At 37.9% G+C, this 72,089-nt stretch overlaps 1 protein-coding gene across 6 annotated transcripts; it reads left to right on the forward strand.

Moving 5' to 3' along the window:
* Nucleotides 1-14,461: 14,461 nt before the first annotated feature.
* Nucleotides 14,462-49,769, forward strand: ZNF217 (zinc finger protein 217). 6 transcript variants are annotated; one of them, XM_067554215.1, is made up of 7 exons: nt 14,532-14,598; nt 15,071-15,534; nt 31,217-33,025; nt 38,091-38,216; nt 39,144-40,733; nt 45,984-46,113; nt 47,600-49,769. In XM_067554215.1, exons 3-6 carry the CDS (start codon nt 31,615-31,617, stop codon nt 46,091-46,093), a joined length of 3,237 nt encoding a protein of 1,078 aa, XP_067410316.1. In that variant the 5' UTR covers nt 14,532-14,598; nt 15,071-15,534; nt 31,217-31,614; the 3' UTR covers nt 46,094-46,113; nt 47,600-49,769. The 6 variants fall into 6 exon arrangements, with proteins under 6 accessions (XP_067410317.1, XP_067410313.1, XP_067410314.1 ...); XM_067554216.1 differs by lacking the exon at nt 15,071-15,534 and having other exon boundaries at nt 14,462-14,598; XM_067554212.1 differs by having other exon boundaries at nt 14,468-15,534.
* Nucleotides 49,770-72,089: the final 22,320 nt, after the last annotated feature.

Here is a 72,089-nt window from a genome sequence, read left to right on the forward strand (position 1 = left end):
GAAGTCAAAAGGAACTATACATGTACTTACAGTTAAGCACGTACATAAATCTTTGTAGGATTAGGGTATAAGGACATCAAGAGTCAATCCCACTTTCTTCAATAGTATTACTCACATGAGGAGGGGTGGTAGGACCAGATTATCTAGTTGTACAAAGAAAGATCTGTAGATGTGGTGGGAAAAAACATTATTCAAAATATAATTAAAGATGCAACAACAGGGACTAATTATCACTGTTCCTGAAAGAAGCAACCTAGATATAAAGTAAATAGAAAGGTCTCTTCTCTCTTCTCTGTTTATAATGTAAAATGAATTTCCTTCCTGAAGGCAACTGAAGGGTCTGTGTAAGAGCTGAGAGATGGGTGTATTTGCATATTCTGCGAGAGATGCAGGATATCACATGGGGCAGAGAGACTGAAGAACAGTGATTATATGGAGACACTGACACATGAATGTTACTGCCCCTGCTACAGGATTTTTGATAGCTGGATCAATATAACATTTGCTGTCCTTGCAAAACAGAAACAGTCAAGAAATGAATTTGTCTTTATTTTTCTATCTTACTACAAAGGAGAAATAATGCAGGTTACTAAACAACTGTCACTGTTGATTTACAAATCTAATTTAATGTGCATGTGTTTGTTTCTCTGAGATAATTAAGCAAATTAAAAGACAAAAGAAAGGAAAATGCTACAAGTGAACTAAGGAAATACAGTAAATCTGAATTTTGTTCAGTTTGTGGAACTGGGTGGTGGTGGTTGGTATTATTTTTTTTTAAATATACTTCCATGTTGTTGACACTTTGTCTATTGAAAAAATCTGATATTTAAAACAAACCTGCATTGAACTAAATTGGTACTTGAGTTTCTAGGACTTCCTTCTAACTAAAACTAGCCTCACGTAGTTCTGGATGAAGTGACTCAGCAGATATGTTGTTTCAGTGATTTTCTGTTTTTATAGCAACATTATGCCTCTGATTTTTATAACTGTGTATCAGATTAAATGAATAATGGCCAAATCCATCCACTTGACTGGGACTAATTTCCTGAGCAAGAGGAACAGGATTTGGCCCTGTTGTTGAATTATTATAAATATGTCTAGTCAGGTCAATCCACTCTCCTTTTAGCAGTTCAGATTTATTCAGAAATAATATTATACAGATTGCAGAAACCAATAGTTTAAAAGAGAAACAAACTAAATGAAGAATCTAAGGGCTTTTTTTTTTTTTTTTTTTTTTTTTTAAATAATATGGAGGGGTGACATTTTTAATGGATTTTGCTTCCAAAAAAAGAGAAATTCCCTAAGGGGTGAAATCCTCCTGAATTTTCCACCTAAAATATTACCTTCTTTTGTATCCTACTTTTAAAATTGAATTCTTTACCTATTGCCATAGCAGTGGACAAAATTCTTGATTACATCCTGTATCCTCACCCAAGTCCGAAATGGCTATTTCCTGGGTATTCTGGGAACACTTGCAGGATTACAAGGAGTAATGAGCTGAATCATCCCCTACTCTGGGAAAGCCTACAGCAGTGAAGCAAAGGCAGTGTGAAGCTCAAGGTTGGTGACATTCCTGGGAAGGAAATCTCCACTAAATTCCCCCTGCAGCCTGATTCTTGCTTGAGGATTACAGGGTTTGACCCAAGGCCATGGGACCCTCCCCCAAAGCCAACAGATCCCATGGATCTGTGTGGGTCATAGAGGATCAGAAGAAGGCCAGCATTTCTGGTCCCTGGTAATCCCTTTTCCTGGAAGTTCAGTTAAATTGAAGCCATATTACCATAGACTACTCCAGATGGCCCTTCCCCTTACAAAGAAGATACCTGCCCACAGAAGTGCAGAAAAGATAATACAGCCCCTGGCAGGATACACTATATTTTGTGGGTAAACTGCACTACATACCAGGAAAATGATCCATATCCTCCTGACTCCAAACTATTTAGAACTTGCTTCCTTATGTAGGGCTGATCCCTCTGTCCTTCTACTCCAGACTCTATTCTTCCTATGGCTTAATTGACATGAGGCTTGGGTTACTTAGAAGATTATAAATGTGCAAGGATTATACAGTGCGCTTCAATGGATTTCTATATTCAGTTCACTGGTTCTGCTACTAATGTGCTGAGAAACCTTGGTAAAGTCACATATGTCTCCATGCCTCAGTTTCCCCATCTATAAAACAGAAATAGAGATACTTGCCTACCTTTAGTAAAGCCCTTTGAACTCTAGGCGTAACTACTTCTATGGTTGCTGTTACAATTGTCCACCAATTTTAATGAAATGGTATGGTATCTTATTTAAGGTTTATCCCACCCTAATTGGATTGTGGTTCTGTAAATGGGCCACTCCCACACAAAATTAAATGGCCGCACAAAACTCACTTACTTTTTGGCCTTTTGTTAAATCCAAGCCTCTTTTTATCTGTGTCTGTACATTGCCCACCGCAGTGGGGTCCAGGTTCGTGACTAGGGCTCCTAGGAGATAAGGTAATTCAAATAATAATTATTAATAACACATAAGTCCATAATATTAATCCAGTGTACTTGTCACTGTTGTCCTACTGTTCAAATCTTGTTTAGCTAGGCGCGCACGCACACACACACACAAAACCCTGTTTAGTCCCTAAAAGATTTCCAAATCAAAAACAAAAGGCTAGTTCAGTTGAGAGAAGTTTTCCTTACTCATAAGCATTTTATTCAAGAAAAATATTTATGAAACTAAATAATAGCTGCCTGGGGTAGGTGTATCTTCAGACCAGTGCATTAACATGGATTTTACATAGCCATTTATTATTATATCCAATAAAAAAAAAACATTTACTAATGCAATTCCTTCTATGTAGCATGTGGCTTAACCGCTTTTTCTCAGCGCAATCCAGCCAGTGACCACTCGCTGTGAATCTTTGCATTTTTGTTGTGTTTAAAAAAAATGCATGTCTGCAGGGCAGATGGGATTTGTGACTTTCCCTTCTATGACTTTTTTCTCTCTCTCTCCTTTTTTTTTTAATTTTAATTTTTTACAAATTGTGGTTCTCCTTCTAAAGCAAAATAAAAAACAAAAACAAACTCAGGAAGGCTACACTCTGGAAAGAAGATGAGGAATCTAGTGGTGCCAGTTATTGCCAGTATTTTGTTGGGGCTATGGGAATGGAAACTACTGTAAAATGGTTATTGACAATCATGAAATGCCCATGTATCCCATACTGTGTAGATACTCGCACACTCTTGCATACTCATAAAGTGTATTTGCTGTAGTTCATAATAAAAAATACCCTCATTATAAAACCAGAGAGAAACATGGTGTGTTTCCTCTCTTCCCCTTGCATAGGTGCAAAAAGGCCTAAGTAGTAGCAAATGTAGGGGGGGTGGGAGAGTACTGAGGGTACAGAAAGAAAGTCTATAAAAACTACAAAAGCAACAGGAATGGGGAGGAGAGAGGAGGGCTGCAAAGAAGCTGTGCTCCCTTAGGGCAGCAGGAAAAGAGAAAGGGGGTCATAGAAAACTGACATGGCAAAGGAGGTCTGAAAATTATATGATCTCCTTACTTAAAAGTCTGATCCAGATAGAGGTTACTAGCAGGATTAGAACCTTAGATCTTTTTGGAGTTGGTACAGGCACAAAATGAAGGAGAAAAAGGACCACATTTTCATAGTTAGTTGTTTAGCTGCACATTGATTTGTGGGCATGGTTACCACAAGCACACAACAGGTAATGGTGCATGCAAATATGCCCAGTTAGCTATTTCCATGTGCAATTCCCTGGTTTCCACGTACAACTGTGAGAGTTACATGCACAAAGTAGGTATCCAGGTATACATATATCTGGAATATTCAATTGCATTCCTAACTCTATTTGAAAGTCTGGCCTTACATGTCCAATGTGTAAGTTTTGGTATCTCCCACTTTTGAACATATTACTTTGTTTCACAAACTTAATAAAACAGTCACATTTACTGTTAAGTCTTAATATTTGCCAGAGCTGTTATATAAATGTACATACATAATACACAGGGACATTTCATAGTGTTATCAACTTACAGGCTTTTTTTAGTCTTCTGTGGTGCAGATTCAAAGGGTTTAATTTACCATTACAGTGCCATAATGATATAATGCCTGTGACAAACTTTGCTGTGCTGCTCCTGCAGAAGAAGCAGGAAGTCTAAAGCAGGAAGCATTTTTTCACTCTCAAGGCTTCTAATATCACCAGAAGCCCTTGATAAGGATATAGCTGCATCTGTTAGGCAAAGACTTTGTCAGCACTAAAGTCTGATATTAGCAGAATGATAGGCCGGATCTGCTTTCCAACAATAGCTATAGCATTATACAGTGAACACACTAGTATTTTTATCTTTTCCCCTGTAAGTATGCATGCACAAGTATTTTTCAGGTATTATATGCAATCCAATTTTGGTGTCCTTGAATTGGGACATTTTTATAAATGACTTGCCTTCCTAAATACAGGCACAGCCACCATAACTGAGTCAATATAATACTGATTGACTTTTACATTATAACTACTGTGTTATTGTAGGTATACATTTTATGTCAAAAACCCAAAGGAACACTTGCATGTGAAAAAAATCCCATTTAAACCTATTTAAAATTGCTATGTAAGCTACTACTAACAACATTTTAGCTGAATACACTGAAAGTGGTTTGCATTTTTAATTTATTTTTCTCTGTATATACGGTATGCGTTGTTGTTACTAGGATATTAGAGACAACGTGGTTGAGATAATATATTTTATTGGTCCAACTTATGTTGGTGCGAGGGACAAGCTTTTGAGCGTCATTCGTGTGAGTGGAGATCATCCTTGTTGAAACATGCTAAACCTCAATCCCAGAATGAACTCCCTGTGGGAGGATCTCCGCAGTTGCAAGCAGCCCACTGACTTCAATAAGGCTCCATGAAATGAAAGTCTGCCCAACATTGCAAGATTGGGGCTCCTGACAACAATCACATTTTATGTTCACAAGAAAAAAAAAGAATCTCTCTAAGCATGCTAGAACCTTGAGCTAGATTCCCAGCTGCTGTAAATTAGTGTAGCTCTATTGAAGTCAATGGCACTACACTGATTTGCAACAGCTGAAAATCTGGTCCATGCATGTATCTAAACAGTTTCTTGCTGACACCACTGCAACCATGGGCCTTATTTACACTAAGATTTCCCTTCAAATGTTGCAGCTTTGGTCTCATGCTGATGCAGCTGCTGATAGCAATAGTGGGAACAGATAAGTGTAGACAAGTTCCTGGTTGCCTCTGGAGTTTTAATGCCAGCAGTCAATTCACACTATTGTTCCTACTGTTTTTCTATACTGAAGTTCCTACTGTTGTCACTACAGGTAGTCTTTTGCCAGTGGTAGTGCAGTAGTGAAAAGTCTGAAGAAAAATACTAGTGAAGGCAGCTATTGTGTATACAGAACCTAGTATTTTGATACACTTACTGTAATTTGGCAAATAGTGCTTGTGCTATCTTTTTCTCATAAAGCATCTGCATATGATCTGGGGTAATGGAAATCAGCTGGGACCACTGACAATGTATGTGCAGATTTTGCCTCAGATCTGTGCAATTGTGTGGGATATTTTGGCCCATATCAGTGAGATTTCATCGGGGATTATGGCTAAAATCTGTGCCATTTCAGAAAAGAAATTGAGTCCTAAATGCAATCTTTCAAGTTGCTGATAGCTTTCTGGAGCTGCAACGTGCACTCAGCTCCCCCAAAAAAGTAATTTGACTGAAATGGCATTGCTGGGCTCAGTACTACTAAAGGCTCTTTATTGGAGATTGCTGTCTGTACCGCGTTTACATGCGTGCCAGAATGTTGTTATTGCAACTATAGAGAAGGAGGGGAAATCAAGTAAACATAACAAAAGTACAGGAAAAAGTACAGGTCACTAGTCAACCACCCAAGAGAACAACCCAAAATATTCAGAAGGAAAGGGATGTGTGTCTAAAATGTATGAACATATAGACAGTGTTTTCAAAATGTGAAATACTCTCAATGGCTATATGAAGAACATTTGAAGCAACTATCTCTGAGTCTGATGAAAAAATACTTGTTCTCATTAAGGAGCATTAGAAACCAGTGGGATCCAACAACATACCGTGCCTTTGTTAACTGTCATGCTAATGCCCCCATTTTAAACAGTCACTCATCTCTTTATAATCTTTCAAAGGCACATTTTTGTCATACCAATTGCATGGCATTTAAAATGTTAAGAAGCGCCAGGATTTTTGCTGCATTCAAGATCAGAGAGAAGTGCTGATGAAGGGACAGCAGTGACTGTAATAATAAAAATAATAATTAATAACAACAACAATAATATAATTAATCATATCTAGAGCTCAAGGAATTCTTTCTGCTCTGAGACTATGGGGAGAGAGAATGCTGAAGGCCTCTGGGAATGGTAATGCCTCTTCAGGATTGATCAATACCATCTTACATTTATATAGCATTCTGTAGGATCGCAGAGCATGTCACAAATTAACAGGCATGATAACTACTCCTAGTTTATGAAAGACAGATTAAACATTTTTTATATTGTTAAAGTTTTTATTATTTTGTTTTTTTGTAAAAGTGCCTCTTGTATCCCATCCTCTTTGACCTAGAATCCTATCAATTAAATACTGCAGTGGAACTTCAGTTGAGCAAGAGGGCAGCCTCTAAGGTAAATATTTTTGCTAGAGTAAGACTAAAAAACTCACCACATTGTGTCTAACTCTAGGGATTGCATCTCATATAGCTTTGGGTAATCTTACACATAAAGAATCTTTACAAAATGAATACTTCCTTAACTCTAAATTAATATATCCGCATGGTCTTAAGTCTCTCTTCCTTATTCCTATTTTAAAGTAGATATATATTTGTTTTCTTATTTGAATTTGTGTCCTCAGTCCAGTCCTTAGCCCACTTCACAAAAAAAATACAATCAGAATCAGCAGTAATTGGTGCTCTTTTTGGCAGTTTCAACTTTTGAATGTAGTCTGAATGTACCATGGAATATAACTACAGCACCTTTTCATTCTCAAAGGTGCTTCCACTTCCTCCAGAACTGGGGAGTTTTGTGAAATTGTGTGTGAACATTTTTATCATTTCTTTTTCATATACATATTCTTGTAGCTGTACATGAAATTTTGACCAAAAGTTTCTTTTTAACACCAAAATATGCCAATAAAGCAAATTTCCACATTTGTAGTGTAAGCCATCAGTTCCTGAAAGGGAATCCAGTTTAACAAAAATTTTAACTCAACAATTCTTTTTAGTGGAAATGAGCACATAATAGGAGAGAAAAAAGAGAACTGACTTTTAAGTAGTTTTGTATTTCACTTAGAGAATGATACAAGCTTCAAAATTCAGACGTGGATCTAGATGTAAACTTCACTAATATTCAGGGTTGTTCAAATATGGAATTTTGGTATGGACTTCACTTCTACTTTTGTTATGAATATTACACACATATTGGTGGGATGCCATGAAGAAACCTGCACTGACTGTGCTTTCTCTATTCTGCAGGCGAATACAGAATGTACAATTCCATAACTACTTACACATGTGCTTACTTTCATGCAAGTGAGTAGTCCCATTTTTATGCATGTGTTTGCAGGAATGGGGACTTAATATTAAAAGAAAGAATTTTTAGACAAGATGGTGACATGTAATCATAAACATGTTTATGTTCTTGATTTTCCATAGACAAAGGAAAGGACTTTATAAACTAGCAGCAAGACGATTGCAAGCCCCAAACTAATCAGACAAAAAGGAAGAGCCAGCATTAATAATCTGTTCCCAGATCTGACTCTTGATATCTAGAGTAAAGGCCATGTGATACTAGGAAAGAAAAGTTGGAACTTGACCAATTACAAAACTTATCAGTGTCTCAGGTACTGATAGCTGAGTGCATTCTGGGCAATAGGCTAGCTGTGGTTTTAAAATCTACATTTAGTATATTTCCTCAAGCAGACATTTTTGCATAATTTACATTTTACCAGTTTATTTGTATTAATTAACTGCACAGGTAATCTGTAGTGAACAAATAACAGAGTCCTGACCCCAAATATCTTATAGTTTAAAACACAATTCAGCAGAAAACAGAACATATGCAGACACGGTGGAGTGCAGCCATTGCAAAAAGAAAGCAAGCTTTGGGAAATGGGTGGTCAAAAGTTTGAGTTTGCTAGAATAGCAAATATTTTAAGAAACACGATAGCTTGTAAACTTCTCAAAATAAACTTGTTTATCAAAGTTTCTGCTTGCATTTGCTATCACCCATCATATACATTGTGATAAATAAACAAGGAAGTTAGAGTACACTTAATATTCAAATCCGTTAAATAAAGTTCGTATTTAATCAGAAAAAAGTCAGACAAATGTAAAGCCTTAAATATACAGTACAGGTATTGTAAACATTCCTGCCTACACTTGAAATCTATGCATTTTCATTCACAGCATGTGTGTATGGTTGAATGAAACAAACTACAGTTTAGTTCACATGATAAAAATAGGATGATTCATGTTAAATTCATTACAAACAATATAACTGAACCCACAGTTTCTTGACAAGTATAAAAATACCTACAAAGTGCATTTTTAAAGATTTTGCAGCACTTTTTGGTCTAGAATGCAAAAAAAAAAAAAAGTTGTGTTGATTATAAAGGGAGACTGGTAACTGAATATGCGCTGAAGAGATAGTTACTAATGCACCAGGGAGGCACATTCTTGGTGGGGGGAGGGGACGTGTAACCTCATGCATGGTTACCAATCAGCAAGGAGGTACAGCATAAAGTTGCTTTTTGGATTAATTGATATTGCAAGATCCTGATTCCTTGCAACACTCTCATCACTCTGTCATCTGTGTCTTCACTTAGTAAACCTAATCATATGAGCACGTTAGTCAAATCTGACACCACGTTTAGCTACAAAACTGTGTCTGTAGCAGACATTTCCTGTTAGGCAAAAACATAGAAGTCAGCTCACACATGACTGGCTTTTTTTTTACTCATTGCTGAAATAAAAAAATAATTTTATGAGAAAGGTCAAAAAACAAGTACACAAAATAATGCAAAAGCTTTCATCACAAGAGTCTATGTATTTATATGGTCCCAATCATCAAAGTATCTATCTGAGCATCTCACAAACATGAAGATATTTTAACGCCCCTGGAAGGTAGGGAAGTATTATTATCCAGTTTTACAAATGGGAGACTGATGCACAGAGATGAAGAGTAGTCATGCCAACCCCAAGAGGTCAAAAATCGTGGATCAGGCCCCGCAAAATCATGAGATTGACTTAAACATCATGAGATTTTAAAAAATAATGTTGGTTTCTTTTGTATTTGCCTTTTGATGTTTGAGCCTTTAGATTATGTATGGATGATATCTTCAAGCTTTTCTCTACAATTATGAGAGCTAGAAACAAATTTTTTTTCAAATGAAAGCTGAGATTTTCATCACTTGCCTCCAGGAGCACGGGCTTTAAGAAAACCACCAAATTGTGTGAGATTCACAATAACATTGTAAGAATTGGCAACACTACTTAGATGAGACATGTCCAATGTCATACAGGAAATCTGTGTCAGAATTGAGACTAAACTCAGATTTCCTAAATCCTATTCCAGTTTTTCAGCCACAGGATGGTACAGCTACCCAAATATGAATCTAAATTAAGAAGTAGTCCCTATAAAGAGTCAGCAGGCAGGTTTCCTACTCTGAGGTACAGATTGGATAATTTATTACTCATGGTGCGTTATTTTAAACTATCATCCACATTAACCTTTGATGGACTTAAATTTGGGTAAAGGCTTCCCATTGCTTGAGAAGCTCTGATGTCAGTGTCCCTCATGCACTGTTTTCCCTTTGATGCATGTACCCTAGAGCTTTACCAAAAGCTTTTAAAAGTGTTGCACTGCATTACTTTTAAATACATTTAAATGATTTTTTCTGGAGGTGGAAATGGAGGTTTGAGGGAAAGACTCAGTCCTTCATTTCCTCGGTTTTTAGCAACATTATTTTATTTCTCGCTTGGTGGGAAGGGGATTATCACTCTTCCGGGTTTGCCATAATTTTTCTAGTTTGTGACTAAACTGAACTTTGTGAGCCTATGTATCAACAAATAGCATGACACTACAAAAATTGTTCTATCAGTCCTCTCTGTGCATTAGTCTAGAACAGGGGTTCTCAAACTTCTTTTGCTGGGATTAGGGCCCCCACATGGGGGAGGGAAAGGGTGCACTTTACTGAGGCCCAGAGCCCTGGGGGGGGGGTCCGGCCCAAGCTGCAACCTCCATGGGTATGTGTGTGGGAGGGGGGCCCGTGTTACAAGTTTGTACAGGGCCCAAAAAAATTATGCTTGGGCTCTGGCTGGGATCCCCTTTGAAACTATTTCAGGCTGTGACAACCCCCCCACGCCATCCCACCTTTACTTCTGCGCTGCTGTCGGGGGTGGTGCTGCCTTCAGAGCTGGGCACCTGGCCAGCAGCCTCTGCTCTCTGGTCACCCAGCTCTGAAGAGCTCAGGCTGTAAGCCCGATGCATGGCTGACAGCCAGAGCCCCACCATTTGCAGGGGCTGACAGCTCACAACCCCCCCCATAATAAGCTCATGACCTCCAGTTTGAGAACCCCTGGACTAGAAGTTTTCACTTCACACATAATACATAAATTGTTGCAGTAATTGCAGAAAGACAGCAAATATCTTCAACATAAGGCAAAAGGAAGAGAAGAAAATATGATTTTCACAAGTTGCCCTTTGTCTCATATCAAACATTTCCAGAGCCCCGAATATAAATCACAGAGGCCATTGTGGCTAATCTGTAAAAACAAATCATACTTTCATTTCAGACCTCTAATGTGATACTGTATTATGCATTTTAAAAAAACAAGTGTTAACTTGTCCTGGGCCTCTTGGTTTTCCTGAAACAATCTTTCTCCTTTCTTACTCATCACTACGGGTTGATGGCCTGATCTCTCTGAGATTTATTTCTATATGTAATATTGTTTAGGATGCTACAGTTTAGCCAGTCTTCAAAAACACTGGTGACGTTCTGCCAGAAGATACATGCACCCAAATCCACTGATTTTAACTTATTTGTATTTACATTGACTTCAACTGCTCACATATGGCAAGGGGCAGAAGTTGACTGTATCTTTTCATTCTGTGGTGCTCTTCCACATATGGGGCAAAATTTGTTTCTGAATCCTCAGTTTCCATTGATATCAGAAGAAAGGGAGAGCTGAATATGGTCTATGGTGGTATTTAAAACGATAGACCTCAGTCCTTCAAACACGTATATACAACTGCACAGCTCTACTCATGTGAGTAGTGGCATTCATTTACAGAGAATTATTCATATGGGGCAAAATTTGTTTCTGAATCCTCAGTTTCCATTGATATCAGAAGAAAGGGAGAGCTGAATATGGTCTATGGTGGTATTTAAAACGATAGACCTCAGTCCTTCAAACATGTATATACAACTGCACAGCTCTACTCATGTGAGTAGTGGCATTCATTTACAGAGAATTATTCATATTAGAAAAGTCATATGCACGTATTTGCAGGATCGGAGACCATGATTGACGTCGTTGTAGAAACATAAACATTGCACTGCAATATCACAGTCTTTTTCCCTGTTATTACATATCTCATAGTGGACACAAATATATGCAGCTTCTATGTTTCCTTTTAAGTCATGTTTACAGTCACTATAGGTGAAATCCTGATCCCAGTAAAATCAATTGTAACACCCCCTCGAATGCAATAGGACTAGGATTTCATCCCAAAAGAGTTAAGGCTTAAAAAAAGGAAGGAAAAAACAAAAACATTTTGTGTCTTGTTCATGTCTCTAGTGCAAAGGGAATGCTGGTCACTGGTAAAGAGAGAGCTATATAACTAGACGGTCTTGAAAGAAACACACTTTCCCCACTTGTGTCATTAGTCACTATGTTGAAGGAAAAAAAAACCCCTCTAATGTAGCCAAGGCATGAACCTGATAACAAAGGACTAACTTTAAAAGTTTATTTATATTCCCACGTCCTGGCCCTACAAACTGATCAGATAGGCAGACCCCCCCTGTGCCATATAGAGCTCCTTGAAGTCAAAATATCCCCATGTGGATCAGTTTACAGGACTAGGGCCTTTGGGTGGTTAAATTTGAGTTTCGTTTTTATGTGTTTTTTGCAACTGTAGACCTCAATCTTGCTACTGACTTTGTGTGGCATCTCATTGGAGGTTGTGTGTGGGTGCAGTGGTCGATCCATACAGACTTAGTTGCAGGACCAGCGTGTTAGGGCCTTTTTTTTTTTTTAAACTCTATTATTTTGTGATGTGTCTGAGGTAGGTGTTTGTGCATGTTTGAAGAATTTTGTAGCATGTTGCATGAACATCAAAATGGCAGGAGCATGGCCAACCACTAAGTAGCTACCCCATTGCCTTAAATGTTTTAGAGCTTTTAGCATTCATATTTGCAAGTTTATCTCCACAACCATGATATCTAGAATATTTTTTAAATGAAACTGGAGATTCTCTGTCACATGACTCTTTGAATTAGGACTTTCAGGAGAACACCCTCTATCATGAGACATAATAAAAGTGTAAAAGACAGTAACAGGTTTGCTCAGAGCCATCTATGAGGTAAAAATCCAGGCAGGTGAGACAGTGTATTAAAACTTTGAGTTTTTGCTTGATTCTATATCTGTTTAATTTGCACTATTGCCAACTTTCATTTCCAGTAGAATATTGGGGCCCAGTTTAGACTAGGAAAATCAGTTGTGTTTAAAAACTGTTAGCTAACACATCAGTTTAAATGCTTCTATATTAGGGATTTCCTCTGTTTAAACTAGAATAATTTTTAAACAATTTAATTTAAAAATGATGCAGACAGGGCATATTAGTACCATGGATCTAATCCAAAACCCACTGAAGTGTGGGACTGATTTCAATGAGCTGTAACTCAACTCAAATCCCTTAACTGTCTCCAGGAAAACAAGAGAAGCAACAAAACTGAACTCACCCCTCCCTCACCCCATTCACTTCAATAAGGTGCTAACTTCAGGGTCTAGCTGAGACTGCTAAATGCTTTGCTAACAGTATTATGCCTTCCATTTAATTATAGCATCTAAACACTCAGTTGGAGCTAAAACCATTAAAAATATTATTTTAACTCCCCATTACTTGATACTTTGCTGAGTTCATTACATACATGCTAAAACCTTTTAAAAAAAACAGTAACAACCCACCAACTTCATCAATTAAGCAAATATGTGAGCAACCATCACAACATGTTGCAAGAGTGTGAAATAAACACAAGCACTTTTTTTTTTTTTTAGTGTTACCATTTCTTTCCACTAGGTATGTTACAAAATCCTCTTTCATTAAAAGACTTAATTTTCATAAGTAAGGCTATACCTGGCAACACTTTGTGTAGCTGCTGTCTTTTTTGTTTGTTTTTGTTTTGTGTTTCTGTACTGAGGAAAAATATGAATCTGTCTAAACTTTAATTTATGTAAACTACTCTGCAGTAGCTAGTGTTCGACTGGAATCTACTAGTATGACAGCTATTTTCCCAGAATGAACACAACAGGAAACTAATGAAAAATACTCAGACACAGACGTTATTTACATTTGCTAATTTCCATAGTAAATCCAAAACAATGTGCCATCGAATGCTGCTATTGTGGATTATTACTCTAGAATATTGTATGTGTATATTACATATAAAGCCCTACAGTATTCTAGAATAATAGTTCCTTTATGTGTTTTGTAATTCAGGAAGATAGCTATCTATCTTCCTGAATTAGAAAACACATACAAGAATGAAAACTAACTTGCCCTTGATTTCTTAGCTGTTTAAGGGAAATATAAAAGCAAGTAATCCCATTCTTACACAGCTCCCTCAAAATGGAGTTACTTGATAGCACAAAGGAAACAACCCAGATGGTGTTAATGGTCCCCATTCCACAGACCCATTAAAGACAATCGGTCTGATTTTTCAGAGGTGCGGAACAGCCCCTGTTGAAGTCCACCAGAAGACCTGCAGTTGCTCAGCACCTTTGGGAATCAGGCCAGAATGCAGCAAGAGGATATGCCTCAGCACTTTCATGGTCTCAGGTCTCTTTCCATCCCCACCCCAAAATTAGTCACAGGATTTACAATTTTAAAAATGATCCACTCTGCATCTCTTATAGTCCCTCCCTGTTCTGCCCCCTGCATCCCTCCTGCTCACTCCCTGTTCTGCCCCCTCTGTCTCCTCTGCCCCCTATTCCTGCCCTCCCCCCCCCTTTCCCCCTTAGAACTGAGCCCTCCCCCTTATCCCTTACGTTTCCTTAGCCCCGCCCCTGCTCGCGCGCTGGAAGGCCGCTGAGGAGGGAATGGGGATAGGGCGTGGCCTCTGTGTGGGCGCGGCTAGCGGGGGCGGTGCTCTAGGGGGGGAGGGGGGGTGCAAGCACGGCACAACAGCTGCGGTCAGAGTGGGAGGAATTTATTACAAACAGTGTGGCCTGAGCGCGCTGGCGCAGCGGAGTCCGGGCTCCCTTCAGCAGCAGCAGCGGGGCTGCTAACCCTCACTCGCCCTCTCCCAGGATGCCGGCTGGGGAGGCGGGTTCGCTCCCAGGTGAGGGCGGGGGTTCAGCTGAGGGGTCAGAGCTGCTCGATTCTTGCTGAAGAGCCACATAGCCCCCTTGTGAGGTGAAGGGGGGGTCTCAGCCCCTCCTGAGGAGCGATTGAGCGTGCGTTTTGGGGGGCTAACTGCTTCGTGAGACGGGGGTGCATAACCCCCCCCCCCGGTGAGAAGGGGCAGGCTGGCGAATATAAACAGCCTGCTCTCGGGAAGGTGGCCCATCACCGCGGTATCTGGGCGCCTTGGAGGTGGGGGTCGGGGCATTGGATCCTCCCCAGATGGGGGGCAGGTGTCTGGGGAGGGAGCATAACTCCCCTCCTGAGCAGCGGCATAGAGAGGGTCAGGTGAGGTCAGGTGTGTGGCAGTAAAGCACAACAGCCCCCAGTTTTCCCGTTCCCTTTCTCCCGCCCCTTCTTTCTTTCTTTCTTTCTTTCTCATTCAAACCCCCAACTCTTGTGTATGTCAGTTTCATCCACCACCCGGCAATGGCAGAGAAGGAGCAGCAGCAGCAGGTAAAGAAACCTCTTCCTCCACACCCCCTCTCCAGGGTCTGATCTTCATCCCAGAACCCCCTGGGAGGGAGGAAGAGGCGAAAGAAGAAAAGGCAGATGAAGAATGAATATATCCTTCTTCTCTCGTCTCTTTCCTGCCACCTACAAAGTTGTCGCTGTCTCTGATTTCCCCCTCTGTTGCCTGGGATCACCTCCTGTCCCCCCCAATACTCCCTCTTCCTCTATGTAAGTAGGTGCTTCAAACTTCCATTATATATACCTGGGTATTTGTTTTAAATATTCAAAATGTCGACTTTTTTAATCGGGGTGGGGGTGCGTGAAGGGAAGAGAACATTTCTTTGTGAGTCAGGGATGTTCCTGGAAGAAGAGTTTGGTTTGTAGTGTGTGTGGCTTATGGGGTGTGGGGAGAAGAGATTTGGTAATGAAAAGTTTATTGATCCGTTTTGTCAGTTTCTCTATTTCATTTTGTTGCCTGTTATGTGAAGTCTAAGATTCTCCTGATCGTTTATTTGGTGTCATGTTTCTTTCCTCTTTCTTTAAAGTAGGGGAATTAGGAAGTTTTAAAAAATAAATAAATAATCCCCAACTGGTTTCTACAACAACAAAAGACGTTTCCAAACGAGGACAATACAATTCCTAAGTGTTTGGAGAATTGACTTCACTCCTGTTTCTTAATATCTGTTGGGAGGTATTAGATAATTTGTTTTTGTTTATTTTGAAGTTTTTTAAATATATATATATATTTTTTTATTCCTGGGTCTGTGTGTTTTTTGTTGTTGTTGTTGTTACACATACAGAAATGCTAAAGCTAAAGCAAGCTCTTCTGTATATGCTTTAATGAGCCATCCCATAAAATATGGTGTGTGACTTCTTGTAAGTGTTTGAATTGAAGTGGTTGCCAACAAAATCTCTGTTGAGTTATTGATCTACTGATGAAAGGCGTTTGAATTTAAAAAGGGTTTAGTTTAGGGTTTAGTGTGTTAAAAGTTTTTTTTGTTTTTTTTTAAATTTGTTTTTTAAGATATCTGTATGGTGTTTTGTTTTCTTTTGTATTTGTTTTGTTTTTTTTTGTTTTGTTTTCTTTTTTTTGCCCTAAAATGACCTTGAGAGCTTCAAAGCTACATCAGTTTCTTCTCGGAGAGTTTGAGGAGAGGTAGCACTAGAAGGATCTAGTGCAAAGCGAAAATAGAAATAGGAACTAGAGTAGATGCAGTGAAATGTTTTCAGATAGAAGTATGTGAAAAGGGAAGTTTCTGTAAGTGTGTATGAGAGAGAACGGGGAAATAACGCAGTTTCAAATGCAATAAGAGAGGATGTCATTCTTCACATTTTATTAGGCCTTGAATGCAGGCCTGATATGATCTGGAAGACACAGAAATAAAACGCCTAACTACAAGTTGAATAGCAAGCATTGACTTGCTGACCAGTGCTTACATTGTTGGGGGCTGGTTTTGTGTCTGCAAAGGTATCAGAGCACAGAGCTATGACAATAGCTTGCAAATGCTTTCACGCCATGTTTTATTACTCTTATGAGCTCTTTTATTAACTGTAGGTTTGGGAATCCCAATAATACTCTAATTTATTATTATGTTTAAAAGTTTCTCAGATAATCTGAAGGGGCAGTTCCAAATAAGTAAAATAAACTGCATTCTTCAGCCAAGGGGGAGGGAAGGGAGAAGGTTGAAGTGTTTTGTTCCCCCCCCACTGGTTTTGTGACCTGATGAGTCAATATTTAAGATCTAATGGAGCTATGCTAGTTTGTGAAGGATCATTACTTATTTAATCTAATATTAACGGTTCTTCTAAATTCTAGAGAATACTAAATCTCCAGATTTAATGTTGGAAATTCATTACCTCTTTTGGCCTTTCCTTGAAATGACTGAAATTTCAGATTGTTGAACAAGGTTTAACAGTTATAAGGAGGAATAGCAAATAACTTCAAAAATGTGCTTATTACAGTAATTGATTGATTTGACCTACAGCCAAGCAAACTCTTCTGCACATGCCAGACTTGCTGATTTGATATAATATATATATATTTGGGAGGAGTTAGGTCTTTTGGAATCATTAAAGTGTAGATAGCTATTTAGGAACAATAGATCTGATTTTTAGTTAAGGTTGATTCAATTATGTCTTCATCTCTTTGGAGTTGGTTGAATGACTTGTCGTGAGATTAAGCACAACAAAAGAAAAGGCAGGGTAACAACAGCTGCCTTCCAGTACTGGAGCACTAGTGCTCTTAGCAGGAAGGCATTTTACCTTTTGGCATTGTGTGGTGTCAAGTAAGTTTTAAATGTTAATGTTTATATTTATGATATATAATATGAAGTTTCTAATAATATTTAAGTCCTTTATGTTCATGTTGATTTTTGTCTTTTAAAAACAAAATCTCTTAAGATCTGGTGTTAAATACTGGATTTATCTCACTAACTTTTCAGACAAAAAGTAGCAAACATTCAGCACTCACGAGTTTGTACTTGCTTAGTTACTGTGTGGTAAGAACTTTAAGGTGTGTCCTTAATGGCAGCTGACGATTCTTGCTGAGGAGTCTTGTTTATTTTAGGTGTTTTATACAGAATTTCCAGTGAGACAAATATTACTACATTGACTGCACTCATTCTTCCTGAAAACTGACTTGTAAGGCCTAGAAGAAGAATTTTACCGTGCTGTAATCTGAGTTTATTTTTAAAGAAGTCATTAAGACATGCTGCAAATTTTGAGGGCTTTTTCACTTCCTCTATTAAACATACATTCTCAGGTACTACATATCATATTTGCTTTTTACAAAAATGACTATAGACAGGCTTAATCTACATAAGCATATTTTTGACCTACATTTTCTTTATCAAAATGAAGACTTTTCTTCTTCTAAATAAATGAGTATGAAATTGTTTCCTAGGTTTGTTTTCATTAAGTGGGCTATATTTGTATTTTATAAACAAGGCTACTATGTAATAGCTTCTAGGTTCTGAAGGTTTGGGGCAGGAAGACTTGTTTTAGATTCTAAATAGATAGCTCTGGGGTTTCTGCTTTGTTTTGGTAGGGGAGAAGAAGGGCAAGGATGGGGGGGGAGATGAGGGAGGGCAGATAGAAAGAGGAAGCGAATAAATTTCAGCACCTTTATCAGATCATCTGACAAAAGGTTATTTCATTTTGGCTTCTAGATTCTTTTAAAGCCCATAATTAGCTTCTGAACACTTATTTTGAAGATAGAAAGATTTGACTAGTGTCTTCTTATTCCATGATATTGAGAATTTAGAGTTGCATTGATAGAAGATTGCTTGTTTTTACATGAACAAAGTGAAGTGCTAAGTTATCACTGTTTTCCAGAGACAGTGGTTTAAAAGAGAACTGTGAATTTCAATTGACTTTCAAAATGGTGATTACTGTAAACTTTAAGTTACAAGAATCTGAGGCTTCGTAATTAAGAAGCTCTGGGGGAATGTTAAGTAAGATTTAACTTTTTTTTATGTCTAGTTTTTCCTATCCTGATTTTTGATGCAGTGAATGTCTTAGTACAAGAATTGCTTGCAAAGGTATAGAACACGCTCTATTTGTTTGAAAATGTTAAAACTATTGCTAATGTGTGGGAAGAACCCCATACTTGAAGGTAAAATTCCTTTCTTTAGGCAAATCTGGAAGAAGAGTTTGACCTTTGAACTCACACTGCTTTCAGGATGATTAAATAACGAAGGATATTTTCCAGTGTCTTACACTTACTATCTCATTTTATCTTATTTAATATCTAACTGTTCAGTTGGATTTCAATATAGTAAAAATAGCGCATTTCTGTGCAGGGTTGCCATTAGCCAAGTTTACCACCCTACCTTTCTTTTTGGTACTCTTGATTAGAACATTAGGAGTCCTATAAGATACTCTATTTTTCATATAATTACATTTGTTACTCCAAACTGTCTCAAACCTATTTACTTGTAATGAACCCTCGAGCATTTCTAATGACTTTTGAGCTTTTTTAAAAGATAACTCCAATGACAAAAAGTCAGAGAGTTCTTTATTTCTGTTGCACTAGGAGGATTAGGATTAGCATTGAGTTTGATAGTGTACAAACACTTAGAAAGACATGGTTCCTGCCCCAAGAGCTTTACAACCTAAGATACAATGTAGGGAAGAGGATATAATCCAACTATGTAAAAGTCTATAAATACATTTTATATAAAACAGTGCTATACCCAACTGTCCCCCAGCCTGTATGTGGTTGTGTAATTTCTTGCAGGTGTCATAGAAGGAAGTGACTCTTGCAGGGTTTGGAATCAAATTTGCTTCGCAAAACAAACTGCTTGAATTTTATTTTTGAAGTGAAACAAAATATTTAAGTTCTCACGTTGATCAAAATGTCACATTCCAAGTTTGGTACCCATTAAATGGATGGATGCAGTCTTTCTTGCAAGACCTTACTTGTGGTCATATGACTTGTTTTAGGACATTTACTAATCTATTATGCATTCATATCATCTTGTTTTAATTCTTCTTATTTGTTGGTAACCCTAGAAAGTGACATGAAATACCCTTTTGATTTGAAATGAAAGCTGGTGGTAAGGTGTTTGCAGTGTATGTGCTGGATGAGGAATTTAATAAGAATGATACAGGTGATAAACAGGTTAAAAAGATCATCTAACTAAATAGAATGAGTTAGTCATTGCAGAAGATGGGATCCATTATCAAATGGCCTTTAACTAGGTATTCAAGAGGAAATATCACAATGAAGATACATGTAGAATATTTGGGGGAAAGCCTGTTTTGATAAGTCACACTTGAGCAGAAATCCAACCACGTCCCCAAATAAGTGAATTATTGACTGATGGATAACCATTTTCCTAATATGTACTAAAGATTTTATGTAACTAAAAGTATCAAAGTCTGAGTTTGTTTATGCACAATGGGCACTCAAACACTTTTCTGTGTAATAAAATGTTAAAGTGCAATTCAGATACCTCATAAACTGCATATGGAAAACTGAAGACTTGTCATTGTCCTTGTATCCCAACTTTACTTGGTCATGTTACTTGCCTAAAATAGGTATTGGGGAAATTCCTCACTTACGCCTACTTTTTTTTTTTTTTTTTTAATAAAAGTGTGGTGGAGGCGTGGAAGAGTGGTGGCAAATTTAGATGTACTAGAAACTATAATCTCATTTTTAGTATGGTGTTAGAGGGAGGGGGCGGGAATAGCATAAGCTGGACCTGAAGAATTGTTTTAACTGGTCTTTGTGGTATTCACCCGTTCTAGTAAAACAGAATTTTAAATCTTAAATTGTCTAATGCTTTTAAAGGTCAGTGTTTTTGGGGCCTTTCTTTAAAATCCTGTTTTTGGAGAATAGTATACAATGCAGTTTAGCTTTGTTAGCTTGGTTTCATAATATAAAACTGAGAACTACTACTATTCTCTTACTGCATATACTCATTAATTTGGCACTAGTAAATTGATGTCTCTGACACACAGACAGTTCAGAATTGTTATATCTGTCTCTTTGTGGAGCAAGGACAATCCACAAATGTTTCTACTATAAGATCTCCTTCCTGTGTGGAACAAAGGAGGCAGCTAGATCTGTGTGTCTTCTAGCTATATTTCTTAATACATTTCTATTTTTCTTAGTATCATCAGTTTCTCTCCCTATGGCTGGTTTGTATAGGAAAAAGTGTGTCTCTTTTAGAGACCACGCTCCTTTTTCGGTGGTGTAACCAGCACACAATTTTGGATAAGCCTTGAAAATCACAGCTCCAAATTCAGGTGGTATGTGAAAAATGATGCTACTTAAAGTTTCTGCTCAGATTTCAGTTGAGGGAGGGGTCCGAGTTGCAGTCAGATGGGCAGCATTGGGAGGAGATTAGTGTCTCTGCCAACACTGGTTCCTCAAAGAAGCTCTTATTCCCCAGGCAAAAAAGTAATTTCCCGAAGCAGAGTAACTTTGGATATTCCTATGACCTATTCAGTCTAAAGGGATTCAAGTTTCCATATACTAGGAGCTCTGGAGTAGCTCTTAGTTACCCTTTGCAGGAAGGCAGTTATTTCTCAGTAGAGTAATAAGGTTTTGAGCCTAACTTGGGGAACTGCAGTTTACCAACTCTATCCAGTGAGAGAGACTAAGCAGGGCTAACGTGTTGTGGCTAAAAAGCAGAGAAGTCAAATCCTCTATTTCCTTATAAAGAATATTTTCTCCAAACTGAATGAGGAAAACTATATAATACACCCTGTGAAAGATCAGGTTTACTTTTTCTATTGTTGAGTACCAACCACTTGCTTCACCAAGGCAGGCCTCACCTGATGTGGAGAGAACAATATAGCTATTTTGAAAGGTAGAGGTTGAGTGCTGGTTTACATGCACAAAATTTCTTGGCTTAATGGAATTGCATCATCTCTTGGGAGCAGTGAAACGTACCATAGCACTTATAAACAGAGGGATCAGTATTGTGCTTTCTGATGATTCTTAACACAGGTGTACAGGCCTCTTCATGATGCTTAAAGCATACTTTGTTCCATGGATTAGAAGAAATCCTTCCATCATTCTGCCCAAGTCTGAGAGAAGGAAAAGTTGGTGGTCAGAAGAATACTTATGAACTTTTAAATCAAATCCTTAACTTGTATCACTTTATCCTAAATACCAAGAACTGGATATTTACATTCATTATTGCTCTGTGGTTGCTTGGATGCAGAAGGGAAACTTGCGCAAAATTATGTGAGCTTATAACTTCTGATCTTCAGGAAGAGTAAAATTTCTGATCTTCTTGGATAGAAAGGTCATTTAATCTGCTGAGATGCAGATCTGTCATTGTCTGTCAAAACATTAAAGAAAAAGATACTCTGCACAGAGGTCTCTGTTGGGAATACCTTCAGTGAAGTTCTTGTTTCTATAGTATAGATTTCAAAATGGGTGGAGGAACTTATTAATAGTCATTATTCACTGCTGGTAGTTGGACCTGGCTACATAGAGGAAAATGTCTTCGACTTGCATTTATGCAATCTGGTGTACCCATGAACTTTATGCAAAATTACATAAAGTGGAGAAGTTCATTACTGTGTTGACCAGTATTAAGAGTCGTTTGAATATTATTTATCCTCCCTCACCCTCAGGTACATAGGGCATCCATCAGTTTCCACCATTTATTTCAGTCTTTGCTGGTCTGTTCAGGCTTCATGTTGATGGATTTGTCTCTTTCTCTATTCTTCAGTGTCTCTCCCTCTTTTCAGGTGGTGTCCATATTATCTCTTGCCATGGAGGTCATGTTAGTGGCATCCTTAATGTCCATTATCTTTTTACCATATTTGATGCTTTAGATTGGTTTACTCTACTTAGAATTTCTGATGTTGAAAAATACACTTTCCAATGGACTCAGAATATCTCCCACAGGTATTTACTTTAGAATGAATTGATCTTATCAGTTTCTGTTGTAGATTTCCATGATTCTGCTCCATAAAGGAGCACAGACAGGATACTGCTGTTAAAAATTAACATATTAAAATATCAGTTCCTGTATAATATATATTGTGGTGAAAACTGGTGTGGATTGAGCTTCTTCTCCCTCATATCCATTCATATCATTGCAGAGGAAAGCAACCCAATAGTGTCAGACTGAACAATCTTAATTAGAAAAATTAACAGGTCTTGCATATAAAAGAAAAATTTAAACCCCTTTTAAGTGGGTTAATGTAGTTAACAAGGGCTTTTACATTCTGTATCTAGAGAAACTTGTATACATGGAGGATTAGTTGAAAGACCAATAAATACAATTCTCTTCAACTCTCCATGAAGCTTAATTGTATAGCTTTTAGGACTGAGCATTTAAATTAGGGGTCATATGTTATGTTAACTTTTAGACTGAAAAGAGATCTTTTGTTTTGATCTCTTCTGCAGTTGAAACACCCACCTCCCCACAAATACCCTCTGTTTCCTCTACAAGTCCTCATGTTGTTCTTTATCATACTAACGGTGATCTGTAAAGCTTTTTATTTAAAAGGACTTTTGTGGAGTTAAACACTTGGCATATTTGAAAATCTTTTTTTTTTTAGGTAGGTGAGAATAATGTGTCAAACTAATTAATTCATTACACAAAGATGGGGTTGGAGTGTGAGGGCAAGGCTGTTTACCATGAAAAGGTAGACTACAACATATTCTCTCATAAGCACAATTTTTTGTAAATACTAAAATTTGCAGTAAGATTCAAAGTATTTTAATACTCATATTAAATAGAAAAGTTTATATTTTCTTCAATTCTGCAAAGTCAAATTTTAAATATACTGACCTCCTGAGTCTACTTTCAAGCCATTTGCTTAAGTCAAGCTGTTGTTGTCAAGTTGGCTGTTTGTTGCATGGGTTATGACCTTTGTCTTGATATAGTAAATGTTTGCCATTCTAGAGATGTGTGCTGCCGTTTTTCATGTTTCCAAGATAAAAGGATAACATTCTACCCAAAATGCATAAAGATTTTAATAATGTTGTGTGGCATATTAGATCATGTTTGATTTCTGTTTATCTTGAGTTTTATTGCAGAAAGCAGGCTGTGGACTTGCCATCAGGATCCAAAGTGTGAAAAGACAAACTTGGAATTAAGTGCCAGATAGACATTTGGTTAATGTTTTGCTTGACAATGTGATTATTTTCTAAATGTAGTTTGCCAAAATCGTCCTCTGGATAACTTGTTGAACTATAAATGAAATAACTTTGTATGTTTAGTATGATATGTATACAGTCCCTTGCACAATGCACTGTTAACTGATTGGGACCTTCTGGCACTACACAATACTGATAACATACTATTTTTTTTCTTTTCCCCATTTTGATGTCTTCAGCATTAGTTTTGGATAATACTTGGTACTTTGTAGACCTAATGATCCTTTAGTAATAATAATAATAATTAATAAAAAATTAGTAGTGTGGAACAACTGGCTTTATAACATTGTTTATTAAACTTGTACATGATTGTTCTCAGTGGTACTCTAGAAATGGGCCAGACTGAGCCTTTGCCTGTACCTGAATATCTATGCGGTCTACGCTACAGATATATCCGTATAGCTATGTTGCTCAGGTGTGTGAAAAATCAACACCCCTGAGCAACATAGTTAAACCGACTTAATTACCTCATGTAGACAGAGCTATGTTGATGGGAGAGCTTCTCACATATACGTAGTTACCACCTTTCAAGGAAGTGGATTAACTATGCTGACAGAAGCTCTCCTATTAGCATAGGAGCATCTTCCCTACGGATGCAGCATTGTAAGTGTAGACCTGTTCTGCATGTCACAGCTAAACACAAAATGGAACAGATTGTTCAGCATAAGTAGTTAACACATTTCAAGTGACCCAGTTAAGCTGAAGTGGCCCATTAACATCCCAATGAGAGTATTAGGATGTTTAGGGTCTCTTCGAGTTACAGCCGTAAAACAATTAATTGTAATAAAATAAAGCGTGGTGATGGAATAAGGTGATATCAGAAGTTTATCTGTGGATTAATAGAGGCCAGCAGCATAAATACTACTGTTTCAGTAGTGCCAAAAACATTCAGTAATCATCTGAAGCAACTAACAGGGTTTTTGTTCAATGCTGGCATTAGAGGACTTTCAAAGCTCTCTTGTTCCATAGATAGCAAAACAAGTTCTGCATATCAAAGAAATGTAAGACAGTAGCTTTGAATCCAGCTCTTGGATTTAAGGGTTGGTTAATTTTAACTGTTTTTGAGGCAATTTGTCTGTAGATAAGTCCAGAAATGTTTAACCTGAATCTCCTGCTTTTTCAGTTGAGAAAACTGGAAGAAGTGTTGGTGTGTTGTTGGTTTTTAAGCCGCTGTTGCAGTGTTGGTAGCATAAATAAAACTTTAATAGGCTTATTGATTGTTATGCCTGCTTTAATATTTATAATTGTTGAACGATACATAACTTTACTAGCATAGTATAACAAAAATTTGCTGGTCATTACTTCAGTACTAGGCAAATAGTTATACCTCCTTTTCTTCAGCTAATCTCGTGTTATAACAGGAAACTCAAAGGATGGTCTTATTGACACTCCTTTTGTGGGGGGGAAGAAAAGCATGTTGACTTATAGATGGAACATTTTGAAGCAGAGAGAGTAACCAGTGAAGTTAAATAAGTTCCTTCCTGTAGGTCATCTCTAAAGGAACCTTTGAGAATACAGTATAAAACAATTTGTGTAACTTAATAAAAGGAAATTAAGCCTCTTTACTAGCTCTTCATGAGTGCTTTGAATGTCTTTTTAATTAATGCATTTGTATGCAGCAGCCTTTGTTGTAGTAGCCAGGTTAGGTTAGTTGTGCACTGAAGTTTGTTAAATTTAGGCCTTGTCTATACTAGAAAGTTGTTGTCAATGCATCTTCCGGAACACTGGCCTGTACAGAAAGCTGCAAGCAGGGACTTTCTCTTCAGACCAAAAGATTCCAATGGGGGATGTTGAAATGCCTATAGTGATCCTGGAATCCAGCCTACCCCTTACTGCCATGTCTCATGAAACCTTGTATGGGCAATCTTGGATAGTAGTAAGAAGCGCATCAATAATAGGTTGAGCAGGTGCCAATGACCATTGAATGTGTGTTGGCAAATTAAAAGCTCGCGGGCAATGCCTTTATTGCAGGTTAGACCTAAATGAGGAAAATATTCCCATGGTTATAGTCTCCTGCTGTGTGCTCTGTAATATTTGTGATGCTAAGGGTGGAAAAGTTTCCCCCTGGGTGGAGCACAGAGGTGGATTGCCGTGTGGCTGACCATGAACAACCAGATGTCAGGGCTATTAGAAGGATACAACAGGGGACTGTCTGAATCAGGGAGCCTTGCAGAATATTTTGACAATGAGCACCAATAAGGTGTCTTTGTGAACAGCACAGTGCAATGCTATGACTGCTGTCCAACTTGCACTGTGTATAATTGTGAGATGCAACCACCGTATGCAACAGACAAAGATTTCTTGTTCTTTTTATTAACGAACAATTATTCACAACACACACGAAAAGTTGGGCTGGAGGGGAAAAAGCAGTGAGGGGCGGTGTGAGCTATGACAGCTGGGTGTAAGTCCAGCTATTGTTCTGGAAGCTCTCTGATGGGGTGGAGTCAAGGGGTACCAAGATGGGCTGGGAGTTTGGGGAGGGCCTGGAAAGTAATTCTGTATTGGCTGCGGGGGGGAGGGGCACGAGGGAGAGCACACGTTAATTCACTCTGCAGTGTTTTGAGTGACTTTAGCAGCTCTGTTTGCTCCTCCATGGCCTTTGTCACGAGCTCATGATCTGCTATCACTTGCTCCTGGTTTTCCCTTCTCTTCTGTCTGTCAGTTTTATGATTTTCAGACACTGTCTGTCTCCATTCCCTTTTTTCTTTTTTTTTCTTCCCCCACCTCAGAGGACTGGAGGAGTTCTTGGAACATCTTCTCTTTGCTTCTCTGTGGTAATTTACTTATTAGCTGCAGGCGCTTGGCAGGTTCCCCTCAAGGGCTTGTCTGTAGAAGCACAATAAACAGTGAATAGAAGCATTATTGTGAGTGCAATAACAGCTTTGATGAATTACTGTAAAATACGCCTTTCTCACTGTCCCCTGGAAAGCACACAACTCCATGATCAATCAGGGCATGGTGAGTTGTGCCCAGGGAAAGGGGAAGGCACTCGAGCTGGAGAAAAGGTTTTGGTTATTTGTTTGGGGTATTGAAGAAGGCAGATAGGGACAAAATTTCAAATTGTCACCATTTTCCATAGAAGTAGTGAAGAGAACTTAGCTACTGTATCCATGCCTTAGTCTGCATTTTGGCATTAGTCAAGACTAACTCCAGTGCATACCTAAGCTGCAGCTCATAGCTTTCCCAAGTAGCACCGGTTTAAACTGTCAAGAATCATGTCAGTTTAACTGATGCCCAAAGGATTCTGAAGAGCTGCAATGCAGTGAAACAGCATTTTTGGTCCTTGAAGACCTTATCTTCACTAGAAAACTGACTTTTTTTATTGTACATAATCTCACAAGTGGTAAAGTCCTATTGTGGATAAGGCAGTTTGTAGTTTTTACATATGTTAGCTGGTCATGGTAAACACTAGGTTTCCCTGCTGTCCTCCCTCCCCCAGCTGTAACCTGCTAACACATGTGGAAACTATAAAGTGCCTTAGCTCAAAAGCGGTAAAATCCGACGGTGGACAACTTGTAGTAAATTCTTTTTCCTAGTGCTTCCACTGGTGGAGTCAGCCATTTGGTGTTTCCTCCTGAGGAATGGCAGGTTGTGCTATTGACACTTTTGTGATCAATGTTCTGTTGTATCAGTGTAGTCTTATTCTGAAAGTAAGTACTTGTAAACATATTTCATGTTTGTCCTTCACTGACTTCCTAATTTACTTTCTTCAGTTTAAAAGTAAAAACATGTTTTCCTAATTGCTAATTCTGTATAAACAACCTAGAATCTGAAAGCCAAACTGTATTCTGTTAAGAAAAATGGAAGTGACTAGGTGCTGAGCACTTCTGAAAATCCAGCTTAATGTGTAAAGTACTTTGAATATTGCATCTTAAATCTTCAAAGACGCCTAAGGGAGCTAGGGTTTGAAATTCAATTGGAGTTGGGCCGCTGTCCCATAGGCTATATCTACACGGCACGCGACCTACCTGTCCCTGTCCCCTAAATTCCCCACCCCCTTCTCCCCGCCCCCCAAAAAAAACAACAACAAAAAATAACCCCCAAAAACATGGCGGCAAGTCTTAATCTACAGACCTTGCACTAAAAAAAGTGGTGTAGACATTTCAACTTGGGCTCTGAGTGAGTTATTAAACTTTGTTTAAAAGGATGTTTGTGAAACTTCAAAAATTCAGTCTTTCTCAACAAATCCAGAGAATTCATTGCCTCTAAATGGTTCCAATATGCAAGGCGCTTTGGTTATCTTGTTGGATGGAAGTTAGGAAAGAACTTGGCCCTGGAATTTGGTATGGATGCCTCTCACTTTCTGCAGGAAAGCATTTTTCAGAATTGACAGTTGGTGAAATCAGGTTTTGGTCTCCTACTAGTTTCATGGTGGTATATCTCAATAGTTACGTAGTATACTGCAAAAAGGATCAAAGAAATTATGGAACAAACCCTCCCTCCCTCCAAATATTTGCTACAATGGCATGTAGATGAAACTACATGGAAAAGAGGCTTTTCCTATAACTATATTTCCAGAGAATTTAATTGCCACACAACAAATTGAGACTTTGTAGATGAAGTGGATCCTTATCCTGTCTCTAGCACTGACAGCTTGATCCAGAACATATGTAAGTGTGTGGCGGTAATTTAGGATGATTTTCTCGTACACTTCAGAGGAACTTAACATGCACATGTTAGTATTAATGAATAGCAACTGTTTCTAAGATGGGCCAGTTTCTATGTCGTGTCTAAATATTCACTTAAGTATTAAGGTTAACAGATTTTTTTTTTTTTTTTAAACTTCCACACCTGGATGATTGCTGTCCGTCTTAAGTGGCTTGTTGATGTTGTGCCACTAGCTGCTCAAATTTTCAAAGCTGTCTATTCATCAGTCCTATAAATCAAATACCTTCATCTAGGCTTCTATTATACAACAAAGGTTATGGACTCTGCCACAGGATGCCATCCTGCCCTGTGTAAGATTCCAGGAATGTTGTTCTCGGTGTCACTCCAAAGCCTAAAATATCTGAGTCAATGTGAAGCAACGGAAGCCGCTACAAGCATGACTGAGAGCTCTTTTTTTTTTCAGAATATCACCAGATTGAATCGTCGCTGAATTTCATGGTCTGTTACCGCCCAATTTTTAAGTTCTTGACCATTTTATCGTATGAATTGCACTTGAGCGGCATACAGCTGCAGTAAGGCTTGTGTCTCTACCATGCGAAGAGTCCTAGACCACTGTGACATCAGTTAACACCCCCCCACCAACACCCACACACCAGTTGTCCTTATTCTACAGCTAATTTGCATGCAACAATCTCATTGGTTGTATGAGGGAGACTGCACAAATGGTGGATTATTTTGCCCAACTGCCACCCCATGCACTCATTTGCCACCTGCACAAATCTTCCAGCACAACCCCCTAGACGCATCAACATAATCACTCCCGTAACACAAGCAGCGTACAAAATTGCTCCTCACCACAGCACACACCCCTCATTCGCCACCCCACAGATCTTCACAACTCAACCAGTGTATACAACCCCTAATGCGTGCAGCCCCTCATTGCAGCAGACACTCCTCACTTGCCATCTACACAAATCAACACCTCTTCCATCACAATACATGCATTCACCCACCCTCACTCATACTTACAATAAAACGATAAAGTTAAGTGGCAAAGCCATCGATCCATCACTAATATATATAAATACTAGTGCTTAAATTACTGGAGGCACTGGACAAAGCAAAAAGTGGAAATATGAAATAGTGTTATTAGTGAGTTCACTTGTTTGTAATATATATCAATATTTTTAGCTCCATCGAGAAATTTTGCATACAGCACTAAAATTTTAGTTTTTTAAAAAAAAGACAGCCCCATGTTACTATGGTGTTAGTCGACCTGACTTTTAACCAGAGTTAAAATTAATAAAGAAAATCTTTTTGACTGAAGTTCACTAGCAGAAAAGAGAAAATTTAAAGTTGACTATGTCATAGGCTCAACCTGCTTAGTTATTACAAGAATCTTGAGACTGCATTTAGGGAGGAAGGAGTTGTCTTGATTTCTATGCAGGGTGAGTTTAGGTTGTATTTAGCTACAGCATTATATAAGCCCAACCTAAATTTGACCACTTTTCCTAGTCAAGATCAACTCTTGGTAGTTTTGAAGTGTAAACTCAAAGAATTACTTTCAGGATACCATTAGAACTATCAATTTGTGGGGCATGATGTGCCATGCAGCAACTGACTTTTTTTTGAAGCATAGTAATTCAAATAGTAATTTCTGAATCTCTGGTGGGACGTTTTTGATAAATAGTGATAACTTGTGAAACTTCAAGGGTTAAGGCTAACAATAAATAAATAAAAAAAAGTCCAGATCTTCACACATCTAAAAATCTGATGAAAGCAGTGCATTCAAAATAAGTGGTGGTATATATTAGTTCCTTGGGGTTTTTTTTGGTTTTTTTTCCCCCTCTAAATGACATCAAAGTCCTCCGAACTGTATATCCACTGTCTCATTCTTATTTTCACTGTCCAAAGAAGATAACTTATGACAGTGAATAGATTTAATTTGGTATGTAATTATGTTTACAAATCTACAGTAAGTATAACTGGTCGCATCAAAAATTTTAGACTTATGTAAATGAGATTAAAACATGAATTGCTTTATTTAAGCAATTCTAAATTGGAAGCATTTGGTTTTACATTTAGAAGTTTTTTGGTTTGTGTGTGTGTATATATAATCTAAAATAGATATGTAAAATCAGGTTCAAAATGCAGTGTCTGTGGGCTGTTTATGCACTTACACACTAATACCTAATTCATTTTTGCATACCATCTAATTCTTTAAGACTTTTGCAGCAGAGTGACAGATTTCTAAATAGTGGCATTAGTGTGGTTTTAGTACAGGAATTTACACTGACATTTTACTATCTGCCAGTAATGTGAAAATAATTTCAAGCTGTCTAAACTTGGGAAAGATTAGAATTCTTCTCCTTCCTTTTCATAGACTATAAGGATAACAAACTGCATTCTACATTATCTGTCTAAAAGGCAGTTTTCACAGCACCATTGTGTAACTATCTCAGTTTGTGTCAGTTAAAATGAATTAACATATACACTGAATATGGGTTCAACAGACTTCTATAATATACAATTTGGGCCAGAGTGAGGTTTTTTTATGTAGCTTGATAAAATATGGTGCTTATATAACCAATTAGTTAGAAATAGAAGAAAAAAGAGTTGGTGTTCATAATTATGTTCCTTATTCCCAGTAGGTCAGGGAAGAGATGTAATCAGATATATCCCTAAACCTTCTTTGTGGCATATTGGAAACATATTTTGTTTTTTGAATGAGTGCTAAAGGCTTCTTCAAAATAAAACGTACCTGTGTATTTGAGATATGATGTTTAATGTCTTAAAAAAAAAATCTTAGTGGCTTTATTTTTTGGCTTTGCTAATCTAAACACTAGCTGTGGTTTTGTTTCTATAGGTGTCAGAGTACTCTGTTCTACTGAGCCTCTTCTTCACTCTGTCGTACCGAGTAGAAGCATTTGAAATGTTACAAAAGGAGAAATAAGTGCAGCTGATGACTTCTACAGACTCTAATGTTAAATGAACTTAAAACAGCAGCAAAAGTAGTTCAAGGAATCATTCTTTCACTGAACAAACCAATGGGTATACTTTTAATGGTATATGAATACAGATAAAAAAATCAAACTCATTCCATATTTGTGGCAAGAACTTCCACGTGGTAGTGTTCTAGTCTAGCATATCTGCATTCATATGTGAGGAGAATCTTACAAGTGTCCTTATTGCGACTAGAAAACGTCCCAGGAAGAACTGAGACTTCACATTAAGTTACACGATAGGGAACGAAACGTCGGAAATATGCCAACACAACCCCTCTTAGTATATATGGATGGACCGGATGGCATAGCCAGTACTGTTGGTGCACAGATGGAGAATGATGATGCCTCAATGCCCATAAAAGGAACCAACACAATTTCTTACAAAAATGTGCAAGAAAAATTCTTGATGCAGGCAGAGGGGTGTATGCCTTTGGACTGCATGTTTTGTGATCAGACTTTTAAACATCCTGAAGAACTTGGTAAGCATGTCTTAACTCAACATAGACCAACGCTTTGTGAACCAGCAGTTCTGTGTGTTGAAGCAGAGTATCTTAGTCCTCTTGATAAATGTCAAGTGAGAACAGATTTGCCGTTACCAGACAACAATGAAAAAGAGAGTGAAGAATTTAGCTGTGAAGTTTGTGGGCAAACATTTGATGAAGCTTTTGATGTTGAGACTCACATGAAAAAGCATAAGGACTCTTTCACATATTGGTGTAATGTATGTGGAAGAAGATTTAAAGAGCCTTGGTTTCTCAAAAATCATATGAGAACACATACTGGTAAACCTGGTTCAAGAAACAAGCTTCAACAAGGTTCTGAAAGCCCAGTAACAATAAATGAGGTGGTACAGGAGCATGTAACTGAAAATGTAACATCACCTTACAAAATCTGCATGGTTTGTGGTTTCCTATTTCTCAATAAAGAGAACTTAATTGAGCACAGTAAAGTGCACACCAAAGAGTCAGTGTCCAATGGTGATAGCCCACAAGTCACTGATGAAGCCAATAAAGGAGGAATGTCTCAGAGAGAAAAGTTTCTGCAATTTTTGAACTTAAGACCAAATGTGACCGCAGAAAAGAATAAATCAGAAAAACCTGTGAAATGGATAGCTGAACTGGATCCATTCAATACATATCAAGCATGGCAGCTTGCTACCAAAGGTAAAGTTGCTGTTGGCCATGGACAAATTAAAGAACCAGGGCAAGAAGGAAGTACAGACAATGATGATTCATCATCTGATAAAGAAGAACTTGGTGAAATTTGGAATATAAATAAAGGTAACCAGGTTAGTCAGACTGAAAGTACTGGGAAGTCAAAGGTAAATAAAAGTAGCAATTGTCCAGGAAATGGTACCCTGTCCCAAGACAAACTGAAGCAACCCAGTGGTGAAGTGCCTACTATGGAGATGGATCCTAAATTGTCACAAAACAAAGAGAAACCAACACACTGCTCAGAGTGTGGCAAAGCCTTTAGAACTTATCACCAGCTAGTTCTTCATTCAAGAGTACATAAGAGAGACAGGAGGACTGATACGGAAACTTCAGCCACTTCTAGAACATGCTGTGCAGACATAATTGTGACCCTACATGAAAATGGAGTAGTAGAGCGAACAGAGGGAGGCTCTGAAGATGGATCTGAAGATGGACTAACAGAGACTCTTCATTTAGGTAAGTAGTATATCCGAACATTTTTCCATTTTAGATTAAAATACCACAGTTTACTTGTATACAGCAAGGAAATGTTAAATCATGTTCCTAATTTGGCCATCATAAATAATGACCAGAGATATAAAACGCTATGGGATTTGTATCTTCACTTTGAGATTTTCTCATTAACTTAAATAAGATACTTAATGGCCTTCCATTTATGCTTTGGGTTTAGGAAATTATGATGGTAGATTAATTTACCAAACTAAATAGCAAGTTCAGACAATAGTTTTAAAAAAACAACTAAAATAACTGGCAAAGTAGACGTTTAAATAGTTGATTGTCATGGGACGAGACTTGTAAGAATTCGTTGTCACTGCAGGCTTAAAATTAAATGCAGTGTAATGTACAAGCTAAATTAGTACTTTTTTTTTTTTTTTTTTTTTTTTTTTTTTGGCTATCATAATCATTTTCCTTATCCCTGTTTCCAGGAATCCTTAATTTCACTGGATACCATTCTTGAGAAACTGCTTAGCAACTGTCATCCAGATATAGTCCCTTTCTTTTGAAAAGTAATCACAGAGATGTAGGGCTGGAGGGGACCTTGATGGTCATCTAGACCATCCCTAAGTGGTGTTTGTCTAACCCAGTTTGAAAATCCTCCAGTGATGGGGATTCCACAACTTCCCTTCATAGCTTATTCCAATTATCTATGCATGTAGTTAGTATGTTTTTTCTAATACCAAACCTAAATCAATGTGACTGCAGATTAAGCCAATTACTACTTGTCCTACCTTTAGTGGACAGTTGATCACTGGCCTAATAGTTGTCTTGTCTCAAGACTTAAACATACCCACTTTTTTAACCTTTCCTCATAGGTCAGGTTTTCTAATCTTCTCATTTTTGTTGCTCTCCTCCGGACTTTCTCCACAACTTTCTTAAAGTGTGATGCGCTCAGAACTGGATGCAGAATTTCAGTTGAAGCCTCATCTATGCTGAGTAGAGAGGGACAATTACCTCCTGTGTCTTACTTACAACACTCCTGTAAATACACACCAGAATATTAGCCTTTTTTCGCAGCTACATCACATAGTTGGCTCAGATTAAATTTGTGATCACTGTAACCCTCCCATTCTTTTCAGCAGTACTACTGCTACTACTAGCCGGTTAAACCCTATTTTGTAGTTGTGCATTTGATTTTTTTCCTTTCTAAGTGTAGTACTTTGCACTTGTTTTTGCTGAATTTCATCTTGTTGATTTCAGACCACTTCTCCAATTTGTCACGGTCATTCAGAATTCTAATCCAGTCTCCCAAAGTGCTTGCAACCTCTCCTACCCTGGTATCATTCTAAAATTTTATAAGCGTACTTTTCCACTTTATTATCCAAGTCATTAATGAAAATATTGAATAGTGCCAGGCCCAGGATAAACCCCTCCAAGACCCTACTTGATACATTTCCCCTGTTTGACAGTGAACTATTGACAATTACTCTTTCGGTATGGCCTTTCACCCATCTTATAGTAATTTCATCTAGACCAATTTCCCTCATTCGTTTATGATGATGTCAGGTGGGACTGTGTCAAAAGCCGTGCTAAAATTAAGTAATCTACAAATTATAAATCTACAATTTCCCTAATCCACTTGGTCAATAATCCTGTCAAAGGAAACTAGATTGGTTTGGCATGATATGTTCTTGCCAAATCCACGTTGTCCATTTCTTATAACCGTATTATCCCTTAGGTGCTTACAAATTGATTGTTTAATAATTTGTTCCAATATCATTTCAGGTATTGAAGTTAGGCTTGACTGGTCTACCGTTCTTGGGATCTCTTTGTTACCCATTTTAAAGATAGGGTACTAAAAACTAAATTTGCCCTTCTGCAGTCCTCTGGAATGTCACCTGTCCTACATGAGTTCTGAAAGATAATTGCTAATGGTTCCAGGATTGCTTCAGGGAGTTCCTTACGTACTCTAGGGTGCATTTCATCAGGCCCTGTCAACTTCAGTGCATCTAACTTAATATTCTTTAACCTGTTTTTATCCTATTTTGGCTTGCGTTCCTTCCCCTTTTTGTTAATGTTAATTGTATTAAGTGTCTGATCACAATTTACTTTTATTGAAGACTGAAGCAAAATAGGAATACCTCAGCCATCTCAATGTTCTCCGTTATTAGCTCTCCTTCGCCACTAAGTATAGGACCTACATTTTCCTTCATCTTTCTCTTGTTCTGTGTGTGTGGGTGGGTTGTTCTTCTTGCTTGTCACATCCCTTGCTAAGTGTTAACTTAAATTGTGCCTTAACCTTTCTGATTTTGTCCCTACATGCTTGTACTATTCTTTTTTACATACCTTCGCAATTCGTCCATGTTTTCACTTTTTGTAGGATTCCTTTGTGACCCCCTCCGCCAGGTCTCTAAATAGCTCCCAATGGGGTCATATTGGCTCCTTCCTCTTTCCTCCACATGGGGATAGTTTGATTTTGTGTATCTGTCTCTTTGAGAGCTGGTGGTTTCTGCTGAACTCTTTTTCCCCTTAGATTTTCTTCCCATGGGACCTTACCTACCAGTTGTCTGGGCTTGTTAATTTTGTTTTTTAAGTCTTTATTGTGTCCTTATTTTGGTGCTCACTCCTTCCTTTCCTTGGAATCAATCATTTCATGATCTCGTCCACTCAAATTGCCGTCCACCTTCAGATTTACAGCCAATTCTTCCTTGTTAGTCAGAATTAAGTCTAAAATGCCTGTCCCCTTGGTTACTACTTCCACCTTCTGAAACCAAAAATTGTCCCCGGTATATTCCAAGAACATACAGGACATTTTTGTTTTGCCCTATTACTTTTCCAAAAGATGTCTGGGCATTTAGTCCTGCAGTACTATCAGATCTTGTATATTTTGGATATTTCTGTTTGTTCTTGAAATGCCTCCTCTACCACCTTTTCCAGATTTGGTGACCTATACTAGACTCCAATGATGAGAACTCTTCTTTTCTCCTCTTTTCCAGTCTTTCAAATGGTCTGCCTCTCCTTCTCCTTCTGGACTTTCAAACAAGTGTGTATATTTCTGATGTCTAATTCAACACCTCCTTCCTTTTTCCCCACCTGTTTTCTGAACAACCTATACCAGTCTATGCCAACATTCCAGGCCTGAAATTTGTCACCCAGTCTCAATGATGTCAATTAAGTAATAATTTAGCTTATGGACTAATACTTCCAGTTTTTCCTTTTTGTTTCCCCATACACCTTGCATAATTTGGAGAAATATTATAAAATGAAAGTTATTCTTTATTTTCTGCTATTATTGTGGAGGCAGGCAGAAAAGTCTAGTGTTTAATGTCTGCAGATATTAGAACTTTGAGAACAGAAGGATTAATTCTAAACTCTTTGGTCACTGATCTTGTATGTAGCATATTTATTTGAATGATGTGAAATTAGAAAAAATAAATGTTAAGGACCAGTAGCCTTAAATTACCAGAAAGATGACAGGTAGGCCAGTTATTGGCATGTGAATTGACCGTCTGAGAGACCTGTATGCTTAAATACACACTACTTGGAAGAAAAGTGCTAACACAATTTCCTTGGCCAGAGTAGTCAGGATCAAACTGTTGGTTACTGCTGAGATTCAGAATTAATGTATAGAACCGGAATGTATGGAACATCAATAATTTAGCAATTCCTCTAGAGTTAACACTTATTGTACTCTATAGGGGGCCAGGTTAAAAGAGAAGTAGCAAATATAGTATTTTTAACTCTAACTGGAATTTCAGACTGTGGGTCTTGCACCGTCATCTTACCTGTGACATACTTTGTGTCTGAATTTAAAAAAAGGACACTTGCATAACCTCAAGACACAATGTACAGAATGTCCTGGCACACATGGTTGCATTTTCCCGGTTTTAGAATGTACAACACTTAGTTTGGCTGCTGTTACTGATTGAATTAAGAAAAGCTGTGTATTTAATGCTAAATGTATTTGTTGTTGATCCTTCTCAGTTGCTTGCTGTCTCCCTGCATTAAAACAGTTATCATGAGATGCTGAGTCATCGTTCCAATAAATATCTATTTGTATAGGTGTGTTTAAAACTATCACAAAAGTTTCTACTAAATATAAAGAAGCTTAAAAAAAACCAAAAAAAACTACCCAGCACAATAAATTTGAGCCATTTTAAACCATTAGTATTTGACTCTCAGTAGCTGATTTAACAAAGTAAATGATGAAAGTAAATGATGAATTTACTTAAAAACAAATTTAAAAACAAAATCCTTCTAGCTCCATTTTTACATTCTAGTCCATTTTAACCTAAGTGGTGTCACTTAAGTAATCTTGCACTCCTCAATAGTACTCTTAGTGCAGCCTGCTGCTTTAAAAAAAAAAAAAAAAAAAAAAAAGTTGTTGACTTTGACTTTAGTATTGGATGCAATTTTCCCCTTATCCTTGTTAGATATTATGCTGCACTTGCTACCCTCTAGTGGTAACTATTGGTGTTTACATTTACAAAGAGAGACCAGGTTTCTCTAACTGCAAACTTGAAAATATGTTAAATTCTGTGAAACATTGGTCACTTCCCTACCCCAGCATGTCTGCCAGGTCTCAACTTGAGTATCAGTAGTTCCCATGGATGAAAAGATATTGCAGCAGTGTATCTTATCTCTTTCTAGTTTAATTCCTATCTTAAAGAAAACATTTGGTCTGTTTGTGGCCTATAGAGGATTTATAAGATATGGCAAACACAATGGAGAGAAGCTTAAGTGGTTAAAGTTAATTTAAATATATTTGTTCACTCTTAAGGACCTAGCTTTGTTTGATTCAATCCCAATGGTACTTCATCACATGCAGAAACCATAAAATTCTAGTTGACACACAACTGGAAGTCTCTTAAAACTCTCTTGCCGATCAGATAGCAGGAGTGTATAGCAATGTGGATCAGAGATTTTTTGTAGATCTATATTGAGAGTTAGCACCCCTAATTAAATTGGGGAAAGAGGTGATTTCTAGCAGACACTTGTGCTTTTTAGGGTGAAACACATGGAGCCCAAATTTGCATTTACTCCTCATAATATAGGTTTGCGTGTTTTGTTTTTTCTTATAAAGATAAAAATGAAGATGGCTTGGAAAGAGCAAAAGTTAAAAACCTTGGGGCCTCCAGAGAATGCAGCTATTGTGGAAAATATTTCCGCTCAAATTATTACCTCAATATTCATCTCAGAACTCATACAGGTAAAGGATTTTAAATTCTTCAGGAGAAGGTCTGCTTAATCCAGATCAGAGAGAACTTTAGATTCCTGTTAAGAACAATTTAAAACTACCTATAAAATTACTGAAATTAAGATCTAAAATCTCCAATGTTGTAAATCAAACATAGCCCTAAACAGCTATACCTATTTTAATTTCCTAAACTCAAACCAATTGCGAATTAGACTCACGCTAGACTCTTGTTATGTCTCTGCTACATTTTGATTTGTGACAATTGTATCCTGCCTTTCACCCTTGTTAAATCATGTCTAATTACCATACTGCTTTTTAAAATCCAGAATACAACTCCCAAGTATGATGGTGATGAGTGTATGTGCTACTGCTGTTGTGTCAGAGACTGTTGTCCCGGTTTTCAGTCATGTTTATTTTCCATACCACATACATACATGTTCCCCTCCAAAGAAATTTTCCTAGTCAATCTATTTTAATGGACTGAAATATCCTTATTTTTCTTCTCAAATGACTGTTAATTTGGCTAATATTATTCCCATTTGCTGAACAGCACATGTTGTGGTCTTTGACCATGCTAACATGTGGTTGCAATTGGTCCACAAGGGTCCCCTTAATTATGCTTATTTTCTTTTTTATCTGTGTTTAACAGATTGCAAACTGCCATCCTTACATCTTCTGAACATGTAGGAAAAACTCTCATCCTAGCCAGATGATGTCACTGTAGCTAACAAAAAAAAAAGTAGCTAGAGATTGCTCTTAGGGGACATGGATCAATTTGGGGCTTGCATAAGAGGTGTGTGTGTTTGGAGCAGAGGGAGGAGAAGAGAACACTTCTCTTCTTAGCCATGTGAATTCTAAAAATCACAGAATCATGTAATTATGTTGACTATTTGAAATCTATATGCATCAAACTTCTTCTCTGACAACACTGTGTTTCAGGTGAAAAACCATACAAATGTGAATTTTGTGAATATGCAGCAGCCCAGAAAACATCACTGAGGTATCATTTAGAGAGGCACCACAAGGAGAAGCAGGCTGATATCACAACAGACGTGAAAAGTGACAAAGTTTTGTTACAAAGTCAGGAGATGGACCTCCTGACAGCCACTGATGGTGTACAAGAAACCAAAAACTTGAAAAGGTTTATCGATGGTGCCAAAGATGTTAAGGGCTTCTTACCTGTAAAGCCACAGAAAGACATATTTTCTTCCTTTCAGAGCATAGTGGGAAGTCCAGTCCTCTTGACCATAAAAAATGATACTCAGGACTCTAAGGGTGTGGTTTGTAATAGTTCAAATCAAATGAATGAGAACTCAGCCACTCCTTACCTGGAAAACTTAAAAGCAGAGAAAGAAGCAATAGAACCGCAGGCAAATGATCCTGTTGATAAAAAAGAGAGAGAACCTTCAGTGATATTGGCAGGAGATGATATCCAGTACACCGGTGCCTTAAAGGACATAAATAATGTGGAAGAAATGAGAGAGAACACTGAAAACTGCAAACACAAACATACTGTGGTCTCTCAAGAAAAGCCTTTAAACTTATCTGTTGGGATGGCACAAGACTGTTCAGTGATCTCAACTGCTAGAGGCTTGTTAGCAACCAGCATCTGCCCATTTTGTACTTACAGAACATTTTATCCAGAAGTCCTAATGATACACCAAAGGTTGATGCATAAATACAATCCTGACACTGTTAACAAAAATGGCTACAGAAACAAGGTTTTGGCTAAAGCCAGGCGTACTGGATGCCCGCCAGCTCTCCTCGGTAAAGATGTACTTCCCTTGTCTCTTAACCCTAATAAAAGCAAGGCTTCCCTCTCTATGCAGTCAAAACAGTTGCATGCAGAGAAGACTAAACAGTGTCCCCCTCTACAGAACAAAATCCCTGTTTTTTCAATGGTAGATTCCAGCAGTTCAGCTCCAAATAACTTGAAGTCTTACAAACCACAAAGCATTGGAGCTCAGGCGAGTAGCTGTCGGCAGCCCCAGCAAGAAATGCACTCAAATCCTAGTATTTCTTCAGTAATGGATAGAGTAAAAAGAGCTGAACCTAAAGCAAAAACTCTAAATATCTCAGCTTCTCAATCTGGTGTAGTGAGTAGCAGTATCAGTAGCTCGTATGATTCTCCCCTTAATGAATCTGCCTGGTTCAGTAATCGAGGAAGAGAATATCTCTGCAATAGATCTGCGGGTCACATAAACTTAGAATTTGGTGAACCATCTTCTAAAAGAGTGAAACCTAATGTGTTAACTCTTGAACAAACTGACTCTGCAAGGGTTAATCACAGAAGATATGACATGAGCAGATCTCGTGTTGTAAACAGATATGCAAATCTGTTGCCTCAGGAATGTTCCCATGCCAGACCTGTATCCTCTGTTTTGCCAACAAAACAAGGCCTTCTGAATTCAGATGAAGTTGACTGTCCAAATGTACTGACTATTTTGAAAACCTGTGAGCCGTATCATGGACCACTTTATGGTTCTTTTGGACCTAGCAATGGCCAAGCAACCAGCTCTCCAGTAGAAGGTACTGTATTTTCTCTATGTATACTCAACTATAACTGTGCTAAAACTATAATTCTAAGCTAAATGATTCAAATCAGATATTTAAATGCACAAAACTATCAGTAGATACTAGTGATGCAAACTATGGTTTGTCAGCGTTTTATCTTATTCATGAATTTAAGGTCATGAAAGTATTCAGATTTTAAATTGAATATATGTTGTACAAACTTATTGCTGCTTCCTGTACACAATAATTAACATCTGTTGCAGGAACTAGAAGTTTGCTAAAAGGTTAATTTTTAAGTATTACTGTGACTGGTATTCTGGTTCTTTGATATCAAATATGTACTACTGTTAATACTCCCAACCTACATTGCAATGGGTCAATTAATGTTTCTAGAATATTAAAGAATGATAATACTAAATGTTAAACCATTAATATCTCTTGCAAAGAAATCTTGGACCTCATGGAATGTCAATAAAATTTCTTCAGAATAGACCTTTTAAAAAAAAAAACCAAAACACAAAAAACCCCTCCAAAATATATTTAAACCCCATAAAAGTTACTTCAGGTCTGCCTTAAACCTATATATTGTGGATTATATTGAAGTGTAATTTTAATAGAAGATGAACACTTCATTAGAAATATGTTGTCTACATTTCGTATTCAAATTGAAATGTCCCATCACATTCAATACTATTAACATTTTACTGTAGGAACTTCTTGATATGACAGACATGTTTCATGTTGTCTGCTCTGAAAAAGTATTTTGGTAACTTTATAATATATATGGTATATATCACTCTTATCCAAGATTTTCAAAACTAGGAACCTAAAACTAGGTGCATGAATCAATTTTTAAGCACCTGCCTGATTTTAAAAAATGCTGAGCATTCGAGAGCTCCCACTGATGTCAACGTGGATTTAAGAGACTAAATCTAGTTCTGAAAAATGTTGAACTTGGGATCTTTGCTATCTCCACCTATTTTTATTTGTACTCTCATACTGCTGTTTAACACACAGCCACTAAAAAGTTGAAATGCTGTTCTATGTGGAACTCAGTGACTTTCTATTTATAGTCTGACATACAATCTGAAAGATTTATTTTTGCAACTGTATATCAATTACTTTTTGCTAAAAAAAAATCTGTCTAAAAATGTTGTAGACATCTAAAGAATTTCCAAACTTTATGTCCCATAAAAGTTCCATTGAAGCATGCATGCTAAGTACTTTTCAAACTTTGTCAACAACTGTGTCCTCTGTGGAAATAAGGTAATACACTTATTTATTGTGATGGGTAACCAGTAGTGCTAGACCAGATTGGGTCATAAAGCATATGTGGATGGCAACATGTTAGATCTTGCATTTGGAAGCTGAAATGTATAGTGGATGTTGGTGATAGGTGTTTTTGTTAAACCTAATCTTCACAAGTGGGAATATGGGAGAAAGAGTGACAGCTTGATTTCTCATCTGATGGGTGAGACGTGGAATGCAGTAGCTGATGCATTTCTGAGAGTTTGAAATTGTATTTGTGGTTCCTAGTTACATGGGTAGTGTCTTTGGCCATGTGTATGTTACAGCAGCACAGTTACAGTTTTGTGTAGTGTAGAAGCATCCCACATATATTATCGATGGAAAGAGTTTTTCCATCAACATAGCTAATCCACGTTTCTGAGGAGCGGTAGGCAGATTGACAAAGGAATCTTTTCATTAAATCGACCTAACTATGATGCTCAGAGCATGAAATTTTTCATAGCCCTGAGCATCATAGCTAGGTTAATCCAATTTTTAATCATGGACCAGACCTTGCATATATTAATGTTGGCTGCAAGGGTTTGTGACTAGCTTTGGAGAGGTATGAAATGGACAGTGAGTTGAATATGGGTTTTTTCTGGGTTGGGTGGGTATATGTTTTCATTGAGATAAAATGGAGTAAAAGGGAAAAAGTTGTCTGGATGGGTTTTTTGAAAAGAAAAATATATCAAAAGTAATCTGGCTTTTAGCGGAAGTTGTTGCTAAGGTAATTTAGCTGAGTACTGAATCTTTTAATGTGGCAGCTTGATTTTAGAAAGCAATTAAGTCTTAATTTGATGTAGACGTTTTCTCCCTGTGAACACTACTTTGCTACCATTGTGTATGTTCAGTAAAACACAAGAAAGCATTGGCTGCAGTGGTAGAGCCTGTAACTTCTTTGACCAGGTCAGCTGACAGCTAGACACTGAAACAGCCATCCACTAATCAAATTTATAAATTCTGAAATGGTCTCAATCTTTTTTCATCTTTTGATTGCTCACGATTAGGAGTTGAATCACTTTGCAGTTCAGATACTCAGAAGAAACAGATGGTCTATCCTTCAATCCAAAGCAAGGCCTTCTTTGGGTCTTGAAGCTATTTATGGCTGAGCAAAGCAAGGTCCTGCACTCAGTGATCAGTTCCAAAACATACTGGATTAGACCAATGGTCCATCTAGCCCAGTATTCTGTCTTCTGACTATGGCCAGTGCCACATACATCAGAGGGAATGAATAGAACAGGTAATCATCAAGTGATCCATCCCGTGGGCCATTCCTAACTTCTGGCAAGCAGCAATCCCTGCCTATTCTGGCAAGGATTAAGTAGATCAAAATTTGTTGATAGCAGCAAGCAATTAACACCTTCTAGCGAACACCATGGCACATTCCAAATCTGCCTATCCTCTGACAACCCGAAGGATGCTTTATTTCCTGTCTGAAAGATAAATAATAACAGAGCACCTCGCATGGGGAACAAGGGTATGTCAGTAGGCATTATGGAGGGGAGAGACAAACAGCCCCGAGCATGAGGCAAAGGGGGGTTTGCAGGATGGATGGGAGGTTGGTACACAGGGTGCTTGTGAGGGTGGAGAAGAATGCAAGGAGCCCCTGTTGTATGAATGAGTTCAATTTACAGAAGCAACAAAGCATGACACCCTCTAGTAGATTCCTATGATACCTATACTGTTCACCTGGATTCTCTTCCTCCTTTTTGCTTCTTAAAAACCTCCACATACCTAGACCTCTTTGTGTGCTAGAGCTTTATAGCATCTGAAGGAAATTCTGCTTCTGTAATTTGAATTTGTGGACAACATAATACACCCATTGGAGCATGTGGCAACTTATAGAGACAAGCTTGCAGTAGGCAGTAAGTCTGTAGTATGCAGCTGAGAATTTCAACTTCATCAAATAAATGTTCTGCAGTTCCTACTACTTAGTCATCTAAGCCACCAATTTTTCCCATAAATGGTCAAAAGACCTCATTAGATACTACATTGAAGAAGGCCATAGAAGTACCTGGATAGAAACCAAAGGTAGAATTTGTAGACCAAGTGCACTTTTGAGATGACATTGAAAAATAACCTCTTGCAGACTGTCATCTCATTGACTTGTCCCATTATCCTTCAACTTTGATAATCCTCTTGATCGTGTCCCATACACGAGTAAATTCAGATAGATTTGTCTGTTTTGTGGGGATGGGGGGAAGATGGGAAGAGGAGACAGCCAAATTGTGCTTAATATTAAATGGGAATGGAGACTGAAAAGAAGTCTATTGTTCTTCTGTGGTAGAAGTTAGGGGAACTGTCTTACATAATGTGTGTACATAGTTATACCTGAAAGTTGTAACACCTAGCAATTCTTAAGGGATCTGTTTTATAAGACAGCATATGCAAATAGTTGCAGGTGTAAAGCTGCAGGTTCTGGTAGCCATATTTCTCCCTGATAATATAAAACATGATGTTAAATCTCTTTTTTTATGGCCTTTGTTGCCTTGTAGAACATTATTTAGGTCCTATGAACATGTTATGTATCACATGTTAAATGCTGGGTCAAATTGTCATGAGAATATGTTCCACTTGGCAAACTTGATTAAACCATGAGGTCTTCCATTATTGCTCATAAGCTGTGCCAGTTTGCATTGCCCTGAAGAGACAGAAACATTCTGAAACCACTCAGTTTGTGTTACTCTCAAATTAGTCAACCTTTGCAGTGGCAACACTCTATCAAGTGTAACCTATTGGCTGATTGATCTGGCAGAGACGGCAAATTAAAGACAATTGCTCAGGCACACTCCAGCAATTTTGTAGATTATGTTGAAATATTAATTTAGCTTTGCCATTTTAATTTAATTAAAGCTGTACTGTTTTTTCACAGTGCATTTAAGGCTTTCATGGAATGTAGACAGGAGTTTGGCTTTTGTATTCTGATGGAGTAATGGTTCTTGAAAGACATGACCTTTTTCCAAGTTTTATGCAATGTTTATAATATAAGCTAATAAGATTTAATATGGATCAAACATTGATTTAAACATGTATTTAGAAATCTTAAGTGATCCCTTTTAGTAATTAAATAAGCACAATATTGCCCTGGTAACTGCCTAACAAAGTCTGTCCACAAAATACATATGAAGATTTTTTTTTTTTTTTCAAAATACCATAAACTTTCTGTACTCTTATTATCATGTTGAAAAGAAATGTAAGGTTGAAATGCAGCCTCTTACCATGGCATATTAAATTATCAAGAACTTCTGTTTGAAAGTGATTCATATTGAGCATATAGAAGAGGTAAAAATCCTGAGCAGCTTGTTGTACTTAGCATCGCAGCATTTAGACAGATGACTTGTTCAGTTTTAAACTAAATATTAAATTTAATATGTCTGTAAAATATTTGCTTACAATGCAAGCCCAGTAAAAGTTGTGATGGATGTAAGGCAATGTGGATTCTAGTTTGGTGGATGTAATCATTCTTAGCACACTTGGTCATTTTAGTAAGTAATAAAACTGTTGTGAAAAAACTTATACACACTGCATCACATTGTGTTTACATGTTGCTGATCTGTAGAAGAGGAAAGCTTAAGTAGAATCAAAGATCAATGGAACTTTTATCTGTATGTGGGAGTGATCTTTCATATAAGACCGTAATATTTGAAGTTCTTGTTTTTTTTCTTTTCCTGGACACCTAAAATTGCTTACAACGTTTTATAAAACTAGCATTGTTGTTCTGCCATGTGTCTTTATTGCACCTCTAAAACTATTGTCCTGTGCATTGGTTTAATTGTGGTCTTCCACTCCAAAGCTGTCTTCACTTCAGTGGCAAAGTGTATGTACATAAGTAGTTTGTGTGAAGCACTTTTGAATCCTTGGGAGAGAGGCACTGTAAAATCACTTCACTCACAAATTAAAAGGGCATTGAGTAAATTGTACAATGAGCCTTGTTTTCCAGCTAATCTTGTTAATGACTCTTAAAATTTGCTTTATCAGGAAAAAGGTCGGTGTCGTACCAACACTTACCTAACAGCATGCTACAAAAACGAAGTTATGAGAGTCTTATTGGCAATGCACGTTTTCGACCAAATGACAAGAAAACTTGATTTATTTACTTCGAGAAATGGTAAACAATCCTGTTTAATTAAATTATTTTGACTTTTGATACTTGTTAAATCTGGCATCAAATATATTGCTACAGGGAATGATTAGAAAAGTCATGAAAAAATGTTTGAATTGGGTCAGTGAGAAGAATACAAAAGACTTTTACTACAAAAAATGAACCGTCAGCATTTAGAATTGTATTTTGAAAAGTCCCAAATGACTTGGTTTAGATCCTTCACCTTTGATAGTAAATGTTGGAGGAGCTTGTTTTCCAAAATAATTAGGAGCACTAACAATATATAAATTAAATCTATTTAACTAGGTTAAAGGGTTACAATGTCAACCTCTTTTTAAGTGTTCAAAGGCTGGATCTACTCAAAGTTAAAATGTGAGTTTAAAAAAAAAAAAACTACAAGGAGAATTGAGTGTTACAAATGAGGGGGCAGCGGGCATCTGCTAGGACTCATGCACTTATGAAAACTGGATCTCTTAGCTATCATGTCAGACAAACTTCCCTGCCTTTATGGGAGTGTTCATTGCACTGCATTTTTGAATATTCACAAGATGGTGTGAAATAACATTCCTTGAGTCAAACTTTAACTGTTTTTCTGGTTAGAGATTGCATGGCACCTTGTGTATCATTCTTCAGGAAACATTTCCTAATGTTCAATTCCAGAACACTGACACTTCATTTGCATGGTTGTTGTATAACACTATTAGTCATTTGTTTTCTTCAAGAGAGGCAGGGGAAGTCTTCTAGTAATTGTGAGCTGTAACTTTGGAGTTCAGACTTCCATGTAACCTTGGTCAAATCACTATAATCCAGGGTAGTTCTTCCCTCTCACACGGGTCTGTGAAGATAAGGTCATTGTTTTTGACGTGTTCTGATGCTGAGCTGATGAACACTTTAGAAAAGACTAAATCAGATGGTTCTGTATTCCAGTTTTTATTCCTGCTTTATATACTACTTCTCTCTAATCACGTTTGTTCTTCTTTCTGGGATTCCTTTCCGTTCAAGCAGACACTGCTTGCAGACACTGAATTCTGCTGTGTCCAGACCTATCCAATGTTTTACATATAGTTTTTACATGCTCTAGAGAGCTGAATTATCACCTCTCTAGTCCATAAAGCAAAGCTTTTATATCTGCGGCACATTGGATTGTTTTGCTACAGCACTGTTTCTTGGGTTTGTTCTGACCTTTTTGCTACATGTCTCCCACTCAGTTTTTTTCCCCCTAGCTTGGTTATTTCTGTCTGTGTCTAACTCTGTTTCCTGCTTATATTTCTATTCATGCTTTGAATATCTTCAAAAGCTGATTTAATTGCCAATTTTTAATCTACTAAATAGATGCCGCACTTTATGTGAAAACATGAATGTGTATTAATATGCCTCTTAATGCATGTGCTTAGATAATAGTTTCAGTTTTAATTTTTAAAGATCTTTTGTAGCTGCGTTATTCGAATTTTATTAGAGCTTATAGCACAAAACTGTTTTTGGTTTGTTCTAGGTCTGAGGACGCAAATGCTTATTTTTGGAGTTATACTTGCAGTTCATCCCTTGAGAGAAATGAATGGTGAAAGCTACTGAACTAAGCTGTGATTGTACTGTATATAAAAACACTACAGTTTTATAATATTGGTTCTGTTAACATTTGTACCAAATAGCCATAAAAAACTGTAGTCTGATCAGTTGGGTTATAAAGATGGGGAGAATGTATATCTCAATGTTGATCTTGAATAATAATTTTCTTTAGAATTAATTGACCAAATAGTAGGTGGGAATTATATTTTTACATACTTGAGCGCTGCTGAAAAGAGATCCTGTTTGAAATAGTATATAATCATTGCACCTCAGGTAAACTCTGTAAATAGCTAAGTGTGTTGGTTTAAATACTGTTCCTTTTTCATAGAGGTGGCAGTTTCTCATGCTGTGTTTTTCTGCTATAACTAATAGTTTTTAAACAACTTTCAAATTGTTCAGTTTATAAGTATTGTGATCATCCTAGCTAAGGTGCTAACTTTTTTGCTGTTCAATCTTGCATATGCCAGGACCATAATTTGTTAGAAGAAGCAAACTTTGCTTCTCTTGAATTGAGGTTTCCAGCATGTTATCTTAAAACAAGAGAGAGATGCAGTACTTGTCACTTCTTGTGCAGGATCTTTGACACTGTTCCTAGAACAGTGAGAATTCTCTCCTTATGTTAAATTCACTGTTATAGTAGTCTCTTAGATGAACATCTCCACCAACAGTTAAGCTGTAATAGCATAATGTACATAGGACTTACAGGACAAACAGGAAATAATATTTGAATATTTCAAATGTTTAGTTTTTTATCAAACGTAACACACTCATTTAGGGGAAAAATAGTATCTTTATTTTTGCATCATTTTGTCCAAACTGAAAAACAACATAACTATATAACAGGCTTGCAATATAAACATAGGGAACAACAAAGTTTTCTTAAAGGGATATGGCTTAACATGGATTAGCCTGCTAGACTGTGCTTGGAAGCTTCTTGATGTCTTTTTAGCATCTTAATTGCTAACTGGAGTGTTGGAAATATACTAAAGAACGGTCAGCTGATGGGAGAATTTTGTTCCTTATATTTTTATGAAGACAGCAAGAATTTTTTTAATGCACGTGCAATTAGTTTTGTAAAGGGAGGATGGCCAGTTACCAGCCAGTAGAGCTGTTGCATATTTTGACTTTTTTTTTTTTTTGTTGTTTCTACATGAAGCCTATAGTTGAGACTTAATTCTTCTGTACCTGGTTTTGACTTCCATATATTTTAGTAAAAAGAAAAAAGTTTTGCACTGTTCATTTTGTTCTTTGTCCTTCATATAGCAAAGCATAGACATTCTTGTTTTCATTATGCAACTTGAGACATTCTAGTTGTATGGCTTAGTTCCTGTAATTTAAATGGAACCTAATTTTAATGTCTCTGTAAACTGGCAATGTAATGAAGTGCTGTGTATCAGGAAATTGTACACTATTTACATTTTTCCTGTTCAAGCTGAGCCATATGTACATAATCTAGATTGTTTTCCTAGTTTTGCACTTTTATAGCTTTATTTTTTTGAAGATTAATTCACTTGGAAGATGGTTAATCTATTTTTTGTCTGATCTTTCAATGAGTCTTATAGAATGCATTTGATAACTGCCTTTATACATCTTTAAGGGATAGATATGTGATTAAAAATTCCACAGGGCAGCATTAAGGGGGAGGGGGTGGAAATCTGAATTACCAAATCCTGTTTTTAAAAGAATCTCCTTTCATGCTGGTACACTTTTTCAAGTTTTTTTTTTTTTTTTTTTGGGCCTCTTCTCAAATCTCTTGGGAACGGACTAGAGAACAATGTACACAAAGCTTTACCCATTTCATGGAGTTACAGCCCTGTACTTCAAAGTACACTTTAGCCCATCAGTATTAACTATTGGGAATACTACTGGTTTTTGTATGTTTCTTTGGAGAGAACAGTGCATGTATAAAGGTACAAGTTGTTGATTTTGTTTTGTTATATTTATTTCATTCCATTTTTGTCTGATTTTTTTTAATTGTTGAAACCTTAAGTTGTCAAGCAGTAGACACACATTATTCATTTAATTTATAATGTATTTCACTTTAGTTGAGTATGTTATTACATGTGGATGTAAATATACATTTGGTGTTTTGCAAATCTGGTTTTCTGTCTTTTTTTTTAAACTTCAAAATATTTTAAAATGTTCACTTGAGTGACACTGGAGAGCAAGTATGATATTTGATCTTTTTTTAAGATCAAAGGTAAGTTACATACAAGATTCCAGATAACTAATTTGAAGAAGGTCTGTTTAGATGTCTTTTCTAGAGAGATGGTAAAAGAAGCCCCTGCTTCCCCTTCAGTCACCTCCACTTGATTACCCTCTATGCAGTGCATTCTTAACAGTGGATGGAAGAGATCAGGAACTTTTCATACACAGTTCAGATAACAAGGGTGAGCTTTTAAGGAGACTTGCCGTGGAGTTACTCTTCACTGAGGACAAATGCCTTCTGAAGCAACTTTGGACTTGTGTGCTGTGTGTGGGTGTTTTTTGTGTTTTGTTTTGAAGTGCTGAGCTCTCAACTCCAATTGAAGTAAAGGGGGTGTGCTGCTTGTGCTTGTCACCTCTGAAAACCAGGTTTGGGTCTATTGGTGGGCTGGAAATCGTATTTGATATGAAGGTATTTAAGCGCCTAACTCCCATTTGAAATCAATGGGACTTAGATCCCTAAATACCTTTGAGGATCTTGAATTTAATCCTCTATAAAGGGAAGTCTCTGGAAAGCCTGGAGCTTAGAAATAAATATTTGAATCAGAGCAAAAATACACTGCTTTAAGGAAAGTCATGTGGGAGCCAGGAGGGTTTCTCACTCATAATTAAAATCAATTGTTTGAAGATGAGGACCTCAGTTGTGAGCTTAAGGCTTGTCTACATTGGTGAGACTTACGTTTTTAACGTGGCTGTGATGTCATTCACTCTGGCAAAGGAGGTCTGCAGTATATCCTGTAGCCTTTAATGAAGCACAAAAGGATCAGTTTTAATAAGCCCTGCTGTACAGTCATTTAGACTCTGATATCAACAGCAAAATAACTTTCTGGGGTATGGAGGGTGGATAATATGTATGAAATGACTAAAATGCTTAATAATTTAGGGCCTCTTTCTGTTTCTAACGTCCAATGAGACTTTTGCAAGTTTGTTACTGATGGTGTCACTTATTCTTCCATCTCTTTCCCCCGCCCCTCTCTCCAGTTGCTAACTGGCATGAGAGACCCTCTCCAGGTTTTGGTTCCACATAGGATACAATAACTTTCTGTGAAATAGTATGTATGAGCTAAGGCCCCAGTTCAGGTCAGGTGTAATTCCAGCACCCAGGCACAAAGTGCCTAAAGTATCTCTAAGATGTTCTCCATTTTAACCAATACTGAGCTGGGCCTTGTCAAATGCAGCAGCAGATTTAAATTGACCAGGAAGGGAAGCAAATAAGGAAATCCTATAATCCAGTGGTGTGCAACCTGTGGTCCAGGAGTCACTTGTTCCTCCTTTAGGGTTCTAAATTGTGGCCCTCAATGGCATTTGATTTTTAGGAAGAATGTGAATTTAATTATGACCTTGAGGGACCAGACACCGGCTATGGATGGTGTGAATGAAGTGTGCACCGACCATTCCTCCTTCCTGCCCTCAGCTGGTCTCTGTGCTGGGGACTGAGAGGAAAGAGGTACAGGAGATAGTCCCATGCTTTGTTTCCCAGCAAGCATAGCTTTCTGTGTGTGATTTGTTCCCTTTTACCACCTGATTGGAACAAATGCAGTGGACCAAGACTGAGAATCTGCCCCTAAATATTACTTGTGTATTCATCCCTAAAGTTGAAATGAGTGGACTGCTATGGTCCCATTCAGTGTTTCGTGCTTGTGGGTGGCAGCTGTATGAGATGATATCTCTTGCTTTAGATCTTCATAAAATCGTTACAAGACAGACCAGAAAAGTATAATAGCTTTAAACTGGTCAAATGCAGGTGACTCATTCCCAGTGAAGGGGGGGGGGCCCTTTGTTCACATACAGGTGCTGGTGAGGAGGGACGCTGATGCACTCATCTGGACCTGGTTGGATAAATCAGACATTTGCTCTTTAAAGCAGTTAACATGCATATAATAATTTGTTTGCTTTCTGTACTGAGAACCTGGTGTCATCAAGATTAGTATCCGAGCCTTATTAATAAGATTGGCCAGACAAGAATTTCCTTTTGTGAAAAATGTAAATGGCAAAACAGTTTAAAAAAAAAAAAAAAAAAAATTTTCAAATTTTTCTTCAAAAAACACCAGACACCAATCAATCACTCTCTCCTCTTCTTTCCTGTTGGAGCTGCTTTATGGGACCAGAAAGAAGATTGACTTGGTCGACTGGTGATTAGGGTACTTGCCTGGGTCCGTCCGTCCCCCGCCCCCAAGACCTTTTAGACACTCTTTTTGTCAAACTTACATTTCCACAAAACATTTGAAAGGAAAAAGGTTTCATCACAATTTTTGGACCAGTTCTAATAATTTTGTGTATATGCACCACTGCTTGCTTATGTATTTGTTTGGAGCACGTAGAGGTCTTGGCAGAGATCAGGAGGTCCTTTAGCTAGGCACTGTAGAAATACATAATAGGCAGTTCTTATCCTAAAGATTTGTCTAAACAGGGAAAAAATTGAAGTATTAACCCCATTTTTTTTAGATAGAACTGAGGTAAAGAGGTTAAATGATTTACCCTTTGTCATACACGAACATAGCTGTGGCATACCTGGGATTAGAACTCTGCATCTCATTTCAGTGTGTTAACCACAAGAACACTTTTCTCTCCAGGTAAAATCTCTTCAGTTGAGTCATTTTCAGCCTTTAACTATCATTTCCAACATCATTGAAAACTAATGTGACACTGAGATTAATATAATTGTGCTGATAATGGGGGTAGGAAGTGTGTGGGATCATGCCAGCTGATATAAAAGGTATACTAGATAAAATATTGGTTAGAAAATACCACATGCAAGAGGATAAAATTGGCAATGCAGTTTTCAAGTCTATTATAAACAGGCCTTTAAAAATAGCCTTGTTATTGTCAGATTTTGTTATATATCAGTGATAAAGGAAAGAACAAAATGGGTTGAATCAGAAAATTAAAGATTTCAAACTATTTTTCTAAATCATTACATCAGACAGTAGGCAACCAAATTAGCACCTAGATACTGCATCTGCTGCTGTTTTAGTCCCTAGGACATTTATTGTTGTATCCATGAAAGGTACTGACATACAGATAGAAAAGTCCAAGCCAGCTGTGACAATAACTGAAACTTGTGGGGGAGGGGACAGTTTGTTTTGACATTTCTTATTTTGATTTTTTTTTTAATTTTCAATGTCCCACTTCGACATCTTTGAAATGAAATTCCACTTTGTCATTTGACACAACTTTAGAAATTTAACTTAAACTTGAATAAAAGTTGCATTGAGTTGAAACATTTTAACCAACTTACTCTGAAATATTTTGGTATTTAGTTCATGAAAACGTTTGAGATTTTTGTCTCAGTTCAGCCCAGGAGAAGTCTTCTTTGAAATATTGGTCTCATGGTACAGGAAAACAGTTTCTTATCCGGCTCTACATGCAGACACTGAATTAGGCCACATCGGTGTGTGCGGCCTGTAGTTCCAAATCACTGATACATTCCAAAGTCAACTCATTTAGCAAATTTATTTCTGAAATATGGAACTTTTGAACGGGATTATATTAAAGGGCTGCTGTAGAACACAGTTAATCAGAGAATGTGGGGGTGTTGATATAATTACAGTAACTCAAAGCCAGGTGTTATAGAATTAATATTTCAGTGTAGCCCTTCAGTTTTAACTGGGGTGAGTTAATATATTACTTTACACTGTTACTTGATGACTTCCAAGATCTCTTATCAATATTTAAGCCTTTCCACTCTCCTGTGAGAAGTGAGTATTATGCCCAGGTAAGAGATGGGGAAACAAAGGAGTGTAGCAGTTAGTCACAGACTTAGTCAGGGTCAGAAGTAGAAATGGAACACAGTAAATAAATCTTTTGTTACACCAGAATAAATCTGGAGTGGCTTTCTTGCCTGCTATGAAGTTATTCTGGATCTAGGCGAATGGGAGTTTAGCCACTAAACTAGCCACAGTGCAAACTAGGAATTTATATGTAAACAAAATTAAGCCTTCAGATTTCTCAGTAACTGTTTTTCATTTTATGCAAAGCACTGTGTTGTGTTCCACCTTCAAGCAGCGTATCATTAGAGGGCTTTGAGTAATTTCTAAAAGGCTGGAATATATAACTAAAATATATTATTTCTCTACTGTAATTATAACTGTCAGATCATTTGGGTGGTAGCATTAATTATAAAATATTTGTTTGGAGAAATTCACCCCTGTGCTTTGATTGTGTAGCTGACTACCCGTTTATTAAAGAAAATGGTCTGTTCTTTGCTTTAAAATTATAAGGGAGCAATATTCATTTTTTGTCTTACTAGGAGGATTTAATACTGGATTACAAAATTTAACACCCCTACCCCCTCCCCCCCCCGTGTTTTTAAAAGTAAAAGAAAACATGGGAAAAATTGGCAGTATAGTACACTACAGCTCAGTCTTTCCAAGGTATAAAGCAGGGGTTCTCAAACTTTTTGCTGGGACACCCCTTTGAAAATATTTCAGGCTCCAACAACCCCCACATGCCATGCCACCACTACTTCTGAGCTGCTGCCTTCAGAAGCGGACACCCATCCAGCAGCTGCTGTTCTCCAGCCACCCAGCTCTGAAGGGCTCTGACTGTCAGCCCTGTGCATGGCCAACAGCTCACGACCCCCCCTCCTCCCATGATAACCCCATGACCCCTTGAGGGGTCCCGACCCCAAGTTTGAGAACCCCTGGTATGAAGTATTTCTTCACTAGTTTCTGCACATTTAAACATAACATAGTACATTTAAATTAGGATTAGCAATCTTCTAAATTGCAGGTGATTCCTGGGGAAAAAAATCACGTAGTTCTGAATGCATTCGTAAGTAATGACATTAAAATATTAAACTAAAATAAGTTTAAAAACTAGTAAGGATCATTCATACTTCATTGCACCTAAACTAATTTAGGAAGTGGGTCATATATAGTAACATCATTCTATTAGGGAAAATATAGTTCACATTTTCAAACAGGCATGCCACTTCGCATCCATAACTTGTATACGTGCATGTGATTTAAATGTGAAATTGTTTACACATTTTTGCACGCATGCGATTCCCTCTTTATCACTGGCAAATTTAGTGTGAGATTTAATCTCTGAGAATTCCTGGTGTAGAGGAACATTTAGGCCTGGCCCATAAAAACTTTTTATTTAAAAAAAAAAAAAAAAAAAAAAAAAAAAAAAGTTCAAAAAAGGCCAGGCAATGCAAAAGTTAGAACTGGGGAATATTCTTTTTGATCATGAGTTGTATACCCCTCAAGTCTTGTCATGTCCATTCCTCCTAGAGGCAGCAGAGTCTACTGAATTGAGCACAAAACTGGGAATTAGCCCCTGGTAGACTGTCACCTTGGTCTCTATTTCTGTCCCCAAATTATAATACATTAAAAGGAGTTTAAAGGTAGATAACAATAATGGCCTAGCTCATGTTTACGAATGAACCAGTCTCCTTCCATATCACCATCCATTTATGTCCTCCTTATCATGCTTTGCTGGTGTGAGTCTTAATTTAGAGTGAGTTCCAAAGTCTTCCACTGGTGCTTTTCTCCCCCCTCATCCCTTTCATGTATGAGGCAGGGCAATCCAACAGATCACTCACAATCCCCAAAGGCCAAGCCATCAGCTCATGGGACTTGGGCCTCATGAACCCATCTCGATCTGTTCTTGGCTGTGGCTTCAATGGAACCAAACTGACAGACCTTCCTCCGCACGGAACAACCCATGGGACTCCTAAAGGGCGGGAGTGGTTCTAGTGAATGAACTGGGTCCTGGTTAAGAGTTAATGCAGCCTGAGGATTCTCTGTATAGTTGAGGGGAACGGTACATAGTTCAGCTCCCCTCAGTCTGCCAAATTGCTGGCCACCCAGGCAGAGATGGAATGGCAATAGATGTTCAGCCCAGCTGTAAATGGGCTTCCACTTTTCTGAGCAGAAATAATTGTAGATGTAATTGTGCTGTGGCGATTATTTGTTCCTGTACTTTAGGGTCCTTGGATTTCTAAATACCTTATTTGTAGGCGGTGCTCCATAGTATTTATGGGTGTGATTTTTCAAAAGTGCTCAGCGTCAGTCTAACTGCTACAAAAGAAGTTAATGGCAAAACTCTTCTTAATTTCAATGGGATCCGTGAGATGAAAACATAGCACATTTGCAAACCCCATCCTAGATGCCCAAGTGCCTTAAATTGTGTGTACAAATACATAGGGCAGCAAAATTGGAGGCCTGCTCCTGATAATCCAGTCTGAAGTGAGTTGGCTGACTGCCAAAGGAAGTCTGTGTCAAAACCCATGTTAGTACCCAGGGTTCTCACTCATGCCCAGACCATTAGATTAAATGCCAAGCATAATAGGCTGCTACCTTGTGCCACTACCACCTGTTTGTTGATCCACTTTAAATGATACACTCTTTGGGACAGGGACCATCTTTTCATTCTATAGGTGCATACCACCTAACACAAGGGGGCCCTAATCTGACTGGGGCCTCTAGGTCCTACTATAATAGAAATATAATACACAATATAATAAATAAAATAATAAAAATCAGATCAGAATGGGTGTCTTGGGGCTTTGTCTACAGTGGGAAATGTCCTAAAACTTATCCACCATCAGTTCAGCAGTTCACCAGTTTTAGCAATGGTGGAAGCACAAGAGGAGACAAACTGATGGTTGCCAACATCGTTTCAATCACTGTGTCAAGTAGATAGGGCCTAACAGGGACTCTCCCTTTCATTTCATTCAACTGAAGTTGTATCCTCGCTACAGTAGGAAATCCAAAAATGTGTTACTTATTTTTCAGTACAGCTGAGAATGTGTTTGAGCATTAGGTGGCAGTGCTAGCATGCAGTAATCATCTGGAGCAGATGCTAAATGAAGAAAGAGAGATGCTAAAAATGTTTGAAGCTACTGTATATCTGAAGACCAAATTTACTCTAAATTAATCAGGAGCTGCATGAGTGTTGGTAAAAACAATAAAACAAAATAGACAAACAAACATAAAGCCATCCCAGAATATATGATACACGGAAAAAGACTGACCTATTTGACTTCCTTGTTCTAAAGAAATTACAGTACATAACCTGACACCTTCACTGGCAAGTGAGAGAACCAAAGGAAGCATGCAGGTACAGTAATGCTATTTCTGATTTAATTTCTTTAGCATTTCAATATTTACTGAAATGTGTTGCTATGGAACAGACATAGCTCCTGCCTACCACTATTTTTGACTTCAAGATTTTTATGATTAATTAAAAGTTGCATTATATAACAATACAGATCATGTTGTGACAGACATCCCTCAGACTGGATTTTAATGAAAACTCTCCCTGTTCATGAGCAGAGCTGGTCAAATTAATTGCAAGTAATTGTGGTGTACTCAGACATTAAAAATCAAATAATTATTCACAAATAAATGTTTTATTTTGTAAGCTACCTGTAGAGATGGTCTAATAACGTTCTGCACATAACAGGTGCTGCACTTTTTTTCCTCCATTGAAGAAATTTTGTAAATACACTTTGCATGATTCCAGCTCTTTTCCTGAGACTGCCATATTATTGGAGGGGAAGGAAAAAGGGTAGAGAGGGGAGAAGTAAAGAGAAGTCTGGACTATTGATGCTTGCTTGTAAATCTGTGTGCTATTTTCAGGGCTCTGTTAGGGAGAAGTAGCCGTGCGCTTCCTCTGAGGCTGAAGAAATGCTATCAAGACGAACAAATATTGAACATTGTTTGTTACCTGTGCTGCAGATGCCATCTGAAATTACTAGAAATGCAACAATTTACAACTTGACTGTACTTTTCACTATTAATACTGTGTCTATGTTGTGCATTTCACTCTGCTTGGACAGAGAAAATTAGGCTGGCCAGTTTTGTGTTTCCCTTGCATTATCTCAATGTTGTTGTGTTTCGGTTTAAATCCTCTGCCAGAAAGTATTTAATTGAAATTAAAAAAAGGAACTGAACAAAACATTGCTATTCAAATGAAGTCTTGTAAAAATCCTTTTAACCAGCCCTAAATTTCAGGCTTTCACAATTTGACAGGATCCCTCAAGTTTGTTTTTTCCCTGGTAATAATTTGTGGTGTTTACCTGGCTGATTCTAAAGACCTGGGTTGATTACCTTTAAAAAACACCAATTGTTTAAAGAAGGATTACTGTTATGTAAAAGGTCTGACTTTTCCCTTCGGCAGCTATCAGTATTTCAGTTCTTCGAAAAGCTGTCACTTTTCTAACTTGTTGATTTTAACCAAAATGCATCCAGTACCACAATGATGATGTTCCTGCCCAAGCTTATTGATCTCTAATTAGCTCCATCAGTTAAACAAACCAACAAACAAAACTTGGTGTCCTGCTCAGCTATTGTTAGTTGAGTAGGAATTTTCAGATCGCTCATTATAAATCTGTACCTACACTTTCAAAACTGTCCAGTGATTTTTGGTGCCTCAATTTTGAGTTCCCAACTCGACACACCTAAAAGAGGCCTGTTTCTCATAAAGTGTTAAGATGTCTGACCTGGGCACTCAAATTATATTATGTCTGAACATTTCAGATCATGTATTTATTCTGAGAATATATTTTGTGAATGTTTATAAAATACAGATCAATGATACTTGTATACAATTCCAGATTGCTTAGGTTAACTTCTATTAATTGAGAAACCATGGCAATGTTAATATGATGGAAATAAATATGTAGGTGTTACTCTAAAACAAGTATCTATTTTTTAAAAAAATTAAAAGTTTGTATGTGTTTGTCTGGACAAGAGTTTTCTTTGTCTAATTTTTATTTTTCATTGTTTGTCACAGAGCACCTAAAGACTCCAAACACGCTAGTCATGTAGGGAGATGGTCCTTGACCAAAGAGTTAGTACTTACATCACTTTTTGGATTAAAAAAAAAAAGTGTGACTAAGGTCAGGTCTACACTGGAAAAGGTCTGCCGGTTTAGCTATAATAGTGTAGACGCAGCTTCTATGGACAAAAAAGGACTTTTGTTGGTATAGCTTATTTCATTCAGGGAAATGGTAAAAGCTAAGCTGCCTAAAGCATTTTTTTAAAGATGTTATAAATACATTTACATTAGGGCTTTTTCTCCTATAGAAATGTCATTAAAAAAATCACTCCTAACAGACGTTATCATACTGGCAAAAATTTTTAGTGTAGATCTGGCTTCAGGCTCCTAAATCATTTAATTTCTTTTGAAAATGTTGCCCTTCATCTGTAAATATCAAACTTCACAAAGGAGGGTAGATATTATTATATCTTTTTTACAGAGGGGTAAATTGAGGCATAGAAGGATGAAGTGAACCCAGTTCAGTTAGACGATATGAGAGAAGTTGGGAGGAAAGGAAATATTTCCATTTTATGGATGCAGAACTAAGACAGAGAGAGGAAGGGTAAAATCCAGAATGGGACTTGGACACTGCAACTCTCAGCTTCATGGCACCTAATATTTAGGTGCCTAGAAAATCTCAAAAACCACTCTGCGATCCACAAAGCTGAACTAGGGGCCTAGGATCCCTATCTAACGAATGGGGAAAGAGGTGCCTCAGTCTAGGCTGCAGTGATGTGCCTACCTCTGCTTAGCGATGCACGAATGGGAACCCACTGCCTGGAGTTGTGGCTTTGGCACTCCTCGCAGGAGTGCGTTAGATGCTCCACACAACCGGCGGCCAGAGGTGGTGCTGTCAACCTTATCACTTATTGCCCAGTACTTAGAGCACTCAGCAGGGATGCAGGTTCAGTTCCTCCATCTGCCAGAGGAGAAGAGAGGATTTCAACAGGGATTTCCTACCGCTCCAAATAGTGCTTCAATTACTGACCGACGGGGTATTCTGACATGGGACTGTTCCTCTCAATCTCTCCTGTTGAAGCTGTTGCACTCTGGATAGATAATGAAAGAGTGACTGGACGAGGGTGACGGGACACAGGTTCTTCCACCTCTTAGGTAGATGCTCTAACCACTGGACTTAGAGTCATTCTCTCTCGATCTCTCCAATTGACTAGTTACATATTTATCCACACAGGATAAATGACACAGAGGCCCACAGCAGATAGGGCCCCTCATGTGATTTAGGCATCTGAACACTTGTATTTTTCTGGGTGATGCATCACTGGGGCTTTGGTGGAGATAGGTGTTTGGATGCTTAGAGTGAGGCAGGGGCAGTGTGCATGCCCCCAGGCAGCAAATTATGTACCAGCGGAACTTTTATTTTGAAAATTGAAGCACTGAGTGAGTTCAGGCACCTATAGGATTTGACAAGAACTTGATCACAGTGGAAACAAAATTGGGACTTAGGCTCCTGGGTACTTTTGTGGATCCCACCCTAATGTCACACAGAGAGTCCGTACCAGAGGTTGGAATTGAACCCAATTCACCCAAGACCTGGTTTAGTTCTTTAACCTCCAGATTATCATCCCACTCTACTTTGGGATTAGTTTGTGCTTTTTAGGCCTATCCCAGAGGCGGGGGTGGTGTGATGTAGGCTGCTTCTTCCCACTTCTCCAGAGCACTGGGGGAGCATACTTGGTACAATATTCCTTTATGGGCTCCAACTTGCTCCCCTTGCCTAGTCCCACGCTATCCCTTTTGGGCCCCTGCACTCCTACAGATCAGGGGGGAGCCTGCGAGCTCTTCACGGCAGGGACCATGGCTTTTGTTATGTATGGGATGTACCTAGCCCATTGTGGGTGTTCCCTTCTCTCACAGGGTGCCCCTGTGTCAGGGCCAGGCAGAGTCTGCTTGTAAACCCCTTGCAACAGCAAGCACATCCCCCTCCTTGTTTTGTACGGTGCTGATGAGCAAATGTTTAATTGGAAAATCACTTAAATTATTTGCAGGGCCCCTCTGTTCAGCCTTCAGGGACACTTGTCCTAAATTTCCAAGTGTATTTGCTTACGCTGAAGGTACTTACATCATGCTGAAAATAATGGCTCACTCTGAGTTGCTGGGGATGTGGAATGATCCTTCTGCTGGATACATAATCTGGCTATCTACAAGGCAGCCTGTGAAGCAGGAAGAAAATGTGGGTAGGGCACCCTGTGTGGCCCATAAAATCTCAGCCACTCCTCATTCTAAACTGGGAAATTCCAGAGGAGTGAGCCTGTTACTAAAACTGGCTCTGTGGACTTACTGCTTTGGGCCTGCTTTTCAGAAGTCCTGCACAGCCACAACTCCAGTTAAAACCCATGGGGGTGCGAGGGTGTGCACCCCTTGTGACTCAGTCCCCAAAGCCCTTTCCTGCCCACAGGGGGGAACATCACAGAAATGGGCAAGAACAGGAAACTGCATAGCGCTGAAAGACTGAAACTTGTGGTAATACTTTGTTCCAGCACAGAGCAGACTGTAACTTCTCTACTTGGCCTTGGATTGTTTCTTGCTATATTTGTCATTTGTTCCCTGTAGGTGGGGGTGAGGGGTTGAATCTAGTAACACACACTGAAAATTGGTTGGTATTAAAACTTCTCCTGTACTCAGGCAGTAAATTATCCCCACAGGATTCAATGTAGGAACATACATTGAGTATTTTCGTGTAAGTGGGGTACCATCCAGTATTCCTTTGTGGATTACGGTTTATTCCCTAAACGTTTGTTTCCCAAAACGTAAATCTTTTCAGTAAATTGGTCTAGCTGCCTGAGAGGAAAACACAAACCCGTTCAAGGCTGCAAGCTGTTTTTAAGGGTGTGGTTCGCTCATGCATTGAGCTATGCACCAGACACCGACCTTTGTGCCTGTTCTATGTAATCCAGTTAAAAACTTGGTTAATTTCAGAGCAGCTGAAGAGAGCGCTGGTTAATAGCATGTGAGCACACAGGCACAGGCAGCCTCGCTCCCTTCAAGAGATTTGGCTTCAGCTGTGAAAAGCTATGAAATGTAAAGCTAAGTCTCACATTCTTGAGTCCAGTGACATTTCATTGGAGTATCTAAAAGTACAATCGGGCCCTCTTTTTTTTTTTTTTTTTGGTAATTTGCACATGATTTAAATATAAATCAGTTATAAACTATGGGAATGAATGGTGCAGTCTCCCCCTTTTGTTGTGTTTAGATAGGGCAAGCCACATATGGTTCGTATGGAAATGTTTTTCTTGTTGGCTGTTACTGAAGTTGGTTCCAGATGCACGTGCTTGTTGTGTAGGCATCCGCTATGTTGTAGTCACTTCCCAGAGAAGCAGAAAGACTAGTGATCAGTGAACCTCACCCAATTGTTTGGTTCAGTTTGCATACGTTAGCTCCCATATGTGCTGATGCTTATGTCAACTTCCCAATCTTTTGAGGTCCCATTCTCATTTGTGGAGGTTGGCAAAGGACCTAACAAACGTTCTTTCTTCTAAGGTCCCATGGACTTTCCCATGGCCTCCCTCCACTGAATCACAATGCCCTGATCTTGGGGACATCTCTGAGCTCAGTCTCTCAGCTATGCCTGGAATTCGTCTGTGCTTCAGAATTTTATGACTAGTTTATAAGCCCTTCTGTATAGGTAGATATGAATGAAATGATCCCTAATCAGAGAGGGGGACCTGAATGGTGTAATATTACTGGGACAATGTTAGTGGTGTGTACGTAGGCATCACAAAACACCAAGCAGGCTATCCTTAAGAAAATGCTTAACTTTTATTAAACAAAGACATTTTAAGGAGTAGCAGAAATCAAACCCAGCAAACTATCTCTCAGAAATTGCCCTTTGGCAGAACTGTTGTCCAAAGCTCTCAAGTTTCTTTTTTGCCCATGTTTATCTCCAATACATTCTTAAAATACAGGGGCAGGCTAGAACATTATTTGCAACATTGTATCCCCTTTTTGCCTTTCCTAGACTCCTTTACACAAGAACTTCACTGGAAGACAAGAACTTCACTGGATGCTATATTAGATGGATGTGTGAAGCATACGCATTGCTTCCTAAATAGAAATAAACAAAAAACAGAAATAAAATTTCAGCTTTATCAAAAGCCAAATTTTCAAGTATGGTCTCAACAGGCGTAACTACTTCAATGAGTAGATAGGCAGATGCAAATTTATTGTGCCTGGTTTGAGCCCCGTTTTGTGGATACAGATACATTTTTCCAGGTATTCAATATTAAAAAATGTGGCCCAGAATATATATTTAGACGGTTTTGTCCTGGCTACAGCCCTTCTTGCAATAGTTGAGATCAGCTGGGTTGCTGTTGCTAACAATCTCCGATTTGTATATCTGGGTTGGAAATAGGTTGTTGCCAATGGAAGCAACTTTAGAAATCGTTTTCCCTTCTAGTCCAACACTCGGAACTTGCTGACATTTATGCAATAGCTGCCCAGGGCCTACCTCTCAGGCTTTTGCCTCAGAAAGTGGGGCAGAGTAGATTATGAATATTGTTGAATGTAGGGGACGAATTTATTTCTTCTGATATTGCTGTGTATTGGCGCACATCATCATTTTAAAAAAAATCTCTGATGTTGAGTGCCTCAGTTTTGTGTGTGTCTTCCTTGAGACATGCTTGATTTTCAGAAAGACTGAGCACCACAACTCCCATTACTCAACATCTTGGAAACTCAGGCCCTCAGTGGCTGAGATAGAGCCTCTAATAATGAAGACACCCAATCTTACTGGATACTTGAAAAATGTGAGTCATAATTTTCTTCTTAAATATATTCGAGGCAAACAATGTAATTTTTATAAATTAAACGAGAAAGTATAATCATAGCTCTATTGCCGTTTCTAGTTCAAAGTAGCAAAAATGTTATTAAACAAAAATGTTAGATATTTTTGGTGTTATAAACTTTAGGCCATCCCCATTAAAAAGGAAGTGCATATGTGAATGAAAGATATAATACAAACCTTTAATTTTAACCTGGTATTTCACATTTTTGGTGAAGGGAACTGGGAAATAGGCTTTAAGGCTACCCTATACAAATGGCCACGAACTGACACTATGAAATCGGTCAGTTGTCACCTGTTGAAACTTTAATAGTGTCTTCTAGAAATGATGGTTTGAAACATCATTTTATTCCGGAAAAATATTTTTTCCAACACGTCTGAATTTCTTAACTGCTTTTTTCTTTCTTTTTTGATAGAAATAGGGGGGGAAGAGATGTGGCCTGCGACTCCAGGAGGCGCAGCCCAAGGGCAGGGGGTGCAAATGTGGTTTAAAGCAACTTTTTTGCCTCCTAACTTAGATAAGAGCAGCCCCCAGAGTGCTCTGATTTACAGTAGACTTCCAATGGCTGCTTATGGGCTGATCTTCAGTTCGAAGCAATGCAGACTGCATAGCGGTGGGTGCTATGTAGACTCCTCCTCCTGCCCCTGGACCAACCCTGACATTCAGCCTTGTAGCAGGGTAGGGGTTCTTGTGACACACTTCCAATTGTGGCATCCCTGAGAGAGTCTGGGAACACAATCCGTTTTTTGGTCTCCACGTAGAGAACATGGCAGCAGGTTAGCCTGCAGGAGGTTCTTTCTTTTCAAAGACACCATACAAAATACGTTGGGTCAAATCCAGCAGTAGTTCTTATGCTGGCGACATTCCCATTAACTTCAGTGGGAATTTCACCTGAACAACAGCTACAAGATTTAGCCCTGTATTTATAAACCATATCCAGACTATGAAATGGTTTTCCAAGGAAAGTGGCACAGAAGCCCCATTGCTGTACTTAAGTCTAGACAAAGCTGTGGGGTCTGTTCTATAGGGGACACTCCTGTATTGATGGTCAGCAAAATGAGCTGGAAGATCTAATAATCCTTTTCGAACTCCAAGTTCAATGATTCATTTGTTATTTTAGTTATCTTTATCTCTCTCTCCCTCAATCTCCACACACACATTTTATTTTACCCTAGAGGTTCTCCTTGAAACGTGTGCAATATGGTCCTTTAAAGTTTTCAGTAGAAAAATTTAGTACCATATCATTCCCAGATAATTTCACCCAACCACTGGTTACTAATTACATATCAAATTTGCACTATCATCATCACATACACACACCTCCCCTGCCCCTTACTGGCCAGGTTTTTGTGGCAGTACTTTGCACTGCAGCACCAGGGGGAGAGAGGTTCCAGCGTAGCGTTAGTGTCTTTTGCTCCTCGAGATGGTATCGCTTACTTTGTTAGAAGTTTGGGCTCTAGATGGGCATTAGCATCTCCTGCACGTAGATGACTAGAGCAGTGCTGGCCACATCCCTCATCCTGGCTGGAAGATGGTGTTACATGTGGTCTCATGGGTGGCAGGCATTCATATGGAAAGACGAAGAAGGGAATTGTGGTGGGTCCCAGAATGAAGGCAAAAGAAGATCCTAATTTGACTGGCATTTGATTTGGACCAGACCTAGCTGTACGGCTGGCCTTCTGAAATAAAAGGATCCAATATGCCACAGGGGGAGATGTTGTGTCATGAGTTGCCGCCTCTTCTGATTTCATTCCTGTAAGGGGAAATCATGTGGTGTCTTTCCATCCCTCTGGTTCAACTGCCAGGAGGGCTGGACTATGCAGAGAGTGGCCTCCCCTTTGTCCCTGCGATTATTACCTTGGTCTGTGGGATGCAAATCTGTGCAGCGCCCCGTGCAGTTACTTGCATTGTGTGTATGTAAGGCTGGCCCTGCCTCATTTCCCTCAGGACTGCTACTTCCTGTTACCATCAAGTATACTGTGTTTGCTTGAGAAAGAGCCTGCCTTTCTTCTTATATTTTATCACCCAGACGCAGAGCAGTGGCAATTAAATATAGCTAACAGGTGATACTGTATCCATCATATTTTAATGAGTACATGGCTTGGGAATCTCTGCCCCTGATAGCTTCAACTCATCTGCAGTAAATAACAAATCATTTTCTTGTGTGGTATCGGCTTCTGCTTCTGAACTCCAGAATGTGAAACATCACCCAATTCAGAAGGAACATTAAGGGAAACGAGGGAGTACTTAGGGAAACTAAGTGTTAAACAGAACCATCCGTCTGAGGTGGAGCACTTGAGAGCAGGGTATTTGGTAGCTCAATCATGCCTGGTTTATGGCCAGCAATCCTTGAATTTGTGTGACAGCAGCCCAATGCCTTTCAGTAGATTACATCATAAATAACCCAACAGTCAAGTGGTCAGAGAAACTAGATGAGCAAAATCAAAAGATATGTAGAAACAAATGTGGGGTGGTGTCGTTTGATTTTTTTTTTAAATTAAAAAAAAATTATTTAAGGGAAGCGAGGATGCTTGAAATGGGTCGTGGAGTTTTACTCAAACAGACACATTCTTGTGATTTTACTCCCACACTCTCTCCAGGTCAGACTTTTTCCTCTGTTGAAAGAAAGAAAGGAAAAAAAAAAAAAAAGAACTCACACAGAAATCAATCCATCAAATGTCATTACAGATTTATTAAGCCTGATGTACAAAGACTTTTAACAGTAACATCTTCAGAAAGCATAAAAAGAGCACTTCTGTTCAGTCTTGTGCTTTGAAAATCTAAATATATTTTTATCATATAAATAATTCTTTTCATGTTTTAAGTGCATCTGTTTTTTTTTTTTCCCTTTTCAAATTTCCATTTTACAATTGGCCAAAACTGAAGTCTGCATTGACTGAAATGAAGCCATTTGCAAACCTAATGATGTTGTGAAGCATTTCTATGGTGAACCATATCAGCTAGATTTCAGAAAGGTAGTTCAATGAGTGCAGCATTAAAATGAGGGACAGCCTCCAGCAAAATCATAATTGAACACACCCAAGTCCTTAATGTCTGTAGTTCGGTTTCTTGATGCAAATTATGATAACGTTTCAGATGTGAACAGTTGCTTTCCAATAACCTCAGTGAGAAAGAGACATTTTCTGCCACAAAGGAAAGAATTACCATGTTTAAAAATGTAAATAATATATGTATAGAAACCTTTTTTATGGAAATGAGGCATTCAGGATTATATGAACAGTTTGGAATTTTTTGTCTTTTAAACACAAAGATAAAGATAAAGATGCATCATATGTTATTTGGGTCTTTAATTACAGTTCTAAAACTGGATTGATTTTATTTGCAGTGTTAAAAATTATAGAGCAAAAAATCATTGTTGAGAAATTTCAATGCTGCAAAATCATACACAGAAATACATCTTAAGTGCACCAGTACACAGCCATCCTTTTGTAAATCAGATAAGGCCTTAGATAAACAGGTTTGACCTGATTTAAATTTAATGAGATACATAGACCTGATTGTTAATAATTGGTTTTGGGGACACCAAAACAATAAAAGCAGTAATCTCTTCTAGTATAAATTATATGAATTTATTTAGCAATCAACCAAAGAAAAAAATGCCATTAACATTTTCAATTTATTTAGTGTAAGTTACTGATAATAAGCAAATAATTTGAAGCTCAATTGCCACCTTAGAGAATCTTGGATTTGAGAAAGACAGAAAAATATTGGGAAGATGCATATCTGTGATGAATCTTTTTGACCACTAGGTGGTATAATCCTCCTAGGAGAAAGGATTTTATTTTATTCATTTTTTTTTTCATTGTAAGGACCATTCATAATCATCAAAACCAAGTGAAACATGGTTTTGATTAAAACAGCCTGTTGGCTCAATAATCTTAGTAATTTTAAAAACATCCTTAATGTGGAAGAAGAACACTGGAATGTCACAAATGGCCTTGGGGCCCATTATAACAGCAACAAAATAAATAAGGAGGAGAAATGAGAGGTCATGAAAACAAAATTAAGCTAATGTTTCAAATTTTGACAATCATGAATTGTTCCTCTAAGAAGACATTTTTTAAAACAAAAAATTTCAGGCACTATTAGATACAATACAAAGGGGAAAACTGTACACGTATAGGGTTAGGCATGCCTTAAAAGCAAAATTTGGACTTAGATCTTTTTTCCCTCCTCTATAGCTGGCAATCGGGCAGGTCTCATGCAAACACAGACTTGCTTCCATAAGTTCCTCTGTCAACTCAACTCTAATTCCTTTATAAAAAGAAGACGACCAAGGAAAACAAAAAAATGACAAGCGTATTTTTGATTAAAAAAAATTAGCCCCCGTAATGGACCAGTTTTGTAAGAAACAGAAACAAGCAAATATAACAAAATCTGTGTTCAGAACATGGCAATATAGTTAATATATACAAATATGTACAGTATAAAAATGCATCAAAGGCATAACTTTCCATCCAACCCAAGCTGCAGTGCACAATGAAAAGCAGCTTCATGTGCCCCCTCCCTCTCCCCCTGCCCTAAGTATACAGGCAATATATTCTGTACAGCATGCACTTGTTACAAAATGAGTGCATAAGCACCGAAACATTCTACAGATAAAGTCGCTGTGATTTCTCTTTGAAAGGAGTCCTCTTTGCTTTGTTAATATAAAAAAGTGTTTACTTTGCTTTTTGTGATTTGTAGTATATACCTTGTTTTTCATCTGACCGAAGAGAAATGAGCTTTTGATAACGCAATTTATTTTTTAAAACAAAATTCTAGACCTAACACCTATGGTCAAGAATGTCCTGAAGATGCTGCCAATAGCAAACTTACTAAATACCATAAGCGTTTGTTCTGAGCAAGAAATAGCTGACTGTCAAATTTACTGAGGTGGCCAACTATGCTCCATTATTTAAATGGGGATAGATATTTATGATTCATGCTGACATATTCAAGACATTAGAAAAAAAAAACAAAAAAACAAAGGGAGGATTAATAAGTGATGGCTATGCACTAGACAAAAAGGTGTACTGTACCAGAGATATATGACAGGTAAGTACCCTGAGTCAAATAAAAACTGTTTAGCTTGTCAGCGTTTGCAACCTGTATTGCACATTCCAGCATTTGCTGCATTATAAAGCCAAAATACTGCATTGTACACCCTGAAGATTCCTGCTGTTTTTGCTCAGTGCAAATAGTGCACAGCTGTTACTTCAGCCGCAGAAAGGTTGCATGCTTTTTATATATATGCATATTGTACATATATGCATATATATCTAGATATCTGCCTCCATCTACATATCTATCTATATCTATCTGCTCATATCTACATAGATATAGAGAGATATGTAATTCCTGAATGTTACATGGACCATTTAGTAAGTGAAAACATTACCATACAAATCTTTCACATTTGAGACATAATTGCATGGCTGTTTGAGTTCTGTAAATACAGCTCTTCACCTGGGGTTGGTACCCAACTGTGGATTTGTATTTCAAGATTATCCAGTCACCACATTGCAATATATTTGTATTTTTGCAAAATTTTTTGTTTTCAAAAGCAAAACATTGGTCATTTTCCTGCCATCTCGTCTGAAATGTTTAATGAAAGATATTATTATCTGTACTAATGAAAAAGGGGCGAGGTAAGAAAGGCCTGCACAGTTAGATAGTCTAACTCAAGTAGAAACAAAGTGTGACCTGCTAGGATTAGTATTTAATCTGTTTTCTCCAACAGTGCATTTTACAAAGGCTTGAAGACATTTCACCAGCTGAGAATGAAGATGAGCTGGAAGTTGGAGTTTATTATTCTGTGGTAAATCCAATGGAACAGCTACTTCACTTTTTTAAATACTCTCAAAAGAAAATACTGTACAGACACTTGGTACAAAAAACGACATCTTTACCTTAGGTCTTGTCTATTCTTAAAAGTTTTGCCAGCACAATTAAAATAAAACAAAAAAACAAAACAAAAAGTGTAGATATAGTTACACCAGTATAAAAGTACTTTGTACCAAGATAGTTTATTCCAGTTAAGTGAAGCAAAATAAGCTGTATGTGTATGAATATTTTTACCCTACGGCTTTTACTGGTATGTCATGAAAAAAATCATATCCATGAGTGACATAGGTATGCCAGTAAAACTTTTTAAGTGTAAACCAAGCCTTAGATGCCATCTACCATGGGCTGGGAACTCCATTTGCTGAAACTGTTTTAAACAACATTTAGCATGTTAAGAAAAATTTAGAAACAGTGAAGCCTACACATCCTGATCTTACGCCCTTGTAAATCTAATGTAACGCTATTGACTTCAAAGGAGTTAATCTAGATTTGTAATAATGTAAATGAATTCAGAATCTGCCCCACAATTTTAAAAGTTGGTTGAAATATGGCTAGGTCTTGTCTACCATGGCTGGCCAAAGTTTGTTGAAACCAAATCAGACAGAGCTGGTTCTAAACAAGATTTGAAACTAGGTTCCCAGCCCAATGGACATGGGGCTTCTCTCTGAGATTTTACAGTTGTTGCACACTAATTTACACAAATGTTTTGATTGTACTTATTTTGATTGATCTTATTTAAAACAGCAACAAAACCCAACCAAACAAACAAAAGAACCCAAAGCCTTCGCTCCCCACTGAAGAGTAAAGACAAAATCCTAAATCGTGTGTGCGTGAATGACATCAACTATTACAGGAAATAAAAAATATCAGGAAGCGTATATTTCTGGGGGTTATTCTTTTAAAGGCCTGATGCAATGCCCATCAAAAATCAATAGAAAGACTCCTACTGACTCCAAGGGATCTTGGCTCAGGCTGAGTTTGATGGAATGTAAACTGAATTCTACCTTAAAGTGTGCGTCTTTTCATTGTTTGGATACTTCTGGAGTCTCAAAACCCAGCAATTTCACTCACTCTTTCTCTGCAAAACAAACAAGGACTCAGGACAAATATTTGCCTGAGTTTACCCATTTCATTTTCTGTCTAAAATATTTTAGTGACATTACTAAAGAACTATGTGTGCACTAAGGAAAAGAAATTAACATGTTAGTATCTTGCTATACTTTTTCAGCAGGAAATAATTAGCATTTGTTTTAAAAATTGGCTATTGCAAATGATGGAAAAAATTCTGACAGGCAAAGGTACTTAGCAGGAAAGCGATGCCCACTGAGACAGAATCTCATTGCGTTTACCATGGCTTTCTTCAAAACCACAGAGAAACCAATCTACAGGCCCTCTGCAATAGGAAGCACAGAGAACAAAGGGCATTGGGCCAGAGTTACATATTTACGTGAGTGCATAGCATCAGATGGCCTCCAAGGAGCAGAAATATGTCAGGTTACATGTAGGCCCATTGCAAGTATATGGGCACACGCTAGTTTTTCAACATACAAATGTACCTGTTTAGGAGGTGGTTATGTCAATTTCCCTGCAAAGTGACTGATAACCTTTAAACCTTATTGTAATTGTGTTGTATTGATTTGGAATCTGTGATTAATATTGTCTTTATAGAGGGAGTTTTAAATATAAATTGCATCATTCATCTGTTTGTGAAGGCAAAAGACAAATGCTACCAAGATCTATTTATACGGGGCACAACTGCACCCTTTACAATTACACCCTTTGCAGTAGGAGGCAGGGTGGCATGCGGTGGGGGGGCAGGCACGGAGCGGGGTCTTTCTTCACTTGGGTATGGCTGCATCTTGAGCTGGTTGAAAAATTTTGACAATAGTGGTATTGAAAATTTTCATTCCCCAGCTCTGTTGTCTCACCAAGTTTAATTGCAGCATAACATTCCAGACAGTGCTTCCGCTCCAGCTCGTACACTAGAATATTGGCCACTCAGGAGGTGCTCAGCACCTGGCAAAATTGGGCCCTCAGTAACTAGCAACAAGTGAACACTGCGTAAGCCATATCCCCTCTGAGTTTCCCCTCACTTACGCACTGTCTCAGGCCCTAAGCCTTCATAGGGCCTTTTCTTTAGCCACACAAGGCTTACTAGACCTCACCCAGCTTTATTCCAAAGCCCCTCTCACCATTCTTCTAAGCCTTATTTCTTAATGCAAACACCTCCCTTCAAATTAGGAAATGAACCTTTGGTATAAATGGCTTGGTTTATATGCCAATAAATATGGCACTCTATTTTTAAATTTAGTTTATTAAAAATGATTGGGGAAAAAAAGAGAACACTAGAAAATAATTCTTGCCTTATAAATGTATGACGGTTGCTACAATAACTTGTAAAAACTCCTTTAGACCTCACCCCTTACTGTGTTAATATATAATTATTGATTTTTAAAATGACTTCTTCTATCCTCCATGATCACTAAAGGAGCCAGTGAGGTCAGGCTTGTAAATACTTTTACAAGTAGGTAATAAAAATCCTTATGACGTTGCATTGACAAGTAATTACTGGGTATGTTTGTTGGGTGATTTTCAAAGTTTAAAAAAAAAACTGTAATTGAACTAACGATAACCACTTTTTAAAGCTAAATATCCTCCACCTACCTCAGGTGTCTGGACAATTAGGGCCTTATTTTCAAAAGTGCTAAGCACTTTCAATTCTCATAGTCTAGACTCTTTGCTAATTCCACACACCCCTTTAAAAAGTCATGTTTTTAAAAGGGGCAATGACAT

This window comes from Emydura macquarii, unplaced genomic scaffold, assembly GCF_026122565.2.
Source record: "Emydura macquarii macquarii isolate MOO-44397 ecotype Brisbane River unplaced genomic scaffold, CSIRO-AGI_Emac_v2 contig_1483, whole genome shotgun sequence".
Taxonomy (NCBI): domain Eukaryota; kingdom Metazoa; phylum Chordata; order Testudines; family Chelidae; genus Emydura; species Emydura macquarii.

What these genes read in the sequence shown, in the direction of transcription:
- ZNF217 (XM_067554216.1), top strand. Translation starts at nt 31,615, where the DNA reads ATGCCAACACAACCCCTCTTAGTATATATGGATGGACCGGATGGCATA. An exon ending in TCATCTCAGAACTCATACAG is followed by an intron (nt 38,217 to 39,143) that starts GTAAAGGATTTT and finishes ACTGTGTTTCAG; the next exon opens with GTGAAAAACCATACAAATGT. An exon ending in AACCAGCTCTCCAGTAGAAG is followed by an intron (nt 40,734 to 45,983) that starts GTACTGTATTTT and finishes TTGCTTTATCAG; the next exon opens with GAAAAAGGTCGGTGTCGTAC.